The 72,089-nt window shown below is 40.7% G+C and overlaps 2 protein-coding genes across 3 annotated transcripts; one reads left to right on the top strand and one right to left on the bottom strand.

The window, feature by feature from the left end:
* Window positions 1-8,959: 8,959 nt before the first annotated feature.
* Window positions 8,960-10,416, bottom strand: MAGEH1 (MAGE family member H1). The gene has a single exon (XM_081125789.1). The coding sequence runs from the start codon at window positions 10,154-10,156 to the stop codon at window positions 9,497-9,499; it is 660 nt and encodes a 219-aa protein (XP_080981915.1). The 5' UTR covers window positions 10,157-10,416; the 3' UTR covers window positions 8,960-9,496.
* A 25,833-nt stretch (window positions 10,417-36,249) lies between these two features.
* RRAGB (Ras related GTP binding B) lies at window positions 36,250-71,190 on the top strand. 2 transcript variants are annotated; one of them, XM_081126125.1, is made up of 11 exons: window positions 36,250-36,923; window positions 37,804-37,837; window positions 40,660-40,759; window positions 53,542-53,625; window positions 55,523-55,589; window positions 57,279-57,501; window positions 63,313-63,408; window positions 65,572-65,694; window positions 67,393-67,484; window positions 68,899-69,014; window positions 70,169-71,190. In XM_081126125.1, the coding sequence occupies exons 1-11, from the start codon at window positions 36,832-36,834 to the stop codon at window positions 70,264-70,266; spliced, it is 1,125 nt and encodes a 374-aa protein (XP_080982251.1). In that variant the 5' UTR covers window positions 36,250-36,831; the 3' UTR covers window positions 70,267-71,190. The 2 variants fall into 2 exon arrangements, with proteins under 2 accessions (XP_080982251.1, XP_080982252.1); XM_081126126.1 differs by lacking the exon at window positions 53,542-53,625.
* The last annotated feature ends 899 nt before the right edge of the window (window positions 71,191-72,089 follow it).

The raw sequence follows: 72,089 nt of genomic DNA, 5'->3' as shown, positions 1-72,089 counted from the left end.
AACAGAAGAAGCTGAGAAGCAGGCTGCCTTGCCTCTGGCTCTTGTAGTCATCTAGGCTGGGTGCCAGGAATTGGGATCTTCTGTGCCCCAGGGCTCCAGGTATTATGCTGCAGGTGCCACCTACTCACAATTACTGCTGCTCAGACCTGGAACCATCTTGCAGACCCTCCACTTTCTGACCCTGCCACGTCCGTGGAAGATGTGTGTGTGTGTGTGTGTGTGTGTGTGTGTGTGTGTGTGTGTGCTGTATACTGCCCAGATCAGGGTTTCAGGGCTTTCAACTGCCTGGCGGTGCATTGTGTTGGAGATCTGGCAGCTGTTTGCAGACAACCTTTTGGGGGAGGAGGGGCAGGGTGGCTTTGGTGGAGCTGCTTCAGCATCCCCATTTGCAAAGAGGGCTGGGGCCAGGACCATGCCACTCACCTCCAGCAAAATGCAGCTCGGCAATGGCATCTGGGCCCTGGCAGCTGTATCAAGTGCGGTCAATGTCCACATCAGCAGTGTCAACACCTTAACTTGGAGGCTACACTAAAGCTCTCTCAGGGACTTTAAGATTGTTTGTTGGAGACTGTTGTGAACAGATAGGTCTTGACAGCAATTCGTGTCATCCCTTTGGGACTCCCAGACACAGCAACTGTGCGAATCTTTGCCAAGAGGGCTGATGAGGTCAACAGTGACAGCAGTGGGGGCTCTGAATCAGGGTACAGATTTGTATCAATATACAGAAAAGTGGTGTAAACGTTTAGAAACATGTATGTATAGCAATCAGGATATATATACATACACCTACATCTGTTATTACGATTTTTACTGTATTCATTATTACTATCTTCCTGCCTACGCATTGAAGGTACACACACAAACGTTAGCACAGGTAACCTCTGGATGTTGGGATTAAGGCTGAATATTTCTCAAACACTTTATGCTCTCAGGGCTTGCAAAAATGTGTGTGGTGAGCATGAAGCTCCCCTACAAGCCTGAAATACAAAAAGCTACAATGTCTTTCATCCTTCCTTGACAGCCAAGGCTCAGCAGAAGACTTGACCACTGCGGTGTCTTCTTTTTGAACTCCCGAACTAATGCCTGTGCACACAACTCTCCACACTCCGTCAGCAATGGAGTCATTGATGTTTCTTCTTTCTACTGGCCATTTCTTGTTATTTCATCTTGTTCATGAGAAGAACCACACTTTGGAGTCATTCCCTTGCTATAGCAACCACCGACTGAATGTCTCTGGTGGGCCAGGCAGTGTCCCAGAGCAGAAGGGCGGAACCGCGGTCTGTCTGTGGACTCTCGCTGCTCTACCTGCGGGAAGTGCGGAGTTGGAGAGTACATGTTCAGAGAATTCCATAGCATGAGGCGAGAATCTCTATGATCAAAACATCAGATTGTGCTTTGTCATTTTCCTTCTTTCTGTTAATTCATGTCCCGTACGTTGTCCAAATGTGTTGATCTGAGAGTGACTGACTTGGTAAACAATAAATACTGTCCTTCAGCACAGGGAGCTGGAGAAGAAGAAAGCGAAGGGCTCTGTGAAGACCAGTCGGCTGATTTTCCACAGTGTGCCTGTAAAGCGGGAGGCATTATTCATGTTTCTGGTAGTGTTCACGGAAGCTGACACAAGTCAGACAACTTTGACTAGGTCCCTAACCCATTGTGTAGGCACCTTGGGGTTGGGACCAGCACGTTTCCACTCAACCTGCATAGTTTTCCTCCACTGCTGCTCCACTGGAGCCCAGAACTAGTTTGCCTTGTCAGGACTTCAGAAGTGCCTACGACACAGTCCCGGTGGCTGCTCTTCACCTTAGGACACCATATGGGGCAGTGACGCCCCAGGATCATTTCCACCATAGCCTAAATTGCAGTCGCTGCTGCAGGGTTGGGAGCATCTCAGAGAAGCTCCCCTCTGAAAAGAGGGACACAGTTTCAAGCAGTTAACTGAAGCGCCCTTTGAGTGGAAACCACAGTAAGATGACACTAACTGTCCATTTGCAGAGGAGTGGGCACCTTAAGGCCTTGATAGACATTTCTGGGGCAGGGCTATTGGAGTGGGTAGAAGGTGAGTGTGTACCTGGCAGGAGTTCATCTATAAAACAAGCCGCCCTCCAAGTCTGGCTCTCCCATGGCCCCCATGCGATCTCTTCTCCTGTTCCTTTCCTGTCACGGAGTCTGAACTCATTCTCACGGGCTCAGATCAGTCACAAGATTATTCTCCCCCCGGGATAGGCCTGGACCCTGTGACCTGAGACACAATCTTGTGAAAGCCTTATCTGGCCTCAGGCTTTCCCTGCAGATGAGCCTCTCCCTCCTCATGAAGCTGCTGCTTGGGGTGATATCAGATGGGATCTTTTGCCAGACAGGTTTGGTAGGGAGTGGGAGACATCAGAATGAAGCCAATGGGAGAAAGCCCCCAACGGGAACAAAGAGAAGGAGTGTGTGGTTGTGTGTGTGTGTGTGTGCGTGTGTGTCCCCAGCAGTGTAAAGGATAGTGTCCCAAATGACACAGTGGCTATTAGTTTGATCAGAGTTGTTAATGTGCCCAGAGAATTCCTGTCCTGGCTTGGTCAGCCCACGGGCCTTGCTGTGATAAGGATGTTCTAACAGTCAAGGAGAGGACAGTTTGTTGTTCTGGGATGTCAGTTCCCCTTGGAGCTGAGCCAGCCTTCGGAGGAGAGGCCTGTTCTAAGCAAGTCGAGATTACAGGGGCTCTCCCACACTCAGTCTCAGACTCAGGATAGAGCTCTAGCACAGCCCTAGATTGTCATACAGACCCTGAAGCAGGCACTCAGACAAACAGACTGGCTATCCACGGTCATTCGAAGCAGCTATGGTTCAGTGGGGAGCCTTGTTACCAGTGGTGGGGGGCAGCAAGCATGATGGCACTCTGAGTTGCCAGCAGGTCTGAGTCTATGGTACAAGTCTGCCTTGAGAATGAGCCCGTTTGGGCTCAAAGCTATAGTCCTCCAGTCATTGGCTAAGCGCCCTTGCCAGTCCATCTGACCACCTTGTGCGGCACATCTCTAGCTTGTGAAATGGGGATCATGTATAACCCACGCTGAGTTGTTTGGAGTAGTAAATGTCGTTAAGGTGCTCTGAAGTGCGCCTGGCACATAATAGATGCTCAACAGACAAGGAGGCGAGTCAAATAGGCAGGCGCCTGACCTCAGTAGAGGAGTTCAGGGGGCCAGAGAGCCTAGCTCACCTCCTCGTGATCCAGCACCTACGTGATTTACAACTCCTTTTTTTGTGTGCGTGCTGTAGTCCTCCTCTCTGTGCAAGGCCCATTGCCCTCAGGCCTACTCACAGTGACTGCTCCAGCAATTCTCTCTGCCTGCCCCATGCTATTGAGTTCACTCCTCTCTGCCAAGCACCTCCCTTCAGCACAGGGCCATTTCTTCCATCTGATGTAAATTTTCTCCTGACTGATTCTTCCTGCACCAGATGCTGCCCGATTTTTTTCCTCCCCTTTGCAGCAAAACTCCTTTTCAGACTTTTCTATACTCACCGACTCCTCTCTCCCCTGTCTCCCTTAAACTGCAAAGCAGGCTTTATCACCCAACCCTCCCATGAAGCCACTCTCATCAAGGTCACCCGGGACCTCTGCATCACTACATCCAACGGGCACTTCTCACTCTCACTCTTATGTCGCCCGGCATCAGCACCCTGTGCATAGTTGACCACTGGCTCTCCCTTGATCCCCTTTGCTTCACATGGTTCCCAAAGCACTATATTCTCCATCTACAGCACTGGGGACACCTCTCACTCTGCTAGGCTGGTGCCTCATCTTCTCCCTGATCCCTTTATGCTGCGGGCAACTGTCCACGATCTTCTCTCCTCTGCTCTTCTCTATATAACACTCACCCCCCTACCTGACTGCCTATGGTCTTTTAGCTTCAGGTTTAGCTTTAGGCACAACCGTTCAGCCAAATTCCTGACTTCCACACAACTCAACAGTATACAAATGCCTATTCAACGCACATGCATGTCAGAGATATTTACTCAATTCGACATATCCAAACTGAATTCTTGATCCCCTGTCCCAACTACAAAACCTACTCCATCCTCAGCCTTCCTCCATATCAGTGGACCGTCTTTCCATTCTACTAGCTTCTCGGGAGAAGAAAAAAAACACGCAGTCATAGTTGACTGACAGTCCACATCCAACCCATCGGGAATTCTCTTAGGTCAACTTCAAAATATACCCAGAAACAGAGCAGTCCTCACCATATCTACTGTTACCAGGATGATCAAAATCACCACCCTCTCTAGCTGGACTTACAGCTACAACTTCCTACCTGGTCTCCCTGCCCCCACTATTGCCTGCTTTCACTCTGTTCTCAATGGAGTAAGTATTCAAAAGGATCCTGTCAAAAGGTGAGTCACATGGTGCTACTTCTCTGCTCAATCCCTCCCTGCCTCCCTCCTCCTGCCCCCCCCCCCACATTTCACTGCCATCAAGGGGCCAAGTTCCTTAAAATGGCCTACTGGGCCCTCCAGAATGTGGGGTTCTGTTAATCTCTTTGACCATATCTTGTCCTGTTTGCTCATAACATGCCAGTCACAGTGGCCTCCCCACCATTCCTCAAACATGCTAGATGCTCCTGGGCCTTGGAGACTTTGAACTCAATGGTTTTATCGCGTGATCAATATTTCCTTTATATATCAGCAAAGTGAACCCCCTCACCTTCCTCCTTTCTTAGCTGAAATGCCAACCCCCCAATGAGGACAACCCTCACCACCCTTTAGCTTTGAATGTAATACTCCCCTTCTTTCTGGGCCTTTCCAGTGCACTTTTCTCTGTTCTCTGTGGGTTTACGACACCCCCCCCCCCAACCAACGAACCAGAGTCCTTATCACCTTCTAAGGCACTGTATAATTTGTTATTGAAAAGGTTTACCTTTTATTTTCTGTTTCCGTGCCTGAGAGCTTGTGTTTTGTTCATATATGTTTCCCAGGCAACGGGAACTGTGACTAGCACAAATAGACCTTTGAAAACATGTGTTGAATGAGTGAATGGATGAATTGTTAGAGAATCTCACCATCCAAAATAACGTGGGCCCACTTATTTTTGAGACTTTGGAGCCCGAGCATGAATCAAGAGCCTCCTGGGTCAGAGTTACAGGAGGGATTTCAGGCACTTCTCATGTATTGCTTATTTTGAGATAACATTTGCAAGGGTGTCATTAGTAACAAGCTGCAGCAAAAATGGACCAGTCCGGAACTGGGCCTGATTTTCACCAGCTATGTATGGACTCTACCTTCTGTTTCAACCTACCCCTGAGAGTTCTGTGCCTGTTGGGTGATGAGCGGTACAAGCCTAGCGTCCACTTTTCCCCCAAAGCCTCTTCTCCAAGCCCTGGATGGCTGCAGAGTCATTCTTCCTTAATGCTCTGTGATATTTAACTGTTTCCCTCATTGGGAGCCCTGCAGTAACCTGTTTACAGATCTCAGTACATCTTCATGCCAATCACTGTTCTGCAACAGCACCACTACTTCAAAATCACTTCCTTCACAAAGCTGGGATTCTGTGCTTCTGCCCAAGGGTTGGAGGCAGAGGGATCCTGGCCACTACCCACCTCACAGCGGTGCCTGTGAGCCCAGGCAGAATCCATATCTGCCTTTCACCATGGCTATGGTCTCCTCTGCCCCCCCCCCCCCCCCGACTGCTAAGGCCAAGGCCACAGCTCTGGGCCCAAGGAGGACACCCCTCAGCTTGTCTTTTTTTGGAGGGGGGAGACGATGCATGAAAACAGCCATCAAAGTGTCTGGCACAATGGAGACACGCGGGAAATGGCAGCTGCCAGTCTTGCTATGCATTGGGGACTTGGGGGCTGTCTCCACCTGAGCTTCCTAAACAACTGGAGGGCTCTAGGACCCAGAAACTCAATTCACTTTAGAGGCATGCTGGCAACTAAAACTGCCACTTTTTAACTCACTTTGTGGAAACTCTGCTGGGTGGTGGGGGCAGCTTAGGTTGTTGATTTACACAGCAAGAGGCTCCCAGCCTGGTTCCCATCTGGATGCGGCACAAAGCTCAGTAACAATGTGAGAATTTATGGAAAAGAAACAATGAATATTCTGTTTATCTCACCACCTTCCAGAAGCCCCCTTTCCTGCCTCTCCCTCAGCCCTGTCATCCACTCCACAGCCACTGGAGATCCAGCCCTTGTTTAGTGTTGAGCTCATCAAATGAAGATTAACTGTTTGCAGTACCACTGCAGCGTGTGCGGGGTGGGGGAGGGGTGGGAGACACACTAAACCTCCACCAAGGGGTGGGAGGGAATGAGCCTGGGCCAATGATAGCTTCCTGGCTGGGTGAGGCCAGGTCACCCAATCCTTTGTGCTTCCCTGTGGAGCCTTCTGCCTGGGGCCCTCAGGAGTCCAGCAGTCCTCATTTTACAGTGCAGTCTGTGGTGTGCTCCCACCTTTCTCCCTCTGTACTGGCTCTCTGACTGGATTAAGCTTCTTGACCCACACTTCCAAATCATCATTTTAGACCATTGGGTGATTATTCCCCACCGGAGCCAAAGAAAACATGGATTCAGACAGGCTCTAGAAGGACATTATTTCCTCCCCTGATCTAGCTGGTGCTTCCTATGAAATGGGGGGGTGGGGGTGTGGGGTGATTTTACTGACTTGGCAGAGATCATATGCGGCAAGCCCCTGGGACAGAGGAGATGCTCAGTACACCTTTGTTCTGCAGGCTCTCCCACTTCCTAACTGGCTGACCTGGAGCTGGCTGACTTTTTAAAAAAAATTTATTAATTGATTTGAGTGGAGGTGAGAGAGCCTGAGAGACAGACAGAGAGAGAGAGAGAGAAAGAGAGAGGGGGGGGGAGAGGGAGAGGGAGATATCAATTTGTTGTTGTGCTTATTTATACATAAATTGGTTGCTTCTTGTATGTGCCCTGACCAGGATGGAACCTGCCAACTTGGCCTATCAGGAACATGCTCTAAGCAACTGAGCTACCCTGCCTGGGCCTGTCTGACTTCTGTGAGCCCCTTTCTATAAAAGGGGGAGAGTTTAAAGTCCGCCTTATCCCCAGGAGAATTTGAGGCTGCATTTGGGGTTACTGAGACCTGTTCCACTGACTTCACCAGTTTCTTTTGAAGACAGAGACTTTGTGAGTGCGTTGGCAAGCCGAGGACAGCAGGGTGGCCTGCAGGAAAGCACTCTGGATTTATAGGGAAAGGAAATGGGGTCTTGCCTAAGATAGGTCACTTGCCACCCTTGTGGCTCTAGACAGGGAAGTCACTTAGTAATCTGAACCTGAGATTCATACCTGTCTACCTCTGCAGGTGGTATTGACAAATATGTCCCCTCCAGGGCCAGTTACCTGCCTTTTGATTTTTTGCAGCCCAGTTTCTGTTACTCTGCCTGAATCAAAGAAGGCTTTCTCTGTTTTCTTATTTGCTGAATGGGTTTGAAGCTGCTGAGGGCTCCTAGTTCCTGCTTTCTTTTGAAGCCTCCGTAGCCTGCAGGCTTATGTCTATGTGTCCCTGAGCCTTTGTCAGAAAGTCATTTGCTAGCCAACCCTGTCCCCAGGAACTTTGCCTTGCACACCTGGAAGCAGAGTAGGACTGACTAAAGGCAAAGACAGAAGAAGATGCCCTGGCCCCTCTTTTGTGTGTGATGGCTGTTCCCTCTGAGCCCCACAAAGCTAGGTGAGGCATCCTTCCTTGGTGTTCCCCATTAGTGGACTTAGTTCATAAAGTGTTGAGTTCTAGGGGGTAAATGTGGTCACTTTGGGGGTGGCCAGATCTCCTTATGCGTGCTCTTTGACTGTAGCTGATAAGTGTAAGGGATGACTCCCACATCTCTGCATTTGCTGCAGGGTGAGGTAGAGGCTTCCCAAGGCCCTGGTGATAGGATGGATGGGAAGTGCATGGAACTCCTCAGTACAATGAGGTAAGTATGAGAGCTGGAGGAGGGTAGAAAGCTGATAGCACGTGACTTAATATATACCATGGGCCACCACCATGCCAGATAGCCCTCTGGATTTACCACGCTGGCTGAGGGAGACAGTCTGAGTGCTAATTCTGCCCCACCCCTTGGACACAAGCACACTGCACTTTTAAAACAATTCGTACACCCTAACAAACTGTAGTTTCTGAAAGTTCAGGTTCCTTTCAACAATGCCCCAGGTAAAACTCTCTCTGCCTCATCCAAGAGTCTATGCTTTTCTGGGGTGTTCCCCCACCATTATTCCAGGATTATCATTATTAATCATTTGTGTTCTCATTATAACCAGCCATAACTCCCACCCTTTGATGTTCTAGACCCTTCTCACCTTTCCCAACTCTTTCTTTTTCTCCACTTCCCCTTGACATACCCTTGACTGTTCAGTGAAGAGCGTGTTTACCTTAATGTTTAGTCTGTTTTGTGCCTCCATATTAATCTTTTCCCCAACTCCAATATTACTTTCAGACTTGAGGTTGTCATATCACTAAGAATTTTCTGACAGTCACATCTTTTTAATCTATAGTGCCTTACAATGTCCTTTTTCCCTACAAACACCCCTGTCTCCTCTTCCCTCCTGTCAAGCTGATTTAAGTGTATTTTCTATATCTACTGCACTCTGATGCTCCCTTCCCTTTGCCAATGCTGCCTCCTCCAAGCTGAGTTAAGTATCCAAAAAGTACCCGATGCACACTATTTCCATAGTATGCTCTGATGCCCCTTTCAAGTCCCCCCAAGCTAACTGTTGGATTTTCATAGCTCCCTATGATGTCCTCTTTCCTGTTCCAACCCAACACAGGTCACTTTAGCTTTTCTGCATTTTTATGGGACCCCAAGTTCATCCCTATTACAGCACTTACCACACTGCCAGTTTACATATTTGTCTTTCCCATGTAATCTATAACATTCTTTAGAAATGAAGGCTGTGTGCTAAGAAGTATTTTCAGAATGTATATTGGTGATTCACACATAATTGGTGGTCAATAAATGAGCAAGGTGTCTTTGTCATTATGCATTTATTTTTTCCCTATATTATGCAATAACTAAGCAAAATCACGATAGTTTTAAGTCTTCTTTACACAACAGCAGACACAAAGGTTTACAGAAAGGCCAGACATAAACGAATCCCTCAGTCCTTTCACATTTTACTGGTTATTTCAAAGTTTCAAAGAACAGCCTATTCAATGCTATAAAATAGGTACCAGATTATGGAATATGATGGAAAGATTTCATTGTATAACGTCAGCAAAACTGTTATACTAAGTCTCAATGACAAAAAAAAAAGAAAAATTTTTTCTTCAATCATATTTTAAACATATTGTGACCTTAATCAACATTGTATTAAAATGAATAAAATTTTACAATATCCAAAGCAAATGCTCTTTTTGCACTTCAAACTATTAGCACTTATCACAAATACCAAACACAGTGTGCCCTCTTCCCCATAATATTCAACTGAGAACCCGGGTGATACACTCCTTGGGGTACCTGTGAAGCTCTTTACACCCCCCACCTAAGGGTCTGTGCCAGATTTCCCTAAGGGGCGGAGTAACCTCCAGCACCTGAATTGAGGATAGCCTCAACTTCTGCATCATCATCCGAATCCCAATCATAATTACATGGCCAGTCCTTGGAGCATCGGTTACGCACCCTTGCAACAAAATGCATGACTTTCAGCTTGCTCGATTCCACGTGTGCTCGAGGTCCCCAGAAGAACTCGTACTCAACAGGACTGCTACGGGGCACTGGCTTATAAATCAGGTACCCTCTGCGCACAAACTCTTCTGTGACAACCTTCTTTGGATCGCCAAAGATGCTGTGCTGCCGGCCAGGTTGCATCCCCAACTTCCCCAGCACTTTCCAGACCAGAGCCTCCTTGGCGCTGTTGCCCATGATGAAGATGAGGGCTAATATGGACATCAGGAGACTTTTCTTGGTGCCTTGGAAATTGCTCCGGGCTACTGAGGGCTTTTGAGCTTGAGCAGTACTGGAGGCTTCCTGAGGGGTGGTGGAGGCCTCCTCTGGAGTGCTTGGGTCTTCCTCCGGGCCGCTAAGGTCGTCCTCGGGGGTGCTCGGGACCACAGAAGCGGCCATCGGGGTTTCTGAGGCTTCTGAGGCCTGTATCTTACGATTGTTGCGGTTCTCTTCTGCGGCCCTTGCGTTACGGCGGCGCCTACTCTTTCGTCCCCTCGGCATGTCTCTTGCTAGGGGCGCTGAGCCTACAGCAATCCTAGGGAAGGATGCCTATAAATTCTGCAAAAAGCAACTATCTCTACCTTAAGAACCGGCCACCGCTGAAGCCACCAACGGCAATAGAGTCTTTGTAGCAAGAAGCCAGAGATTCTCAGCTACAGTGCTCACTCCCACGCAAGCCGACTTGCGTGAACAACCGCCACCGGCACTCGCCCCAGCGGCCAACGCGCGATAACGCTCGGCAGGATTGGCTCCGCCTCTCTTGCCACGCACTCCCCTCAACTCTCAAAAGGAAGTGGGTGGTTCCTCCACCCAGACTTCCGCTGTCAGCTAGGAAAGGGGGCTGGCCACTGCAGGGGTGGGACTAGGGCCCAAATAACGGCTAGGGATCGGCAAGGTCAGGGGTGTGCAGAGGAGAAGTGCACAAGGACCCTGTATTTTTCAGTGTAGTACAAGATTGGCTCGCGGTTCTCGGGAAGGAATGTGTGTCTTCCTTTCCAGGGAAGGCAGGCTGGGTGTGTTTGTGTGGTGGTGGTGGAGGGGGCAGGTATTCTTGGAAGGAATCAGCTATTCCCACCTCTCCTTTTCCGTCTTGACTTACGCGGCTCATTCATTCGCTCGCCCTGTTTTCAGAAGAATTCATGTGTAGACTAATTCATTCGTGGGCCCATCTAAGATCCAGATAAGAGGAGACAGAACTGAAAAAGCAAACTGTGCAAGAGGCGCAGAGCCTTTAAAATGTTATATATTCACGGGATTATTAAGCGGGGCACTAACTGGATCGGACTTGCGTCTGTACAGCCTTACAGAGGAGCAGACTATTGTCTGGCAGGTCACTTAGGAAGCAATTAGAATAAGAAGCAGGAGGGAATGAAAATGAGCCTTAAGGTGGTTGCCATGGGGATGGAGAGGCAGAAAGGCATTTTAAGGGTGATGACTGACAGGCTTTAGTGATTGGGTGAAAGTGGGAAATGGGGAGAGGGTAGCGGAGTGTAGGTTGGCTCTGAGGTTTCTAGGCTTCAGTCTACCTGAATGCTTGACTTATTTTGCTTCTTTCTCTCGTTCGGTAATCTGAATGTAATTGGGAGCATATTCTGAACTTTATCCACTCCAGGTCTTTGCTCACTGTTTACTCTGCCCAAATTGCCTTTCCTCTCATCTCCAAGTATCTAAATTCCATCTGCCTGCTCACAGACCTTTCTGTCCCCAAGCTTGTCTTGGTCTGCCCCAAAGGGCAACAAGTCAGTATTTGCCCCCTCTGAGAAAGGGGTGTTTAGGGCAAGCACTGCGTATCTTTCTTTTAAAAATTTTTTTATTGAATTTATTTGTGTGACATTGATTAATAAGTTTATATCGGTTTCAGGTGTACAATTCTATAATACTACATCGTCTGTATGTTGCATTGTGTGTTCACCGCCCCAAGTCAAAGTCTCCTTCCATCACTATTATCCCACCTTTACCCTCTTCTACCTCCACCACCTGCCCCCTTCCCCTCTGGTAATCACCAAGCTGTTGTCTGTGTCTATATGAGTTTCTCTCTTTCCTTTTATTTTTTTTCCTTAATCCTTTTACCTTTTTCACCCAGCCCCCAACTCCCCTTCCTTCTGAGAGCTGTCAGTCTGTTTTCTGAATCTATGACTCTTTCTATTTTGTTTACCTGTGAGCCTCCCTTTCCTCATCTTTAAAGTGGGGTTAATTGCCCCGGCCGGTGTGGCTCAGTTGGTTGAGCATTGTCCCATGCACCAAGAGGTCATTGGTTTGATTCCTGGTCAGGGTACTTACCGGGGTTTCAGGCTCCATCTCCAGTGGGGGGCCCTGCAGGTGGCAGGGGATGTATGTTTCTCTCCCTCTCCCCTCCTCTCTCTCTAAAGTCAATAAAAACATATTTTAAAAATTAAGAGGGATTAATTAAAGTACTGGTCTCATAGGATTGTGAGACTTAAATGAGATAATAAGTGAAAAGCGCTTATCACACAGGAAGCACAGCCTTTGCCACTCAAGGTGTTTAGGCAATGTGTGAGAGTGGCGTTTAATAAATGCACATTGAAGGAATACATGATGGAAACGACTTTGCACATGTTTTTACCTGAACTGTTAAAAAGCAAGTGAATGCTTTTTACTAGTTTGGCTGAAAAAGATTAAATGATTGCTTGTCAGGACTTCAGACTAATCCTAGTGAGGGAAGGAGCTCTGTGTAGCCCCTTGATGTCTCCCAGCCCTTGGTAGAGTTTGTGGAATAAGTTCTATGCCTGGTGAACAAGTTCTGGGGTAGGGCACTGTGACCTGTTCGGAAAGCTGAATTGCCAGCTGAATTGCTCCCAAAGAGGCGAAGAGCTCTCTGTACATGTGTAGAAGGGGAATGCCTGGTATAGAGGGATGAGCATTGAACTCAGACCTGGGAACATGAGTGCTGGCCCAGCCTGTGTCATTTACAAGCTCCTTGACCTTGATGGTTTTCCTAGCATCTGTGCTCTGTGATTTGTCCTCTGGAAAAAAAGAAAAGAAAAGGCTAATTTCTCCAGTCTTGCCTGCCAGGCTTTTTGTAAGGCACTCTCGGAATTCAAGAGCACATACCAAGGACCCTGGGTTAGAGCAGGTTCCTTTGAGTTCAGCTGGGATTTTTTTGCTTGTTTGTTTGCTGTTTGTTTTATATTTGCTGTTTGTGAATCTGTGTGCTGAGAGGACTGCAAAATTAACCAATATTCTTTCAAATAGCTTCTCCATTCTGATGGGATTTTATGGGAATGTAATGTAGCAAACTAATTTTCTCCCCGACAACTTTCTAATTGAAATGTTCTGTATATCCAGAGCCTACCATGACCTCCTGTTTGGGAAGCCTAGCCATAATCCAATTGGGGGCAGTGCATGTTCTTTTCTGCATTGCCTTTTGCCCACCAACCAGTTGACTCAGGATAAGGTGCCATTTCTGTGTCCATACACAACATACAAGATTTTTTTTAGTGGATTTATTTTTATACTCATGTTATAAATTAGTTTATTTTCCAATTACAGATGGTATACAATATTATATTGGTTTCATGTACAACATGGTGATTAAACATTTATATACCTCATGAAGTGTTCATCTGGTAAGTGTGACATCATATATACTTATTACAATATTATTGACTTTATTCCCTATACTGTACTGTACATCCCTGTGACTAGTTTTATAACTGGTGATTTGTAGTTCTTAATCCCTTTCATCTTTTTCACCTGATGTTTAACCAAGTTGGTAAATGTAGCTCTAGCTCATTTAAATTTTGTTATGATTTATTTTAGTATTTGCAATTTACCTTTCTCCTGATGGTCTGGACTTTTGCTGTTTCCATTTTTACAGAACAAATACTCTTCCTATTAGTATTTTTCTACCTGTCCCCTGAAAACATGTGCATGGATATTTAGGATCAACATCTATGGGTAGAGTTACTGGATATATCTTCATAGATGTGCTTTGCTTCATTTATAAAAATTGGATCATTCTATACACAATTTCCACTTAGTTCTTTTTCCTAATTAACAATAAAATTTCCTCAAACCATAACTCTAATGTTTTCTTTGTAAAGGCTGAATGATGCGTTCTGTGCAGTGGTTTACAATAATCTCTTCAGGCATCCATTTTTTGGCTGGGTACAGTGTATGTCCAAATCATTTCTTCCTCTACAAACAATGCTGCAGTAAAAGTTCAATTGCTAATTTACCTGGATTTTTAAAAATGAGCAACATATTCAACTGAGTATGAGAGCCAAGTTTATGTTCAGGATGAATGATTTAAAATTCTTCCTTCTTCAACTGAAATCAATGTAATTTATGACATTTTCCTGATTCTTAAATAGGAAACAAAAGCTTGCCTGATTAAATAATTTTATGATATATAAAGTTCGTTGAACATTATGCCAAAGCCACTAAATGGGACATTACTGAATGGCTTTCAACAAGGGACAGGTCTGATTAGTGGTTTGGCTGCAGTATAGAGAATGGACTGTGGGAAATGGGAGAGTGTGGGATGGGAGATTTGATTAGAGGCTGTTGCCCTCATCTAGGCTAGTGGGAGTGGTGGCCTGAGATAGAGTGATGGCAGTGAAGATCAGGAGAAGGGGATGAATATCAGAGCTGATTAGAAGACAGAATCAGCAAGCCTTTTGGGACTGCTTACATTTGGGCAGTGAGGGGAAGAAACAAGTTAAGTGGGCCTCTCAGGGTTCTGGCTGTGGCAAGTGATAAGATTAGGAATGCAGGAGGAGATGCAGGTTGACTGCTGTGCTCTTCTCCTGGGTGCCTTGGCCTTCTGGAGGGGCCCTCCGTTTGGTCCACTCTCTGCAGAATCATTGGATTTGAAATGCCTGCAGAAGCCTTGCTATTATCAGCCTCCCCCAACACACTGGCCACAGAGTAAATAAGGGTGCAGCCAGCCCTCAGAACTGTGGGAGGACTGGATATTGTCCATGGAATTTGAATCTTGGAAGAGATTCAAGGGTAATCCCATACTGAGTTTCCCAAAGACTCTTTCTTAGAATCATAAGCCCCCTCAAAACCCCAAAGTGAGCCAATTAGCCAACTCTGCATTATCATAGTAGTAATGGTGCTTCCTAAAATTCACCCTGAGGTTCTCTGGGGTCTTCAGGGTACTGACTCATCACGAGTGACATCAGGGACAATATGAACAAAAGGTGCCAAATATTATTCCCATCAAATCAGCCCGTGTGCTCTTGTGAACCCTAGCTGCACACCACTTGTAGGCTTTAGAGTTCCTCCTTGGTTACTCCTGGACATGCCCAAACCCTTTCCATTGGGAATCCTAGTCCTTCATACTTTCTGTTTAAGGGTTGGAATGACTCTGAGAGGTAGGTGGAATATCTGCCTCCTGAAAATAAAATAAGTAAGCAATTACACTAAAGTTCTCCCAGCTGTTAACTGAAACAACACTTATTCTTAACCAATTAACAATTATTGTGTTTCTTTCCTCACCATATATCTTAGATTTAGCCTATTATTATTCATAATGCCAATAATAAGTAACTCCCTTCTGCCATTTTTAATGTGCATATCTCTAGGTGGTCATTCTCATTAGAATGCCCAATGTAAATGTAAGCCATTCTCATGCTGTGACAGGCACAATAACTGGCCTGATATCAAATCCCTGACAGGTGATAGTATTTTTGGCTCACTTCCCCTGATATCACAAGCATTGTTCTTTTCTTCTCTGGGTCATTAATGTCACGGTTCCCTTATCACCACTCTGACTTACGGGGTTTCCTATCTAGATTTATGCAGCAGGCTTCTCTCTGGCTTTACCCCACCTCCAGTCCCTCCTCATCCAACAGGCACCTTGCATGTGGACATAAGTTCCTCTTGAGCAGGCCCCCACTCATTGTTCACCACCAGACTATTACATGCTCTTTAGGTGCTATGCGAGGATCCTTGCTAGCTCAGTAGGGCATGGTGGCCTATAGAAAGTCCTCGAAAAGTGAGACCTGATGGAATGAATGAATGAATGAATGAATGTAGAAATGAGACAACCTATGTTTCTTCTACACCATCTCTCAGCTGGAGCCTTGGTGTGCTTGCCATTTAGAGCCAGGTTCACCTAGGTCCTGAGCTTTTCCTGACCAGGTAGGGGGACATGCTGTGGACACAGCCCCTCCATGTGTGTGCATGCCTATGTGCAATAATGCATGTGGAAGTCCACCATTCACATGTGCACCAGTGTTTACTTGCTCATGACTGCTTGCTTTTTTGTTTTGCGTGGAGGTTCTGACAGTGATCCCTCTGGGTCAAATCATCTATTCAGAGCCTTTCTCGTCAGGACTTGGCGTACATTATCTCACTTAATCCTCACAACTTTCCTAAAGAGTGAGTACTCTAATTTGCATCTTGTAGATGTGGAAGCCTGACCTATAGGTACCTTACATAGGTAAGAAGCCTGGACACAAGAGAAATGGCAGTAGGAGATATATATATATATATAATAATAACCATTTCTTGAGCAGCTTCTCTGTTCCAGGATTCCACTTGCATATGTTATTCTACTTAATCCCCACAATAATCCCACAAGGTAGTTACTATTATGCACATTATTCTGCAGATGAGGAATGCTAGACATAACAGGAGTATACAATTGCTCAACATCAGAGTTGAATTTGGGGGCCCAAATTCAAACCCAGATTTGTTTGATATTATAACCCAAGCCCTTATGACAATACTGAGACTGAGGCTCGGGGGGCAGACTGAAGGATCAAGGACTGCTTGTGTGACGGATTGGAAGTAACAAGGCAACTGAAGGAATCCCAGTTGAGCGTAATCCCATTCCTCACCCCAGAGCACTCAGAATCCTAGACGGTTCTTAGGCTGGGTCTTATCTATAGGTAATCTTCACTTTTTCCACAGTTGCCAGGTGTTAATGCTTCATGACTCATAGAAACCTTAATAACCTGGGAACTACAAAAGGGGATCAACTTCCTCATCACAACATACCTTCTGTTTGTCAGTCACCCAGGACTAAATGAACCAGTATCCTTCTTAAAAGGGGTTGTGTGGCTCAGGAAACTTTCAGTATTAATAGTTGCAATTCTGCCAGCTTGTAGTAAGCCCTTGAGGTAGTAACAGCCCCTGATTGTTTCTTTACACTAGCACCAAAATGTTTGTATCTACTGACCACAATAAGAAATTCATTTTCAACTGTAAATATACCATTCAATATCCCCTTATACTTGTGTTACAATGGTGACAGTAGAGATGGAGAGCAGTGGACAGTGTTAGAGATAAACATGCGGTAAAATAGACTAGATTTAGTGTCTTACTGGCTATGGAAAGCAAGAGAAAGGGAAGAGTCCAGGATAAGCCAAATGGGTGTTTGTTTAGTTTTTGCTTTACGTAATTAATAAAGTGCTGGTACCATTTCCTTAGATAGACAGAAAAAAGGAGGAACAGGTTAACGAGGGGAAAAGACAATGAGTTCAGCTTTGGACATAATGAGTTTGAGGTACCCTGGACACTTTAATGGAGATACTCATTAGATAGGCAATTGGATAAAGGAATCTGGAATTTCTAAACACTCCCAGGCTACAGCTAGAGATTTAGGAATCACCAGTGCATAGATGATAAATCAAAGAAGGAGGGTGAGGTCACTTAGAGGAAATGATTAAGTAAAATAATATAGGAACAAGCAAGCCTATTATTTAGGGTTTAGGCAGAAAATGAGAGCTCACGATGTTCAGAAAGCATTGTAAGATATTAAAGAACAATTAAAGAGTAAAATAGATTTAAAAGTCATCTCACATTTAATAGTCAATTTTGTTTTATTACTCAAGCGTTCAAGTAAGTAAAGTTCTTTAGTTGTTTCATAGTAGAAAAGTCATTGTTTCAGGCCCACAAATATGAGATATTTCTAAATCATCATTCCTCTTCTCTGACACACCTCACAACACCCATTGCCTTAGTCTTCAGGGGATGCCATAACAAAATACCATAGACTAAGAGACTTAAACAACAGGAATTTATTTCAACATAGTTCTGGAGACTAGAAGTCTGAGATCAAGGTTCAGTGGGGTCATGTTCTGGTTAAGGCTCTCTTCCTGGCTTGCAGATATGAGCCTTCTCTCTGGGTGTGCTCACAGGACTTCTTTATGCACTCACAGAGAGAGTGAGCAGGCTTGCTGGTATCTCTTCTTAAAAGTACATTAATTATATTGGACCAGGGTCCCACCCTTAAAACCTCATTTAACCTTAATTACTTCCTTAGAGGCCCATCTATCAATGTAGTCACATTGGGGCTTAGGGCTTGAACATATGGATTTTGGGGGAAACACAAATAATGCCCATACTGAACCCCTTCAGATATTCTATCTCCAAGAAACAAACACAAAATCATACCAGTAGGAAAAAAGCTAACAGGAAAAGTATCAGGAAATAAGAAAAGCAGAGGTTGCATTAGGTTCTAAAGTGTCCTATGCCTCTCCTACTCCCAACCAGTTTACAGTTACAAACTAACCACTTTCCATTACATTCAATATTTCCTCCCAGATGATTCTGTTTATAAATTACAGTTTCCATCCAAGACAGAACTATTTGTGATCACATGACTATACAATCATATGCCAAAGGTATGTTATGACATTCAAATTTTTCTCTTAATTTTATTTTTCAATTAAAGGTTACAGGTAATATAATGTATTAATTTCAGATATGCAGTGTAGTGGTTAGACAGTCATATACTTTACAAAGTGTTCCCCCTGATATTTCCAGTACCCGCCTGACACCATACAGAGTTATTACAATGTTATTGACTATATTCCCTATGCTGTACTTTACATCCCAGTGACTATTTTGTAACTTCCAATTTGTACTTCTTAGTCACTTCACCTATGTTACCCAGTGCACCAAGCCCCTACACTCTGGAAACCATCAGCCTGTTCTCTGTATCTGTAAGTCTGTTTCTGTTTTGTTTGTTCCTTTATTTTGTTCTTTAGATTCCACACATAATTGAAATAATAGAGTAGTGGTCTTTCTCTGACTGATGTATTTCACTTGCAGAATACCCTCTGGGTCCATCCATACTGTTGCAAGTGGTAATATTTCATTTTTAATGGATGAATAATATATCACAGCTTCTTTATCCACTTGTCTTTTGTTGGGCACTTGGGTTGCTTCTTGCTTATTGTAAACAATGCTGCAATGAACATAGGGGTGCATATATTCTTTCCAATTAGTGTTTTGGGTTTCTTCAGATATATCCCCAAAATTGCTGGGTCATAAGGCAGTTCCATTTTTAATTTTTTGAGGAACTTCTGTACTGTTTTCCATAGTGGCTGCACCAATCTGCATGCCCACCAACTGCACAGAAGTTGCCTTTTCTCCACATTCTCAATAACACTTCTATTTTGTAACTTCCAATTTGTGGATTTATTGATGATTCCCTGATATCTCATTGCAGTTTTAATTATCATTTCTCTGATGATTTGTGACAGTGAGCATCTATTCATGTCTCTTCACCATCGGTATATCCTCTTTGGAAAAGTGTCTATTTAGATCCTTTGCCCATTTTTTTAAACTGGATTGTCTGTCTTCCTGGTGTTGAGATATATAAGTTCTTTATAAATTTTTGATATTAACCCCTTATTGGATGTATCATTAGCTAATATCTTCTTCCATTCAGTATGTTGTCTTTTCATTTTGTTGGTTTTATTTGCTGTGCCAAAACTTTTTAGTTTGATGTAGTCCCATTTGTTTATTTTTTTCTTTTGTTTTCCTTGCCTGAGAAAATATATCAGAAAAAATATTGCTGAGAGAAATGTCCAAGATTTTACTGCCTATATTTTCTTCTAGGATTTTTATGGTTTTGAGTCTCACATTTAAGTCTTTAATCCATTTTGAGTGTATTCTTGTACATGGTGATAGAAAGTGGTCTAGTTTCATTTTTTGCGTATATCTGCCCAATTTTCCCAGCACCATTTACTGAATAAACTGTCTTTACCCCATTGTATGTTCTTGCCTTCTTTGTCAAATATAGGTGTCCCAAAAAATGTATACACATACTATGAATAATTATAAAGGCAGTGCTTATTAAAATACATTTTCAAAATTGAGCACTATCACCTGTTAAAATGTGTATACATTTTTTGGGACACCCTGTATTAATTGGCCATATAGGCATGGGTTTATTTATGGGCTTGCTAGTCTGTTCCATTGATCTATGTATCTATTTTTATGCCAGTACCATATTGTTTTGATTACTACAGCCTTGTAGTATAGTTTGATATCAGGTAGCATTATACCTTCAACTCTGTTCTTCTTTCCCAAGATTGCTATGGCAATTCTGGGTATTTGTAGTTTCATATAAATTTTTGGATTATTTGTTCTACTTCTGTGAAAAACGCCATTGGTATTTTGATAAGAATTGCATTGAATCTATTGATTGATTTGGGTAGTATGAACATTTTTAATGATGTTAATTCTTCCTACCCATGAGCATGTCATATGCTTCCACTTATTTCTATCTTCTTAAATTTCTTCGGTGTCTTATAATTTTATGAGTAACGATCTTTTACCATGTTGGTTAAATTTATTCCTAGGTATTTTATTTATTTGAGGTAATTATAATTGGTATTATTTTCTTAGTTTCCCTGTCTGATAGTTCATTATTGGTGTATAAAAATGCAACTGATTTCTGAATATTTATGTTGTATCCTGCTACTTTACTGAATTCATTTATCAGTTTTAGTAGTTTTTGGTGGAATCTTTAGGTTTCCGTATATGCAATAATTATATCATCTGCAAATAATTACAATTTTACCTCTTTCTTTCCAATTTGGATGCCTTTTCTTTCTTCTTGTCTGATTTCTGTGGCCAAAACTTCCAGTACTATGTTGAATAAGAGTGTGAAAGTGAACATCTTTGTCTTGCTCCTGATCTAAATATTTTTAGTTTTTCCCTGTTCAGTATGATGTCAGCTGTGGGTTTGTCATATATGGCCTTTATTATTTTAAGGTATGTCCCCTTTATTCCTACATTGCTGAGAGTTTTTAAATCATAAATGGGTGCTGGATTTTGTCAAATACTTTTCTGCATTTATTGATATAATCATGTGACTTTTATCCTTCATTTTGCTTATGTGGTGTATCATGTTAATTGTTTCATGGATATTGTACCAACCTTGCAGAAATAAATCCCACTTGATATTGATGTACGTTTTTAATGTATTGCTGGATTCCGTGCTAATATTTGTTGAGGATTCTTGCATCTATGTTCATTAGAAACGTTGGCATGTAATTTTCTTTTTTTGTAGTGTCTTTATCTGGATTTGGAATCAAGCTAAGGCTGGTCTTCTAAAATGAGCTTGAGAGTCTTCCCTCCTCTTGAATTTTTTGGAATAATTTGTGAAGGATAGGTGTTAGTCTTTTTTGAGAGCTTGGTAAAATTTGCCTGTGAATCCATCCAGTCCAGGACTTTTGTTTGTTGTTTTTTGTTTTTTAATACTGCTTCAAATATGTTGGTTGTAATCGGTCTGTTCAGATTTTATGTTTCTTCTTGATTCAGTTTGGAAGATTGTATGTTTCTAGAAATTTATCCATTTCTTCCAGATTGTCCAATTTTTTAGCATATAGTTGTTTGTAATATTTTTGTATAATTCTTTGTATTTCTGTGGTGTCAGTTGTTACCTCTTCTTTAGTTTCTCATTTCATTTATTTGGGTTCTCCCTCTTTTTTTCTTCATGAGTCCAGTTACAGGTTTATCATTCTTGTTTATCTGTTCAAAACACCAGCTCTTGTTTTCACTGAACTTTTGTACTTTTTTTTTACTCTATTTTGTTTTATCTGCTCTAATCTTTATTATTTCCTTCTTTCTGATCACTTTATTTTTTTATTATTATTATTAAATTTATTGGGGTGACATTGGTTAATAGGACCATATAGGTTTCAAGTGTACATTTCTATGATACACGATCTGCATATTATATTGTGTGTCCACCACCCAAAGTCAAATCATCTTCTATCACCAAATATTTGGCTCCCTTTATCCCCCACCCCCCCACCCCCTTCCCTTTGGTAACCACCATACTGTTTTCTGTGTCTATGAGTTTCAGTTTTATATCCCACATATGAGTGAAATCATATGGTTCTCAGCTTTTGTCTGGCTGTCTTATTTTGCTTAGCATTGTATTCTCAACACTTTGGACTTACTTTTTTGTTGTTTGTTTAGTTCCTGTAGGTTTGAAAATAGATTGTTTATTTGAGATTTTTAAAATTCTTGATGTGAGCCTGTAATGCTATGATTTTCCAGCTTTGGGCTGCCTTCACTGTGTCCAATGGATTTTGGGTTGTTGTGTTTTCATTTTCATGTGTCTCAAGGTAACTTGATTTCTTCCTTGATCTCATTGTTGTCCCATTCATTGTTTAGTAACATGCTATTTAACCTCCATGTGTTTGTGTGTTCTTCAGTTTTTTCCTTGAATTCTAGTTTCATACCATTATGGTCGGAGAAGATGATTGATGTAATTTCAATCTTGTAAAATTTATTGAGACTTGCTTTGTGTCTTAATATGTGGTCTGTCTTGGAAAATGTTCCATGTGCACTTGAAAAGAATGTATATTTTGCTGCTTTAGGATGAAATGCTCTGACAATATCAGTTCAATCCACCTGATCTAGTGTGTTGTTTAAGGTTGTTGTTTCCTTGTTTGTTTTCTCTCTGGAAGATCTATTGATATCAATAGAGTGTTAAAATCCTCTACTATGCCTGTATTACTGCCAGTCTCTCCTTTTATGTCCATCAATATTTGCTTTATATATATCAAGGTGCTCCTATGTTGGGTGCATAAATGTTTATGAGGGTTATATCCCCTTGTTGGATTGATCTCTTTAGTACTATGTAGAGCCTTTCTTTGTCTCTTATTATAGCCTGTGTTTTAAAGTCTGTTTCATCTAATATAAGTATTGCTACCCCAACTTTTATTTGTTTGCATTTGTATAAAATATATTTTTCCAATCTTTTACTTTTTGTCTGCCTGTGTTTTCCTTTCTGAGGTAGATCTCTTATAGCCAGCATATATATGAATCTTGTTCTCTTATCCATTCATCTGCCCTATGTCTTTTGATTGGAGCACTTAATCCATTTACACATAAACTGATTCTTGATAGGTAAGTATTTATTGCCATTTTATTTTTTAATACCATTTTATTTTATTTTTTAAAATTTTGTTCCTTTTTTCCTTCTTCTTAGAGTCCCCTTAACATTTCTTGTAATACTGGTTTAATGGTAATGAATTCCTTTAGCTTTTTCTTGTCCAGACAGCTCTTTACTTCTCCTTCAATTTTGAATGATAACCTCGCTGGGTAAAGTAGTCTTGTTTATAGTTCCTTGCTTTTTATCACTTTGAGTTTTTTGTGCCAATCCCTTCTTTCTGGCCTAAAATGTTTTTTAATTTATTTTTAAAAAAATATATATCTTTATTGATTTCAGAGAGAGGAAAGGAGAGGGAGAGAGAGATAGAAACATCAATGATGAGAGAGTCATTGATTGGCTGCAGCCCGCAACCCAGGCATGTGCCCTGACTGGGAATCAAACCCTGATCGCCTGAATCTTAGGTCGATGCTTAACCACTGAGCCACGCCCATTGAAATGTTTTTGTTGAGAAATCAGCTGACTGTCTTATGGGAATGCCCCTGTAGGTAACTAACTATTTTTCCCTTGCTACTTTTAAGATTCTTTCTTTGTCTTTAACCTTTGCCGTTTTCATTATGATGTGTCTTGGTATGGGTCTCTTTGGGTTCACTTTGTTTGTGTCTGTCTATGCTTCCTGGACTTATATGTCTTTTTCCTTCAGCAGGCTAGGGAAATTTTCAGTCATATTCTTGATCCCTCACTCTATCTCTCCCTCTTCCTTCTGGCACCCCTATGATGTGGATGCTGTTATGGTAGATGTCCCTTAGACTTTCCTCACTTAAAACTTTTTTTCTTTTTGCTGCTTTGATTGGGTGTTTTTTGCTACCTTGTCTTCCAAATCTCTGATTCAGTCCTGTGCTTCACCTAATCTGTTATTGATTCCTTCTAGTGTATTCTTTATTTCCAACTGGTTCTTTTTTATGGTATTTATGGGTTTTTTAATGTTTATTATCTCTCTCTCTTTTTTTAATCCTCAGCCAAGGATATTTTTTCCATTGTTTTTCAGAGAGAGTGGAAGAGAGGGAGAGAGAGAGAGGGAGAAAGAGAGATATCACTGTGAGAGAGACACATCGATTGGTTGCTTCCTGCATGTGCCCCGACCCCCAGGGCTGGGGATGGAGCCTGGAACAGAGGTATGTACCGTTGTCTGGAACTGAACCCAGGACCCTTCAGCCCATGGGCCAATGCTCTAACCACTGAGCAGAACTGGCAAAGACTATTATCTCTTTTTCTAAAGTTCTCCATTTTTGAGCTCATCCATTTTTTCCCTAAGTCCCTTGAACCTCCTAATAACCATTGTTTTGAACTCTGTATCTGGTAGATTGTTGCCTCCATTTCTTTTAGGTCTTTTCTGGGGAGTTGTCCATTTCTTTAATTTGGGTCATGTTTCTTTGTTTTCCCATTTGGGCTTCCTCTCTGTATTTGTTTCTGTGTATTACGTAGATCTGCTGTGTCTTGGTATGGTGGCCATATATAGTAGGTGCCCTATGGGGCTCAGTGGCACAACCTCCCTGATCACCTGAGCTAGGTGCTGCAGGAATGTATCTTGTGTGCGTTATGTGAACCCTCTTCTTTTAGTTTAGTCTTAATTGCTGTTGACCTGTCCATGGTTGGGGTTAACCATCAGGCAGGCTGACTCTGAAGATTGACCCCAACCATAGTGTATGCGCCGCTATGCAGGATATTACCCCATGAAGCAGACAGAATTCACCCTAGCAGATTCTCGTGCCTGCTGATATCTCCCTTTGGGTGTGCTGCTTGTAGAGCTAAGTGGGTCATGTTCTGTTGTAGCCTGAAGTCCACTATCCGGTGCATTGTTTCTGAGGTCTCTTGGGAGAGACTCTGGTATGGGTCATTTCATACACTGCTTGTGAATGGTCCTGGGCTACCTGTTTGGAGCCACAAAGTGATCCACAGTTTGTGGCTGCCTCTGCTGGGCCTTGGTGCACACGGGAGGGGCCAAGCTGCATATCAAGGCCATCTTCCACCAGCACTGAGCCCAGGGGTAGGTCAGCAAAAAACCCAAGTCACCTAGAGTTTCACCTTTGCCTGCCGGCTGTCTATTAAGCTTAGTCACTGAAGGAGCCTCTGGCAGTACGTGAGTTGCGTGTGGTATGCTCTCAGTGAGTCACAAGGTAGGAGCAAGTGATGTTCCCCAGGTTGGTACAGATTCATACTTGGTGCCAGTGCTGGGTCTGAGGCCACTCAGCAAAAGTGTCAGTCTGCACCAAGGCCAGCCACCACCCACTGGAGCCCACAGACCTCTCTGATGGGTTGGGGTCTTAGGCAGTCATCAGGGTGAGGCCAGCAGAGTTCACCAGGCTAAAACAGACCAAGATTTGGCCGTGTGAAAGGAGGGCTATGCACAGGAATGGTGGAGTCTTTCAGGCGTGGGAGGAAAAAATGGCCCTTGCCCTAGAGTTACACAACTCAGTCTCTTCTTGTGTGTCTCTGCCACCTCTCTGCCAAGTTTGCTTAGATCTCCTTGAGATCACCCCCCATGAAAGTCTACACCTTGGTCCAGGCTGGCTGTAGCCAGCTGACTACTCTGCAGGGCTTGAGCTTGTCAGGGTGGGGCCACAGGGAGTTGGAAGGGTGGGGCTAGTGCATTCCTGGAGGCTGATCCCATACTGAGTGGAGTGCTCAATCCAGGAAAGGAAAGATGGCGTCTGCGGTTGGTGCGGGAGAGGGACCCAGCACAGGAACCTTGGTATCGGGCCCTTCAACCCTCTCCCTGAAACGACATAAGCCAATGTCTCCCTGTATGACTCCAGTCCGCTCCAAGCCGCCTCCTGTTCGCCAGAGCTCAGGGTGAGTGTCTCAAAGGATATTTTTTCAGCTGGCCATTTAAGAGGGTGCCTGTTTCTCTAGCAGACTCCCGTCTCTCCCTGGCAGACAGGATCCTCACTGAATTTCACACCAGATATTATGTGGGCTCCCCTTCCTGGCTCTGATGCTTCAGACCCGGGACCTTGGCATCAGATTGAGAACCTTCGCTCCTCAGGGGGAATCTTTGTAGCTGAGATATCCCTCCAGACTCTCAGCTGCCATACATGGGTGCAAGGACAGCCCTTTTTGTGTTTCCACTCTTCCTACCTGTCTCAATGTGGCTTCTTCTGTAAATCCTTGGTTATAAGAGTTCTGTTCAGGTAGTTTTTAGTTGGTTATTCAGGCTGATTATTCTATAATTTAGTTGTAATTTCGGTTTCGTCCTGGGAGGAGGTGATTGTAGCTTCCTGTACTCTGTCACCATTGTGGGTCCCATAACATTCACAATTTTCAAGGGTCAACTTTTTTGTCATGAACTTGAGTATCTGTGCTCCCTAAACAAATGGACTCCACATGGTTTCACCAGCCTGCCCAGAGATAATTACTGTTAATAATTTTCTTTAGTTTTTCCTCATAGTTTTCTGTACATTTACACACAAAGGTGTATGCGCACTCACAGAGGCTCACTCTCTTTAGATTTTGTAATCTCAATGTCACACAACAGATCTTCAACTCATGCACCTCTGATTAACTGAGGGAAGTGCTGCTAAGTAGATGAGGATTCTATAGCCAGGATGTGAGATATCAAACACACACACACACACACACACACACACACACACACACACACACACTGTAGCTGGTAACTCTAGTGAGAAGGAAGATTTGGAAGGGAGTCTGAACTTAGAGCCAAAAGTTAGGTCCTGAGACTGTCCCTTTCTTCCACAGGTTTTGTGACAATTTTGGAGTATTATATAGTCCTTTTTTTCTTCAGTTTTATAGAATGTACTATGTGATCACTATCAGCAATGCTGACAAGTAAAAGAGAAAAACAAAGTCAATCAAATTTTCAAAGGTCATTTCAATCTTTCAGTTTTTTCAGACATTCCCATGTTTAAAAAAAATCCATGTATATAATTATTTTACTGGCTACATAGAATTTTATTTCAAACTTTGATAGGACATCCTGTTCTGTGAGAAAAACTTTATGTCCATTCCACATGAAATGCATGCTTTCTGTACAACTATCTTTCTTGTTAGGTTAATGGTGAATAATTGCCCACATGGTGTCCTGCAGAAAGAGAAACACTAGGGGAACCAGGCAACGTGAGGAGAACACTGGAGTATTAGGCAGGATATCTGCACCCTTTACTCACTACGTCATCTTCCATAGGTCTCTTTTTCTCCCTGCCTCATCTATAAAACTGTGCAATACAACCCATCTCTCCTTAGTCATAAAAAAAAGATTTCCATAGTGTCTCTTATTCTCTAAGGGAAGGCAGTAGTACACAGTGGTTTAAAGGCATGGGCTCTGAAGGGAGACTACCTAGGATCAATAAATTCAACCATACACAAGACTGCAAACCTTGGAAAGATACTGAATATTTCTGTGCCTCAGTGTCCTTATCTGTGAAATCATGTTGAGGATTAAATGAGTTAATACATGTAAAGCACTTAGAATAATGTTTGGTTTGTGGTACATTTACAAATAATAATAGCTGCCTCTGGGCTGCTGAGTAGGAGTTCCCTTAAAGTGTCTCCAGTTATATCTAAAAACTCAGCACCATGCTCAGGATTCACCCTCAATATCTAAATTTTCCTGCTGTTCAGCAACTTGCAATATTCTCATTGACTTCCTACCTCTTCTCCTTCCATAATGTCTAGTTCAGAATAAAATACTAGTAGCAATACAAAGGTTACCATTTATTGAATACCTACTACTTGCCAGGCACTTTATTCATTTAGGAATTATACGTACTGAACATTTATTATACTCCAGGCATTAGCCTACCATTAGGGTTTTAAGAGTGAAGTCACAGTTTATTAGTGGAGACAGAAAATTGAAAAAGCTAAGCGTCACAGGTGCTGTCTTTGATTAGGAGAATTCTGGATGAGGCATATGGGCATGAAGGAGGAGAAATCAACCTAATTAAGTGTGGTCCAGGGAGGTATCTTTGAGTAAATGAGTCACCTTTAGACTGAGAACTGAAAGTTCAGTAAAAGTTAAGCAGGGGAAGATTCAGAAAGTGTTCCATACAAATGGAACAGTATTTTTGATGACCTGGAAGCTAAAATGAACACAGGAACTTAGGATTTTGGTTATTGTAAACCATTATCTCTAGGGGCCAATTTTGTTTTAAAGAACATTTCATTGATTTTCTAGAGACAGGAAGGGAGAGGGAGAGGGAGAGGGAGAGGGAGAGGGAGAGGGAGAGGGAGAGGGAGAGGGAGAGGGAGAGGGAGAGGGAGAGGGAGAGAGAGAAATATTGATGTGAGAGTGAAACATCACCCTGCTGCCTCCTACACACCCCCTACCAGGGATCGAGCTTGCAACAGGGGCCTGTACCCCAACCGGGAATCAAACCAGCAACCTTTTGGTGAACTGGGCAGTGCCACACTGGCCAGGGCAAGAGGCCAAATTTTATTGCCTTCATGTGCATGAACTGAGGATCTCAAGGCACACATAGAATTTTTAGTTCGTAATATTACACTATATAACTGTATCATAACTTATTTCACCACAACCTTGCTGCAGAATATGTAGAGTATTTGTTCATATTTAGAAGCAATGTTGTTGCTGTCATCCTATCTATACACATTTGGACATATGTCCACCTACTTAGTTAGAATATATTTCCAGTCATGGAATTTCTGACTCAGATGGTTTCATACATTTAAACTTTGATGCATATATCTAGATATATGTAGCCTGACTTCCTTAGATGGTTGTGTCATTTCATAGTAAGTATCACCAGTAGTGTGTGGAGAGTAAATGCTTTACCACATCTAACACCACCCTAAGCATTGCCAAGTATGCTACAAATAAGCAATCTGATAGGTAAGATACAATATTTCCTTGTTGCTTTTACTGAAGTTTTTTAGATGTAATTGGCATGTAATTTAATAAGTTTTGACATATGTATATAATTCCATTTTCTCCAAATCCTTGCCAACACTTGTTATTATGTGTGTGTTTTTCTTTTTTTTCTTTTTTTTTGGTTGTTATTCATAGCCATGCTAGTGAGTGAAAAGTGGTTTCGATTTGCATTACCTGATTTGTGTTTGACTTTTTGCAGTGACATCATTAGCATCCAAAGCCCACAGTTTACTTTAAGATTCACTCATGGTGGTGTACATTCTATGAGTTTGGAAAAATGTATCATGATATATTTCCATCAGTATAGTATTATACAGAATAGTTTCAGTGGCCTAAAAATTTTTTGTGCTCTTTTTATTCATTCCTTCTTCACTCCAGCCCCAGGCAACCACTGCTCTTTTTAATTTCTCAATAGTTTTGACTTTTAAAAAATATGTTTTTATTGATTTTGTAGAGAGGGGAAGGGATAGGGATAGAGAGATAGAAACATCGATGAGAGAGAAATATCAATTGGCTGCCTCCTGCACACCCACCACTGGGGACTGAGCCCGGATTAGGAATCGAACCAGTGACCTCTTGGTTCATTGTTCGACGTTCAACCACTGAACCACCCTGGCCAGGCAATAGTTTTGACTTTTTTCAGAACGTCGTATAGTTGGAATCATAAAATATGTAACCTTTTCAAATTGACTTCTTTCATTTAGTAATATGTATTTAAGATTCCTCTATGTCTTTCCATGCCTTCATCGCTTTCTTCAGTGCTGAATAATATTCCATTCTCTAGGTGGACCACAATTTACTTATGCATTCACCTACTGAAGGACATCTTGGTAGCTTCCAAGTTCTGTCAATTATGAAACAGCTGCTATAAAAGTCTGTGTGCAGTCTTTTGTGGGGAGATAAGTTTTCAACCCCTTTGGATAAATACAAAAGCACAATTGCTGGATCCTATGGTAACCTAAAGAGTATGTTTAGTTTTGTCATAAATCACCAAACTGTCTTCCAATATGGCTATAACATTTTGCATTTCAATTAGCAATGAATGAGAGTTCCAGTCATTCCATATTCTTGCCAGCATTTAGTGTTGCATATATCCTGTATATTGGCCTTTCTAACAGGCGTATTGTAGTATTTCAGTGTTGTTTTAATTTGCATTTCCTTAATGACATCATGTGGAGCATATTTTCATATGCTTATTTATCATCTTTATATTGTCTTTGGTAAAGTGTTTGTAAAGGTTTCTGGCCCATTTTCAATCAAGTTTTTTTTCCTTATTATTGAGTTTTAAGAATATTTTGGATAATAGTCCTTCACCAGATACGTCTTTTGCAAATATTTTCTCCCAGTCTGTGGCTTGTATTTTAATTCTCTTGACATCATCTTTTGCAGAGCAGAAGTTTTTTTTAAAAAGTAGTGATGTCCAGCTTATCAATTATTTCTTTAATGAATTATGTCTTTGTTGTTGTATCTAAAAAGGCATCACCATACCCCAGATAATCTAGGTTTTCTCCAATGTTATCTTCTAGGAGTTTTATAGTTTTGCATTTTAAATTTAGGTTCCTTGTCCATTTTGAGTTAATTTTCGTGAAGGGTGTATGGTTTGTATTTAGATATATTTTTTTGCTTGTGGGTGTCTGGTTGTTCTAGCACTATTTGTTTAAAATATTATCTTTCTCCACAGTAGAGCCTTTGCTCCTTTGTCAAAGATCAGTTGACTATATTTATATGGGCTTATTTCTGGGCTCTTGGTTCTGCTGCATTGGTCTATTTGCCCATTCTTTTGTGAGCACCACACTCTTTTTTGATTTTTGTGGCCTTATAATCAATCTTAACGTTGGGTAGTGTCAATGTTCCAGCTTTGTTCTTTGCAAAATTGTATTTGCTATTCCGGATCTTTTATCTCTCCATATTAACTTTAGATTCAGTTTGTCAACATCCACAAAATAACTTGTTGGATGATCTCAGGTATGGTGATGTTCTTTTAGATACAACAACAAATACATAATTCATGAAAGAAACAATCGATTGATAAGCTAGACATCATTACATTTTTTTAAAAACTTGTGCTCTGCAAAAGACAATGTCAAGAGAATTAAAATACACGCCACAGACTGGGAGAAAATATTTGCAAAAGACACATCTGATGAAGGACTGTTATCCGTAATATACAAAGGACCCTTAAAACTCAATAATAATAAGAAAAAAGTTGGGATTGCATTGAATCTATAGATCAAGTTGGGAATAACTGACATCTTGACAATATTGAGTTTTTCTATTCATAATCATGGAATATCTGTACATTTATTTAGTTCTTTAATGTCTTTAATCAGAGTTTGAAGTTTTCCTTACATAGATATTATGCATATATTTTTTAACATTTTTATCTAAGTTTATACTTTTTTGTGGTAATGTAAATTGCATTATGTTTTTAATTAAAAAGTGTATACAGATTTGGAAAGAATAAATAAAACTCTCTTTGTTTGCAGTTAACTTGATCATCTAGGTAGAAAATCTGAAAGAATCAATATAAAAACAACTGGAACTAATGAGCAATTATAGCCAAGTCTCAAGATACAAGGTTAATATTCAAAAGTCAATAAATTCCCAATGTACTATTGTTGCTTCAAATATTTCTTCTGTTCCTTTCTCTATTTCTTCTTTTGGTTTTATCATTATGCATATGTTACCCCTTTTGCAGTTATCCCACAATCCTTGAATATTCTTTTCTGATTTTTTTGGGTCTTTTTCTCTTTGCTTTTCAGTTTTGGAAGTTTCTTTTTACATATCATCAAGGTCAAAGATTCTTTCCTCAATCGTGTCCAGTCTACTAATGAGTCCAACCAAGGCGTTCTTCACTTGTGATATAGTGTTTTCTGATCTCAAGCATCTTTTTGATTCTTTCTCAGAATTTCCATCTCTCTGCTTCCATCACCTATCTGTTATTACATGTTATATACTTTTTCATTAGAGCCCTTAGCATATTAGTCAGTTATTTTAAATTCACAGTTGGGTAGTTCCAACATTTCTGCCATATGTGACTGGTATTGATCCTTGTTCAGTCTCTTCAAACTGTGTTGTTGTTTTTTAAATATATCTTTATTGATTTCAGAGAGAGGAAAGGAGAGGGAGAGAGATAGAAACATCAGTGATGAGAGAGTCATTGATCGGCTGCCTCCTGCACTCCCCCAACCAGGGATCGAGCCCGCAGCCCGGGCATGTGCCCTGACCGGGAATTGAACCCTGATCGCCTGGATCCTCAACCACTGAGCCATGTCCGGACGGGCCAAACTGTGTTTTTTGCCTTTTTGTATGCTTTGTAATTTTTTTTGAAAAGTGGACATGATGTACTGGGTGCAAGGACCTTTGATAAATAGGCCTTTAGGAACATGGTGATAATGTGTGGAGGAAGGGTGGTATGAATCTATAGTCCTATAATTCTCAGTCCTTGTCCTTAGACTGTGAACTTCACCGGTGCTTCTCAGGTTTTTTTCCCCTTTAGGTGGGACAGGATATTTAGAGTAGGGTAGAGTTGGGTATTTCCCTTTCCTCAGGTAAGCTAGGGGCTGATAAAATCCCAGCAGGTTAGGCTCTGGTAAAATAGTTTCTTTAGAGAGCAAGCCTTGTTAAGAAGAAAAGAAAATCCGGTTTATTTCAAAATGATTACTTTTTCCCTCCCATTGCCAGTGGCAGGAGGGTATTTCCCTCTGATATTCACTGTGAGGGTCTAGTAGAATTCCTGGAGGTAAAACTCAAAAAAGAGTGGAGGGCCCCTATGACTGGGCTGCCCTGGAGTTTTTAACTCTCAGACTTGTCTAGAAAATTATCAAGTGCAATTCAGGTTTTCCTATCCCAGTAGTGGTTCCCATAGAGGTTTATGTGTGTAGGCTTCTTCTCTGGAGAGTTATCATTCTCTATATCTGCCTGCCTGTCTGTCTAATTTTAGGGGCATCAGTTTTCCTTGTGACTTATTTCTGTGATGAATCTAAGAAGACATGGATTTTTCAATTTGGTCAGCCTTTTACATGTTGTTAGTATGGAGTGGCAATTTCTAAGCTCCTTGCATGCTGGGCAGGAAACCAAAAAGTCCTCCATTAGAAATTATTCATCAAATCCTTAAGTCTAGTTAACTGGAAGACCATTTCAAGCAAAGAGGTGAGAATGGGGAGGAAAGAGCTGCCAGCAGGATATAAGCATAAACTCATAGGGTTTTTGGAAGTAACAATGATAGCTATGGGATCAGAGGAAGAAGGGAAGGGTGGAGGAGAAAGAAGGGCAGGGAAATTATGAGGGACAGTTTTGGAATTGGAGACTCATGGGTGTGGTTGAGGATAGACAAAATTAATTAAAGTAGTAAAAGTAAACATATTTTATTGGATCTTAGGGGTCTACACTACTTTTTTTTTTTTTCTGAGATGGATGGTTGAAAAAATATGGGGTGGGATCTAGACAGATGGGATGCTGATGTATTGGATTGTGTGTGTTTATGTGTATATGAGTATAGTGGATGTTAGACAGAAGCACTGATAGGAACTGGGATCTGAAATAGAAGGACGTTTACATTTCTAGCATCTAACATATTTCCTGGCTGCTCAATAAATATTTGTGGAATGAATGCATGAATAACGGCAGAGCTTTCTGAAAAGAACCTATAATAAAATGTTTAAGAAGTAATTTGATAAAAATAAAAAGCAAACTTTATCTCTTATCTATGTAAGATTCTTTAATGAAGATGTAAAAATAAACAACCAGTATATCTGGGTAGAGACCAGAATCTTAACCTCTAGAACACATAGGAATGCATTGTACCAACAACCCTATTCATCATTCTTTGTAATTAACTCTTAATTTGGCTTAGTACCTTAATCATTTTTCAGCCCCCTTTCTTCCACAGCCATCCTCCTACCCCTATCCCTTTTTTTCCTCTTTGCTCTTCTCCTCTCTACCTTCTCTCTTCCCAACTCCCCACTTCTCCCCCTTTTCATCTTCATCCCTTCCCCTCCTTTTCTTCCTCTGTTCCTCATGGACCTTGACAGAAATAGTGAGAATCGGTAGAAAAAAGTGATGTTTTCGGGAAGGGGTAAAGGAAGACCAGCAACAGGGAGACAGTGGATTCTTATAAAAGAGCAGTTTAAGGGAACAATATGGCTGGCAAAGTCTGGTGAAGGGGTGTTTATGTTTGAAAGCTACCTTTTACATAACAAGCACATATTAATTACATTGAGTGCCTTTTTGGGGTCAGATGACTGATCAAGATTATTCCACCCACTCCCAACTCCTTTGGTACTGCCATTGTAGCAAAATCACTTAGGAGGGTATTGCAATTACCCAGCCAGAAAGTATAACAGCTGGAACAAAAACAGCATCAGTAAGAACAGGAAGGAGCAGACAAATTGTAGAAAAGGACTAGTGAGAAATTCAGAACTCTCAGCACATAACTCCATCCAAAGCCCTGAAATAAGAGGCTTGACATAGCCCTAGGATGACCCCCAGCTCCACATTGATCCCATTCTTTCATTAAAATGCTTGTCTGTGTTCTGGCCAGTGTGGCTCAGTGGTTAGAGCGTCGGCCCGTGCACTGAAGGGTTCTTGAGTTTGATTCCTGGTCAAGGGCATGTACCTGGGTTGCAGGTTCGATCCCCTGCCCTGGGTCTGGGCGCCTGTGGGAGGCAACCAACTGATATGTCTCTCTCACATCGATGTCTCTCTCTCTCCTTCCCTCCCTCCCTTCCACTCTCTCTAAAAAATCAGTGGAAAAAATATCCTCAGCTGAGGATTAACAACAACGACAAAAAAAGCTTCTGTGAGAAAGCTCAACCCTGCGAGAATTACTGTTTGTTCTAGTCTGATGGTAGGTCCCTGACCTACTTTTCTCAGAGCATTTGATAAAAAGGGATTACAGTTGTGAATATGTATCTCTTGCAACTCAGAAGTGTCTTTCTCAAGATCCTGAGAGTCATTCCCTTGAATAATCATCAGGAAGGTTAGGGCTTCTGTCTTCCAGTATCTGTGGGAAGATAGACTCCTAACTTTGATAACTGCCAGCTAGCAGATACAGCTGGCTTAATCGCATTTACACTAACCAGTCTTTTGTAATTTTTCACTTCTCTGACTCTACTTATCCCTAGCCCCCCCTGCCACCCCTCATAGTCCCTGTAAAATGCCCAATTACCTCTGCACAAATTGGAATGGAGCTCAGCTTTTCTCCCTACTGTCAATAATTATTGAATAAAATGTGTTTTCACTGCTTTAACTCAGGCTGTGTTTATCTTTGACACTAATCATCACTTAATCCGACTGTCTTGTGTGAAGGGCAATGAATCTAAAGTGACTTCCTGGTTTGGGACTTAGGGTCTTTCACCCCTCAGGGAAAACAACAGGAGCTGGTTTGAGCAGCTGGTGGGGAGAAGGAAGGTGACTAGTGAGTGATAGGGCTAAGGAATCCCGTGATCAGAATAGAATAATTTTTTCTTGAGACATGGCATTTGTGGTGAGAAGGGATCATACAGGATAGCAACTAGGAAAGTCTGGGAGCAGAAATCACCATGTTTCTATCTAGTTTCCCTTCTCTTCCCTCCCTTCCTTCCTCTGCTCCTTCTTTCCTTAATTTTATTTCTTAACGAGTAACATATAAATGTGGTTTAAATATATATGTATAATTTCACTATATATACAATATATACATTTATATAAATACAAGGAGTCCCAAAAAGTGTACACACACACTTTGCATAATTATAAGGGCATGTTTATTAAAATACATTTCATTTTCATTTAATAGCTATCAGCTGTTAAAGTGTATATACATTTTTTGGGGGACACCCTATATATATTTATATACACTAAATATACAAAAGGGCTTAAGATGAAAAGCAAGAGTCCCCTAACTTCCTATCCTCTGCCTCTCTCCAGAAGCAACTCCTTTGAACTCTTTTGGCCATTTTTTTCTGGTGGTCTCATTATCTAAACATAGTAAGGAAATATCTGTCAGTAGTCCTTTATTATCAATTTTAGACTTTATCTATTGAGTTTTTACTATGGTATATGAGAATTTATTTCCCTTACTTCTAATTTTAAACAAGTGGGGAGATAAGTGTGCGTGTCCTAAAATCCCCGATGACCCCCTGGTCCCAACAATAGCTTTTATTGAGCGCTATGTGGTTAGACGTAGTTGTAATTAGTTCAGATGATATTAACTCATTTAATGACAAGCACGGTTACAGGGACAAATAATAAAAAAAGGAAGGTAGAAACTTAAAAAACAGATTTTCTTTACAATGCCGGGCCTTCCGCACCAAAAATGTTAAGGGTGAAATAGCAGTGTTGTTTTTTTTTTTTTTTTAAATAGCTAGCTTTGAGGCACTGAAATCACAACCGTCTCCTTTAATTTTTCGCGTTGGGCGGGTGGGACCCGGCGGGCCCCCAGGGAAGCGCCAGCCGGCGGGCCAGGCCCCACCAAGCCACAGCATAGGGAGAGCCAGGACCAAGGGACGGCGACAGGCGGCACTCTGTCTTTCCCCGTGCAGTCTCTGTGGTATTCTTCCCAGCTCCAGCCCCTTTGGTAGCGGCAGTCACGTGACGGGCTCTGGGTTTACGGCAAGTGCCCACGTGATCCTGGCCTGCAGTCGGGTGGCTGCGGTGAGGTACCTGGGCTCCTGAAGGGCGGGCGGTTAGGTCGTAAACGTCGCCTCAGGCGGACTCTCCGGGTTGGGCGGGCTCGGGAACGACGTGCCGGCTGAGGCGTCCATCGCTTAGTGCCTACCCGGGTCTGCTCTTTCTGCCACCTCTGCCTTCGTCGTCCCCACCTCCTTGCGGGTGAAGTCACCTTTGGGTTTCGAGACCTTGGGGCGTGAGGCCCACACTCGAGACCACCCCCACCCCACCCCTCTTTCCCTCTCACCCTCCGTTTCTTCCTAGCACCACCGAATCACTTAGCCTGTGAGCTGGCCGGCTCGGCTGTGCCTTGAGGCCAAGTTTGAGGTGGTAAAGGTAACCGTGGGGAAAGCATCCCCCCAGTGGACAAAGGCGAAGGCAAGAATAGAGCAGGCCCAAGGGCCGCAGGCGTTGAGAATAGGCGGCTGAGGGGGTGAACAAGGGAAAAAGAGAAGAAAAAGAGTACTGCGGCTTTAGAAGGGACTGGAAAGGACTTGTTGCACGATGGAAGAATCTGACTCTGAGAAAAAGATGGAGAAAGAGAATCTGGGGCCGAGAATGGATCCTCCCATTGGGGAACCGGAAGGATCGCTTGGGTGGGTGAAGGGTATTATGCCAAACCTGGAATCGGGAGCTGTGGGGGTGGGGGGCTTCTAACTGAAGGGGGTATTGTGAATTAGAACCTTCCACCGAACCATAACTTGCTTCTGTTTACCAGTAAGGTTGATTGGTATCATGCTTTTGGCAACAGGGTAAACTGTAAAGAGGACTGGTTGGTAACTGAGCCGAAATAACCCTTGGGAGAGAAAGGGACAAGCCTAATACCAGCCCTGGGAGGTGTGTTCTAAATGAGGTGACAGTTATGAATTGCTTTGAATTATCAATAAAGGAGATTTGGCATCATCTTATTAAGGATAAGAAGACTAAAAAGAGGGTTGGTATTTCCTGGGCAGAGATCAGTGGCTTTAGAGTGCTTTCTGTGCCAATTTGTATCTGAAGTGGAATCTTGTATTTTATATGCTTTGTGCCTATAATGAGTAAAATATGACTTGGAAGGACCGCTGAAGGGCTAAAGATGCTCCCAGATTTTTAAAATAGGAGCTGGCTTAAAAAAAATAGAGGACATTTAAATATGACAATATTGTTTGATTTATTAAAGCACTTGTATATGTTGCTTTGATAAAAAAATTTTTAAGATTATGGAAAATTGAATCTTGAATTTTAATGGCTCATTTATATTCCTCAATAAATCTAGGCACTATCTCCTGTGCATGTAATTAGGGGATAAGGAGCATAAATCCAGTTTTATAACTTAGGAAAATGAGGGCCTCTACTCAACGGAGGTCCCACACACAGCTGTACTCAGCTATTGTGTTAAACATGCTCTTTTGCATCTCTACATTTATTTGTATTTTTAAATTCCAATTTCTAAGGCAATTATATCATGGAACTCTGTCTTTTGGTTTATATCTGCAGGTGGGCACTGCCAAATACAGCCATGAAGAAAAAGGTAAGATGTGTTAGGTACATCAAAAACATGAAGGTAAAGGTAAGAAGTTACTATTCAGAAAATATATTTGTAGTATACATATACCATCTTTCCTGGCCTGTTGCAGGAACCTTCTAAGTGTTCTCCCTGACTCTTGTCTCTTTCTTTGCTACTTGATTTAATTTTTCTAATACATAAATCTAACTGGGTCATTTACATACTTAACTTTTTGTAACTTCCCAAAGTCCATAGAATAAAATCTGAATGACATCATGGCATAGAATGCCCTTTAAAATTTGATTCCTGACTAAACCATCTGCCACATCTATGCGCCTTATCATAGCCATACAGAATTTGTTTTTCTCCAAATTTCCAAATTAACTTGCATTTTGTGCGAGCCATACACACACAGTACACAGGCCTCTGCCTGCACATTTATGCTGAACCCAATTCAAATGTTACCACTATAGGGTCTTACATGAGTTCTCCAGGTGGAATTGAACACTCTTTCCCTTGTGCTCTGTGGTACCCCCTTGGGGTTTAGGCAGAATCTATAAGAGCACAGCTCTGGAGCAAATTTGTGAACCACTTGGGCTTTTTTGTTCTTCATTTGTAAAATGGTGATAATATTACCTATCTCATAGGGTTGTTAGGAAGTTTAAATGAGAAAATACATGTAGAGCACTTAGATCAGTACCTAACACAGTTAGCCTTGGTAAGTCTTTCATAAACGATTGAGGTAAGATTTCTTAAATTTAAAAAAAACAACGAAAGAAATATATCATATTTAGGCTTAACTTCATCTCATAATTCAGTAAAAAACTCCAGTCTGCTAAGAGAATGTTCTTGATGAGCCTATCTAAAGTTGCTATGAACAAGGATGTCTGCAAATACCAGAAATTTATGCATGAATAAGAATAAAAACAAAATGTTTTTTGTAACAACTTTAGACTGGATCATCAGTAACATTTCTTTAGTGCAATAAAGTTATATAACTAACTAGCTAGATTAAATTGAGCTTGAGTGCAATACACTTTCATTAGTACTCCCTTTATTTGTAATTAGAAATTTTTATAAATTACTTTAGGATTGAAGATAGGACAGGCACCCCCCTTCACTTGAAAAGCAAGGTAATTTGAACTATGTTTCATAAATTTGAAAAGATGCGTAAAATTCGCCTTATCCAATTCCCTCCCAGTGCAAGAATCTATAGCATCTTTTTTAAAAAAGATACATCTTCATTGATTTCAGAGAGAGGAAGGGAGAGGGAGAGGTAGAAACATCAATGATGAGAGAGTCATTATCGATCGGCTGCCTCCCGCACACCCCCAACTGGAGACCAAGCCCACAACCTGTGCATGTTCTCTGACTAGGAATTGAGCTGTGATCTCCTGGATCCTAGGTTGACGCTCAGCCGCTGAGCCACGCCTGGCCAGGGTACAGCATCTTTGACAGGTGTCTTTATTAAATGCTGACATTGACAGGAAGGCTGTTCACCTTCATAAGGCCAGCCTTTCCATTAGACAATTCTCATTGTTAATAACTTGCTTGTCTTATACCTTTGTTTTGATAGCTTGTTCATTCATTTGATGAACATATTTTGAGCACCTGTTATATGTTAGACACTGGAGCTACAAAGGGGATTCTTTCTGCCATTCAGAAGCTTAAACCAAAAAAAATGGATAACTGCAATACATTACGGTCTTTGCAGTGGTATAAGAGTGTCATGGAAGGACAGAAGTGAGACATACCTAAGCCAACCTAGGGCATTGAGGTCAGAGAAGCTTTGTTTTGTTAATCCTCACCCGAGGATATTTTTTCTATTGATTTTCAGAGAGAGAGGAAGAGAGAGAAAGAGAGATGTGAGAGAGAGAGATGTGAGAGAGACACGTCGATTGGTTGCCTCCCACACGTGCACTGAGGGGTGCCAGTGATCGAACCTGCAACCCAGGTGAGTGCCCTTGAGCAGGAATTGAACCCAAGACCCCCTCGGTGTATGGGCGGACGCTCTAACCACTGGGATACACACTGCCCAGGGCCAGAGAAGTTTTTTGAGGAGGTGATTACTGAACCAAGTTTTGAAGGATAAGTGGAGCTTAGCTGAAGAAAGAAAAGGGAATAGAAAGTTACTGGGAGAGAGTACAACGTGAAACAAAGACATAGAGCAGAGGTCCCTGGAGATCTGGGATCAATCAAAGGACCTACAAGCAGTTTGGTTCAGTATGGCTGGACAATTCAAGTTCCAGGCCAGGAGGGTCATAAGATGAGGATAGAGGCGTAAATAAGCCCGATCAAGGAGGGTGTTATATATAGTTTAAGGATTTGATCCTGTAGGCCATGGGACACTTTTGAAAAGAAAACAAGAGTAATTAATGGAACAAAATCATGGAGGTAAGTGGAAAGGATGAGATCAGTAGCAGAGATGAAAAGGTTGACCTTGAGCAGGAAGAAAAACTTTCAGTTGTACTAAAATCTCCTGCCCTGTAGTTCAGTGCATAAAAAATTAGATTATGTGAGATCAGATTTCAGTTTCCTCTCAAGTTGGTATGTCTCTAACATAGTTTTGAATATATGATAGTGTATACTAATAGCATAATAAATTCATTGCAATTCTATTGCCAAGAAGATGTGTGACTCATGATAGCTAAACAACTGGCCCCTGGAATTCTAAGTATCTCTGCCTTTACTGTTGGTTGAGGAATTAGTTACCAGTATCCGCACCAGGTTGTTCATATTGTCACTTCAGTAAAACATCAAGTACAGGAGAGAAATAGATCCCTGTAGACATGATTTGCTTTAAATTGCTAACTTCTTTTCATTATTTCCCCCCACTTTGTCCTTAGGTGCTATTGATGGGTAAAAGTGGATCTGGTAAGACCAGCATGAGATCTATTATCTTTGCAAATTATATTGCCAGAGACACACGTCGACTTGGTGCAACAAGTAAGATGTTTTATCTTATTGTAAAGTCAGGTGATCTTAACTATTAATGGTCTGCATAACACACTTGGTTGCAGTAACTTGGCAATGCAGAGGTTGAAAGATTTGTTTGCAGCATGTTTTCTCTTTTTTCATTTCTTCTCAGCGGCGTGTGGCCTAATTCTGGTTACTACTGCTTGCTCTCTTGGGGTGGTTCTTTCTTTTCTAGGTTGCTTACCAAGTGGGATGCCCTTGTGCAACTTCTTTTTCCCCTGCTCTTTCTTAAACAAGCATAGGGACCCTTTTGTTTGTTCATTTTTGGGGGGTGTTTGTTTTTGACTTTTTATATAAAAGGAAATTAATTGGTAGATATTAACAAGCATAACAGTAAAACCACCTAAGATTTTTTTAAAGCAGTGGTTAGTCTTAGTCTTCATTAAAAGGTAAATTGCTGGGGGTAGAGGGTTGTGAGAGGGAAGTTAATCTAATCTTTACCCTGCTGCTTCTTTTCTTGGATACACATCGATGTTCTCATTGTAATTCCAGGTTTGACTTGAGAAATGTTTCATTGCCTTTATGGTTTGAATGTTAAATCTGGCTTCTTAGTATAGGCTAACTGGGCTGCCGGTGGATCCATGCTTCTGAGACTCCTTATGTCTCTAGGCTATATTGCCATTTCATTTTGCAGCACCCAAGCATTTCTGGATTCTGCCTTGGTCCTTGCCTCTAAGTGATGAAACCATTGCCCTTATCTGGCTTTTAAAGATTTCCTGATCTGGGTTTCTAGCATACTGAACACTTTTAGGGACAAGCCTCCCACTACTTTATAAGGTATCTCACTCTGATTTCAAGAACATCAAACATTAAAAACGCCTTATGTTCCAGAGGCTGGGATACAAAGGAGAAGGAAACCTCATTTCTGTTCTTAAAGTGCTAGAGGAGTATAGTATAGACTCTCAATTGGAGCAGCTGTAATGGTTAGAAGGCTATATCTTAGTTACAGTCCTGAGTCTGTTTCCCTTTATTTCTGTTATCTGGTCCCCTTTCTGCTCTCTTGAGCCTCTACAAATATTTGAGTATGATAAATGTCTCAATCAATCCTCGCTATCTCTTAAACTCCCAAGTCTTATCTTTCTTAAGTTATACATCTCCAGTTCTTCCATCTGTTCCTCATTTGACATCATTTTGAAGAAATTTTAAGGACTTGTTTGAACATGTCTACATTTTTCCTAAAATACTGAGACTTGAATGTCCACATGGCCTGATCAGAACAGAGTAGGACTGTTACATCTCTTGCTCTGGAGAGCACAGTCTAGCTCTCTTTTTGTGGAGTGACTTTCATTATACTGAGTCATACTAAAAACACGCAATTTCTTTTCACATATATTATTATTTATTTATTATTTTCTTTTTCAATTTTATTTTTGTTTAAAATATTAAAGATGTCCCCTTTTCTCCCCAATGACCCATTCCACCCCATCCCCTCCCCCTCCCCAGTCCCTGTCCCCACCATTGTCCGTGTCCTTGGGTTGTGCATATATGAATATGCATATAAATTCTTTGGTTACTCTCTCCCCCTCCACCCACCCACCCTCCTCCGTCCCTCTGACATTCATCAGTCTGATCTATGCTTCCACGTCACTGAATCTATTCTGTTCATCTGTTTATTAAGTTCTTTAGATTCCACATATAAGCGAGATCATGTGATGTTTTTCTTTCTCTGCCTGGCTTATTTCACTTAGTATAATTTTCTCCAGGTCCATCCATACTGTCCCAAAGGGTACGAAATACTTCTTTACAGCTGCATAGTATTCCATGGTGTAAATGTCCCACAGCTTTTTTATCCACTCATCTACTGATGGGCACTTGGGCTGTTTCCAGATCTTAGCTATTGTAAACTGTGCTGCTATGACCATAGGGGTACATATATTCTTTCTGATTAGTGTTTCAGGATTCTTAGGATACATTCCTAGGAGTGGAATCACTGGGTCAAAAGGCAGCTCCATTTTTAATTTTTTGAAGACCCTCCATACTGTTTTCCATAGTGGTTGCACCAGTCTGCATTCCCACCAGCAGTGTACCAGGGTTCCCCTTTCTCCACATCCTTGTCAGCACATGTTGTTTGTTGATTTGTTGATGGCAGCCATTCTTATAGGTGTGAAGTGATACCTCATTGTGGTTTTAATTTGCATCTCTCTGATGATTAGCAACATTGAGCATTTTCTCATATGTCTCTTGGCCATCTTTATGTCCTCTTTGGAGAACTGTCTATTCAGGTCCTTTGCCCATTTCTTAATTGGGTTGTTTGTCTTCCTCTTGCTGAATAGTATGAGTTCTTTGTACACTTTGGAAATTAGCCCCTTATCAGATGCATCCTTGGCAAATGTGTTTTCCCAGACCGTGGGGTTCCTTTGTATTTTGAGGCTGTTTTCTTTTGCTGTGGAGAAGCTTTTTAGTTAGATGTAGTCCCATATGTTTATTTTTTCTTTTGTTTCTTTTGCCCTAGGAGATGTATCAGTGAAAAGTCCACTATGTGGGATGTCTGTGACTTTACTTCCTATGTTTTCTTCCAGGATTTTTATGGTTTCGTGATTTACATTTAAGTCTTTTATCCATTTTGAATTTATTTTTGTGTATTTGTGAATTGGTGGTCTAGTTTCATTTTCTTGCATGTATCTGTCCAATTTTCCCAGCACCACTTACTGAAGAGAGTGTCTTTACTCCATTGGATGCTCTTGCCTCCTTTATAAAATATTAACCGACCATAATGGCGTGGGTCTATTTCTGGGTTCTCTGTTCTGTTCCATTGATCTATATGCCTGTTGTACAAATACCAGGCTGTTTTGATTACAATGGTTTTGTAGTACAGTTTGAAATCCAGTAATGTGATCCATCCCACTCTGTTCTTTTTACTCAAGATGGCTGCAGCTATTCAGGGTCTTTTTTGGTTCCATATAAATTTTTGAAATGTTTGTTCCAGATCTGTGAAATATGCTGTTGGTGTTTTAATAGGAATTGCATTGAATGTATAAATTGCTTTGGGTAGTATGACATTTTAATGATATTAATTCTTCCAATCCATGAGCATGGTATATTCTTCCACTTGTTTAAATCTTCCACTTGTTTAAATCTTCCTCTGTTTTTTTATTTCAGTGTCACATAGTTTTCCAAGTACAGGTCTTTTACATCCTTGGTTAAGTTTATTCCTAGGTATCTTATTTTTTTAGTTGCAATGGTAAATGGTATTGTTTTTCTTTTTAGTTTCTCTTTCTGAGAATTCATTGTTGGTGTATAAGAATGCATTGAGCCCTGCTGGGCGTGGCTCAGCGGTTGAGCGTCGACCTAGGATCCAGGCAATCGGGGTTCAATTCCTGGTCAGGGCACATCCCCGGGTTGTGGGCTTGATCAGTGACTTTCTCATCATTGATGTTTCTCTCTCTCTCTCTCCCCCTCTCCTTTCCTCTCTCTGAAATCAGTAAAGATATATTTAAAGAAAAAAAGAATGCCATTCGTTTCCGGATGTTGATTTTGTATCCAGCTATTGATTTTGTATCCAGCTACCTTGCCAAATTCATTTATCAAATCTAGTAGTACTTTGATGGAGTCTTTAGGGTTTTCTATGTACAATATCATGTCATCTGCAAATAATGACAGTTTTCCTTCCTCTTTTCGAATTTGGACACCTTTTATGTTTTCTTCCTGTCTGATGGCTGTGGCTAGGACTTCTAGTACTATGTTGAATAAGAGTGGTGAAAGTGGACATCCCTGTCTTGTTCCTGTTTTTAAGGGAAATGGTTTTAGTTTTTGCCCATTGAGTATGATGTTGGCTGTAGGTCTGTCATATATGGCCTTTATTATGTTGAGGTATGATCCCTCTATTCCCACTTTGCTGAGAGTTTTTATCAGAAATGGGTGCTGGATTTTGTCGAATGATTTTTCTGCATCTATTGATAAGATCATATGATTTTTGTCCTTCATTTTGTTTATGTGATGTATCACATTTATTGATTTGTGGATGTTGTACCAGCCTTGCATCCCCGGAATAAATCCCACTTGGTCGTGGTGTATGATCTTTTTAATGTATTCTTGGATCCGGTTTGCTAGTATTTTAGTTAGGATTTTAGCATCTATGTTCATCAGGGATATTGGCCTGTAATTTTCTTTCTTTGTAGTGTCTTTATCTGGTTTTGAGATTAGGATGATTCTGGCCGTGTAAAAGGAGTTTGGGAGTTTTCCCTCCTCTTGAATTTTCTGGAATAGTTTGAATAGAATAGGTGTTAACTCTTCTTTGAATGTTTGGTAAAACTCGCCTGTAAATCCATCTGGTCCAGGACTTTTGTTTGCTGGGAGTTTTTTGATTACTGTTTCAATTTCATTAGTTGTTATCTGCCTCTTCAGGTTTTCTGTCTCTTCTTGATTCATCTTTGGAAGGTTGTATGCTTCTAGGAGTTTGTCCTTTTCCCCCATGTTGTCCAATTTGTTGGCATATAGTTGCTCATAGTATTTTCCTACAATCCTTTGTATTTCTGTTGGGTCAGTTGTTATATTGCCTCTTTCATTTCTGATTTTATTTATTTGGGTCCTCTCTCTTTGTTTCTTAGTGAGTCTGGCTAAAGGTGCATCAATCTTTTTTATCTTTTCAAAGAACCAGCTCTTGGTTTCATTGATTTTTTTGGTATTTTTTTTTAGTGTCTATGTCATTAATTTCTGCTGATTTTTATTATTTCCTTTCTTCTACTTCCTCGACACTTTTCTTGCTGTTCTCGTTCTAGTCCCTTTAGTTGTTGTGTTAGCTGGTTCACTAGATCTTTTTCTTGTTTCTTGAAATAGGCCTGTAATGCTATGAATTTTCCTCTCAGGACTGCTTTAGCCGTGTTCCATAGATTTTTTGGGTTGTTGTCTGTTCATTTTCATTACATTCCATCAAGTGTTTGATTTCTTCCCTGATCTCACAGGTAACCCATTCATTGTTTAATAACATGCTATTTAGCCTCCATGTGTTTGAATATTTTTGAGTTTTTTAATATTGGTTGATTTCTAATTTCATGGCATAGTGATCCGAGAAGATGCTTGATATGATTTCAATCTTCTTATATTTGCAGAGACTTGCCTTGTGCCCTAACATGTGGTCTATTTTTGAGAATTTTCCATGTGCACTTGAGAAGAATGTGCATTCTGCTGCTTTGGAGTGGAATGTTCTGTAAATGTCGATTAAATCCATTAGGTCTAGTGAGTCATTTAAGATCTGTGTTTTCCTGTTGATTTTTTGTCTTGATGATCTGTCCAATGCTGACAGTGGGGTGTTAAAGTCCCCCACTATGATTGTGTTGCTGTCAATCTCCCCCTTAAAGTGCCCCAAGAAAGTTTTTATATATTTAGGTGCTCCTATATTGGGTGCATAAGTGTTTATAAGGGTTATTTCCTCCTGTTGGATTGATCCCTTTAGTATTACATAGTATCCCTTTAGTATTACCGTCTTTGTCTCTTTTTATGGTCTTTATTTTGAAGTCTGTTTTGTCAGAAATAACTCAAGCTTTCTTTTCCTTTCCATTTGCATGGAATATTTTACTCCATCCCTTCACTTTTAGCCTGTGTGAGTCTTTTGCTCTTAGGTGGGTCTCTTGTAGACAGCATATATTTGGGTCCTGTTTTCTTATCCATTCAGCTACCCTATGTCTTTTGATTGGACCATTTATTCCGTTTACATTTAAGGTTACTATTGATATTAACTTATTTAATGCCATTTTTCCCCTTTATGCTGCTGTACCTTTCTCTCACTATTCCTTCTTTTTCTTAAAGCAGTCCTTTTAGCATTTCTTGTAATGCTGGTTTGGTGGTACTGAACTCCTTTAGCCTTTTTTTGTCTGGGAAGCCCTTTATTTCATCTTCAATTTTAAATGATAGCCTTGCTGGACAAAGCAATCTTGGTTGCATGTTCTTGCTTCTCATTACTTTGAGAACTTCATGCCACTCCCTTCTGGCCTGAAGAGTTTCTGTCGAGAAACCTGCTGTCAGCCTTATGGGGGTTCCCTTGTAGGTCACTGCTTGTCTCTCTCTTGCAGCCCTTAATATTTTCTCTTTGTCCTTGACATTTGCCATTTTAATTATGATGTGTCTTGGAGTGGGTCTCTTTGGGTCCCTCTTGTTTGGAACCCTCTGTGCTTTCTGAACTTTTGTGGCTTTCTTCTTTGCCAGCCTAGGGGAGTTTTCTATCATTATTTCCTCCACCAAGTTCTCTATCCCTTGCTCTCTTTCCTTCCCCTCTGGCTTTCCTATAATGTGAATATTGTTTCGCTTCATGTTGTCCCAAAGCTCCCTTAGACTCTCCTCATGCTTTTTAAGTGTTTTTTCTTTTTGCTGCTTTGATTGTTTTTTTTTTTTGTACCTTGTCTTCTAAGTCACTTATTCTATCCTCTGCTTCATTGAGCCTGCTTTTAATTCCTTCCAGTGTATTCTTGATATCAGATACATCATTCTTTATTTCTGTCTGATTTTTGTTTATGTTATGTATCTCTTTTTTCATGTTTTCCCTAAAGTCCTCAATCTTATCCTCTATTGTCGTGTTTTTCTCTTTAAGTTCCTTGAACATCTTTATCAATACTCTGAACTCTGTTTCTGGTAACTTGCTTAACTCCATCTCATCAAAGACTTCTGGTGATGTTTCCTTTTCTTTAATTTGGGGGTTGTTTCTTTGTCTCTCCATTTTGGGAGGTCTTAGTGTTTGTATTTGTATATTAGATATATTTGCTGTCTCCCAGTCTTATGGGATGGGATTTTGTCTTGTGGGTTCAGTGGAGCCCAGAGTTGTGTTTTCCTTATACTTTTGAGCTCTTTGCTCAAGGCGTGTCCCCCTTGTGGGTGTCCCTTTTGCAGTTTCTTTATGTTCTCCTGTTGTGGTTGGGTCTAGATTGTCGTTGATCAGTCCTTGCGAGGACTCTCCTCTCAGGTTGGCTAACTGTGTCTCAGCCCCAACCTCGTTGTGTAAGCTGTTGTACAGTCACAATGAAAACAACCCACGTGAAAATAGAACTGGGAGAGTGAAGGGAGAACGTGCACACACACAAAAAAAAAGCTTTAAAAAAAAGAGAGAGAAAAGTAACACCTAGAGAGATGTATATTGTTGTTAACAGTGATGAAAATTGCAAAAATATGATAAACTACAATGTAAAAAAATAGAGAAGCTACTGGGAGATAACAGAGGCAGAGAAAAGATTCTGAAAGAAGGGCCAGCAAAAAATTAAGGGAGAGAATAGGAATAGGATAATAGTTGAAAATGACAAAATAAAAATACCCTAAAGAGAATATGAGAAACTAACAATCAAACAAAAAGACAGAAGGGCAGATAACAAAAGAATGAAAGAAAAGAAGAAAAAGAAAAAAGAAAAAGAAAAAAAAGTTACACCAATAGATCGAGAGGAGAGAGAGAGACATATCCCAGGCAGGGAGGGAGTCCAGTAAGAGATTTGGTGGAAACTATAGAGGAAAGCAGTAAACTTGGTTATAATGATAAAGTCCCAGTTGTTAAGCAGGGATATCAAGAAAGTCTTGATATTAGAAGCAAGGATAAAACAAAACAAAGCAAATAAAACAAAAATAAAAACAAGCTAAGCAAGATAAAATTCATTTATAAAAAAAGAAAAAAATTTAGTTAAAAATGGTTTTTTTAAAAAATTTTAAACAAATTATTATAAAATTTAAAAAAGAAGGGAAAACAAATAAATTCCCCCCCCCCCTTTCTCTTCTTCCTAAGGAAAAAAGAGAAAAAAACAAAAAAACCAAAACCAAACAAAACAGAAGAAAAAAAGATAGTCAATCAGGTGAGTTTCTTCTAGGCAGCTTATGTTGTGTGAGGCTCACTGTTTTGTATGCTGATTTCAGTTTTCCTGGGAGTTAATTGTGTGTCACCCAATGTGAGGAACCGTCTAGGTTGGGCTCTGGTGTCCTTAGGTAGATGGTTGATCTGAGGCTCTCCATGGACCACCTCCTTTTTGTCAGCTATTTTGCAACCTTGTAGTTGCCTGGTCTTACTCCAGAGTCTTCTGTAGAGTCTTTAGGGTGCAGGGTGGCTAATGTAGCCCAGGGTATCACTCCCCTTAGAGGTGTTGCTGTCAGGCACTCACTGTGAGGGAGTTAGTCTCTGCTCCACAGCCAGCTCCTCATTCCCTACCCTGTCCTTTGATTCTAGGTCCCCATGCTCTGCCCTGTGGCAGCTTCAGATTGATTTCAATCTGTTGCCTTTTCTGTATGGGTCATTTCAGCAGCCTGGGCTCAGTGGGTTTGATTAAAGAGCATTCCGGTGAGCCCTATGGCTGCCCAGCCCCCAGCAGGGGTTTTCAGCATTTCCTCCAGTTCCCAAACAATAGTCCCTGGGTCTTATTCTTATACAGTCCTCTTGTTAGCTGTTCTCTCTTCCCCTCAGGACTGTGCCCTGCGGGTGTGTCTGGGGCCTCAGTGAGCTGGACCGGCCCCTTTCCTTTTGGGGGCGCTGCTCCTGGCTGCAGGCGAGGCAGGCGGGCTAGGCGGGCTTCCCCCCTCCCTTCCCAGCTCTGGTTGGCTGTTTGCACCAGGCCCGCCCCTTAGATAGTGTACTGTGCCTAGGCCAGTCCCAGCTTCCACTGGTCAGTCTGCCCAGTGCACGCTGGGAAAGTGGGAGCCATTTCTGCCATCAGACTCAGAAAGGCGCAAAGCAACACACAGGCAGAGAGTCTGCCCTGCAGGGTCCTGCTGCCCACGTGCCAAGGCCCCCAGTGGGGGGCAACCCAAAGTCAGCTCCATGCAGCTCCCCGCACCGCTGTTCTCAGCAAAGCTGTGGCAGCTTCACGCGCCACCATGGCGCCCCTCAGGGCTGGTCACAGATCCCAGACTCTCTGCACCACGAGCTCAGGGCTGGAGGGCTCCTCCCCTTCCCCGCCCATGCAGATTCAGTGCTTTCCGGGGCTCAACACAATGCCCCACAGGGAGGCAGAGGGTCCCCGTGTGCGGCTGCTCAGCACAGTTCTCTGGTCCCTTACTACTCGGGTCCTACACACTTTGGGACAGCCGTTCCTATGGTGGGCACCCTGAGCATTAGATGCTGGTCATGGCCACCACTAGAAGCTTTGTTTTGCTATGAAGGCGCCATTTGCCGTTAGAAGCTTTGTCTCCTAGGAAAGGCGCCGTCCCCTCCTCGTGGACTCACTGCTTCCCTGGGTCCCTCTGCCCTGTGAGCGGGGCACTCCTTCCCCTTTCCCCCGCTCCGTGTGTGACATCCCCGCTTTTGTCACTAGAAGTCCAATGCGCTATCCATTGTGCAACAGAGCCCCCTGAGATCCCCGCTTTTGGAGGCCTGTCTGTACTCCCGAGGGTAGGGAGCTTTGCAGCCTCCAAGTCTCCAGGCTCGGAGCCCAGCACTGGCATCAGGGGTGATTCCCCCTTTCTATGCCCCCCTCTTAGTGGACTCTATGATGTTTCTTCAGTGCTCCCCGCTTGCACTCCGTCCACTCAGGTATGTTTCTCTGTTTTTTCCAAGCTGGCTACGTAGGATTTTAGGAGTAAATTGAGTTCGTGGCTGGGGCAGGGGCGGGGGGGGGGGGGGGCTTTGCTGCTTCTCACAGGGCCACCATCTTCCCCTCCTTTTCACATATATTATTATTAAAACACATATTATCCTTCTAATTCTTGTGCAGTTAATAGTTTGAACCTAAGAATAAATGCTTATCTCGTGTTAAATTATTTAGTTTTTTGTTTGTTTTAGCTGATGACATGTTCCTGAACCAGTGTTTGTTAACTGTGAAGTCCAGAACAAGTCACTCTCACTGGGACTCAGTTTCCTGATCAGTAGGAAAGAGGTTTACTTTTATTTTAGCTATTTATTCTCTCATCTGATGTGTTAGATGTTCTTCCTAGCCTTCGTACAGTTTGTACATTGGATAAGCGTCTCCTCTAGTTTTCATCTAAGTAGTTCATCAAAAATTTTGCTCAGGACAAGGTCCTTTGGACTGTCATGCCTCAAGAGACTTCCTTCTAGAAAGTACCTGTCCAGTTTTCTCCCTGTCTTGATTTGCTAAATTTTATTTTTTTCCTATTCTTCCCAGTTAAATATCTAGACCTAATAATCATATGGTTTTATAGGTTAGAGGAACCTAATGTTTACTGTATGCCATTTTATTTACTTTAGTTCTTTTATATATATATCTTTATTGATTTCAGAGAGAGGAAGGGAGAGAGAGAGAGAGAGATAGAAACATCAATGATGAGAGAGTCATTGATCGGCTGCAGCCCGCAACCCGGGCATGTGCCCTGACCGGGAATCGAACCCCGATCTCCTGGATCCTAGGTCGACACTCAGCCGCTGAGCCACGCCCGGCTGGGCTACTTTAGTTCTTATATTAACTTCATTTTAATAGATGAAGAAAGTGTGACCTAGAAGTTCAGCACACTCAACTCGTAAACACTAGAGCTGGAATGTCAGTCTATGCTCCTGCTCTATTCAATATGCTACAGCCACAATTCCTGGAAGACTTCTTTCTTTTTGTGTTTTAAATTCTGCACATTTTATTGAAGCACCCTTTTCAAATTCAATTAATGTTTTTGTTTTAGGGTAAGCAGAGTTTATATACTACCCTAAGTCTAGTGAATAGTCTTGCAATCCAAATTTCAGAACTAATCAAGCTACTTGAAATAGTTTTGAAATAATCTAGCAGCATCATTGAAAAGTTATGAACAGTATGTTGCAAATTATATGACTCCATATATATTAAAGCAGGTCATTTATTCAACAAGTGCTTTTCTGGAGCTTCCTGTGTGCCAGGTGCTGTGAATGGGATGGAGCTCTTGCCCTTAAAGATATCTCAAGTGGGACCTTTATTGATAATACTTTGTTAGCACTTACTGTATTTCCTTAAAGGTAGTAAAAGTATACTTTAAAATATTATGTTGGCCTTAATGCTTTAGTGTATCATTAGCTAGTTTGTCATTGTTGAAGAAAGGTCTGGGTTCTACTGCTTAACTTATAGACTAAAAATACGTTGTTTTTTTTACTTGCTATTCCTTTTTATGCAGTTTTAAATTTTTTCTTTAAAAGTAGTAAAAGAGTACTTCAAAAGTATTACATCACCTTTAATGTTTAGTGTTTTTCTAGATTGTCATTGATAAAAAAGTCCAGTTTTATTTTATTAAACTTAGAGCCTACTTTATTTTGAAATTTGAAGTAAGGATGCAGAATGGTGATATAATTACTTTATTAGGGGGCTGTTAAAATGTGTTTATTGGAAGAATAAATTTGTCAATAAAAGTATGATAATGAAGTATTTTATTCTAAAACACTGTTGACGGCTCTGAGATTTCCTGCCTTCTCAAAATTCTATTCCCTTGGCTTTTATTTAATGCTTTATTATCCTGGTTTTCTTCCTTAATCTTTAACCATCCCTCCCTCTGTTTTAAAGAATATTTTCTTCTTTCTGCCCCATAAGTGTATGTGATTTCCCAAAGCTCTGTTCTTGGTTCTTTCCAGTTGCTCTTATAACAGCAGGACAGGAAGACTAGGAGAGCAAGAGGGCCATATAGGAGACATGAGACTAAAGAGGGAGGCAAAAAGTGGGAGTTAGATCTTAAAGTGCCTTATAAGTCATGTCAGGTAGTTTAAACTAAGAGTAGAGGGCAGCCCCTAGAGAACTTTAAACAGAAAAGTAACACAGTCATATTTTATTGTTTTTAATTTTCAACTTTAATGACAAGAGTATAATACTTGTGAAAAATCCAAGTATCACAGAAGTGTAGAAAGTCTATTCCTTTCCTAATTATCAGGCCTTTTTTTCTTGGGTGAATACAATCATACATAAATCATACATAAACAGAGATATACACATTCAGAGATATGGTTTTTTTTTTAAAGAAAACTGGAATAAAAATCTGCATTTTGGAGAGACCACTATATCTGTAATATGGAGGATAGACTGGGGCGGGGGGTGGGGGAGGCAAGGGTAGAAACAGTTTAACAAATTAGGAAACTATTTTGGTAAACCAGGTAAAAGATGATGGAGGCTTAACTTGGGTTAGGGTGGTGGTCATAGATATGGTGAGAAGCAGATGGATTTGGGATATATTTAACAGGTAGAGTAAATGGGACTTGCTGATAGGTTTGGGGGGAATGGTAGAGGAAAGAGTGGACTCAAGGATGAAACTAAGATTTTGGCTTAGGCAACCGGTTAAATTTACTGAGATGGAGCGGAATGAAAGAAGAATAGATTTTGTGGGAAGAATGGGGAGATGATGAGTTATATTTGCATACATTGAGTTTGGGATACTTGTGGTTTATTCAAGTGAAGATATCTAATATATGATTCAGAAAAGAAGGAGAGAAATCTGTATGAGAGATACATATTTATGAATTACCAGTATCCAAATGGTAAATAAAATACTATGAATAGATTAGCTTGCCTAAGAGAAGAATACATAGAGAGGAGCAGGTGGCCAAAGATGGCATCCTGAAGAACTCTCACATTTAAGGGACAGAAAGAAGAATAGGAGCCTGTGAAGGAGGGTCTGCCAGAGAGGTTGTAGGTGTGATATCAGAGGCCGAGAGAAGAGAATTTTTTGAGAAGAGAGTAGTCAACAGTGTCATACTGTAGAAAGTAAGACAAGGACTAAAAAGTCCACTGGATTTGGCAGTGGGGCCATTGGTCACTTAATGAAAACAATATCTGTGATAAGGGAATAGAAATCAGATTTCTATCCCATGTGCTCCATGTCTAAACAATCACTGAATCCTGTCACTTTTGTTATTGTCTTTCCCTTTCTCAGTAGCACTTCTTTCCATTTTTTTTTAGTACTAGACCGTTTACATAGTCTTCAAATTAATAGCAGTTTGAGCACCTACTCTCTCGTAGACTCTGTTGGAAATACAAGGACATGTAAGATATGATTCCTTTTCCAAGGAGGGGGAAGTAAAGGGGAGAAGGGAAGTAGTTTGAGCACCTACTACGTGCCAGGCACTTCTTGTATGATAGGTCCTTTAATCCTCACAGTAATCTAGTGAGGTCAGTAGTATGCCTCCCAGCTTTTTTACTAGAAGAAACTTATACTTAGGGGTTAAGTGACTTGCCCAAGGTCACACAGAGAGGTAGAACTAAGAACTGTTTTACTCCAATGCCCATTTAAAAAAATAATGCTTTGCCGCTTATGATCCAGTTTATGAGAATGTAAAATTGTACAAAAGTTAGCAGTCAGTTTAAGCAACAGCTTCGAGATAGTCATAGAAGAAACACCACTGTGTGATTGATTGACTATCACATAAATTGTAAAGGTGATAGTTGGTAGACTTTGAGAAATTTCAAGGATAAGAATTTTTATTTTTCCTCCTTGTGACTTTTAGTGCCTGGCAGAGAGTAGGTGCTTAGTAAATGTTTGAATGAATTCAGAGGGAGTGACGACGGTAAGTGGGGATGGCCAGGTAGGGCTTTTAGAGGAGGGGGGATTTTAGTTGGGTCTTAAAAGATGAATCTAACTCTGAAATAAAGGTGGGGAGGACTTTCTAGGCAGATGGACAGAGTAGGCAAAGTATAGAGGGAGTGGGAGGGAAGTTTAAGGCAGAGGTCGCAAACAGGCAGCCTGCATGCTGGATAAGGCCTGTAGATGTGTTTTGTTTGGCCTGTACAGTGTTTTTTTAAAAATTGGAATTAGTTATTAACATGTAAATGTTCCCATAAAAATCTGGATTTCCCACTACAATTGAACAATTTAAAGACCTGTTAATCTTAAACCCGTGTTCCTGCATGGCAAATGAGCTAGAGCTGAGCAACTGCCACTCACTCCATTGTCCCCTTGGGTAAATGTTTACTCTTTATAAATAATCAACTTTGCTCTTGTACGTTTACTGGCCTGGCCCCTATTAGCAAGTTTGCGACCCCTGATGTAAGGTATGTTGGGGGTTGGGGAGGTAGTGGGGTTTGGGAGGACTATGAATAAACCAAATTGGACTGGAGCAAAAGGCATTATTATTGTGCCACATTAGGGAATATAGAGGGAGATTGGAAGGTACATTCTGAAGGACCTTGAATGCCCCCCTATAGACATAGAGCTATTGTAAGTTTTTTGAATGGGGAGTGACATGTTCAAAGTAGTGTTAAGAAGATGAACCTGGCAGTAGCCATTAGGATGAAGTAAAGTGGGTAAGGCTTCCTGGTGGAAGGTAATTATGGAACTATTGTAGTTGTGTAGGCTTGAGAAGGGAAGGGCCTTCCTTAATGTTAGTGGCAGGTTGTAAAATAAGGAGTGGGAATTGAGAGAGATCATGGGAATAGCAATGAATTGAATGTGGACAGAGGAGTCAAAAATGACCCCCCACCCCATGTGAAATTGGTTGGGTCAGTAACCAAAATAAGGAAATCAGTAGAGGAAGTGGATATGTTTATGTAGTATGTTTTTTGTATTTTTTTTTGTTTTAATTTTTTGTGTGTGTGGAGAGCATTGGTAGGGGCAGATGGGTCAAGGAATGCTCTTAAATGGTATACGTCTCTGTCTTACATGTTGAAATTTTAACATTAGTATTATAATTGGATGTTCTTTCTGCTCTAAGCACTAAACTACTAAAAAGTAAAATGACTTACATGAGAGCCAGTTCTGTAGCTCAGGGTAGTTTGGGTGCCCACCTTGCCACTAAACCACACTACTAAGCTGAAATCACCTTCTTGTGGCTTTGAGCATTTCACTCCACTTTGGTCCTTCTAAATTCCGGGGCTTAGTGCTTTGCTTATTTTGAATTACACCTCGCATGCTCCAATTACTAGATTTGTCATATGTATCTTCCAGTTGATGTAGAACATTCCCATGTTCGATTTCTGGGAAACCTGGTGTTGAACCTGTGGGACTGTGGTGGGTAAGTACCATCTGATTACTTGTTTGTGAAGCCAGTGGCAGTAATCATGGCATCTAGTATACTCAGCATGGAGAATGCACTAGAGTAACTATCATTCATAATAGATACATTGGATAAAAGTATCTTTAGAATTGGCATTTGCTTAACTAAAGATCCCTGACTTTTATGTATTAATGATCCCCAGGCTATCTAAGCACTATACATAAGACCTGAGCACACATCCTTCCACTGTTGAAGGAGGAGGAGACAGTCTTTTCTGTCATGGCCAAGGCAGTTCTGGAATATCCCATTGCAAATGGACATTCACTGTGTTTGTATGCTGGTATTGCTCCCTACCCTGTGGCCATTTGCATCTCTGTGCTGAAGCAGCCTTGTGTAGTGTAGTGGTTAGGAACCTAGGCTCTGGAGTTACATAGAGTTTGTATCTCAGCCCTGTTAGCTGTGTTATCTTGGATTGATCATTTAAACTCTCTGGGCCACAGTTTCTTCATCCATACAATAGGGATAATGATGGTGCCAACTCATAGGGTTAAGTAAGATAATATATTTTAAAAAATGCATAGCCAAATGCTTCACAAAATAAGTAGATATTGTTAGCTCAGTGTTTCCCAGCTCCTAGCATAGAACCAGCCATGGAATAGGTGCTCAATGAGTATTTGTTGAAAAAAATAACAAAATAGCCAAATATTCCATAAGAAAATGACTCCGTTATTGCTAGCAGATGTATCACTTAATACCCTAGCAGGTTTCTCCGTACAAATCCTTCCTCATTATCATTGCTTCCAGTTTTATGTTCTCTGTCAAGATTGGTCCAAGTCTCTTACTTTTAGGCAATAAGATACTGTCATTTTTACACATAAAGCAGCTGAGGACCAGTGAGATTATGTATCTCCTAAGGTCACACAGCCATTTAATAATAGCAAAGTGTAGGACTAGAAGCTAGGTTCATGATTTTTTTTCTATAACAAAATTCTGTTTTTAGCTAGGCGTCTGATAATTGAGAACTTCTTAGGAAGCAGCACACAGCCTAAGGAGCAAAGAGCAACGTTCTGCTAAAATGTTATCTTGGAATCATTTTCATATAATTTCGAGTATTTGACTAGTTATTCATCAGTAAATATTCACTGGGCACCTATTCTATGGCAGGCTCTGTGCTACAAGCTGGGAAACAATGGCAAACAGTAACAGACATGTTTCTTGCCTTCATGGAACTTTCTGTTTAGGGAAATAAATGCCATTAATTAAAAACTCATGCAAAAATGTAATATTACACTTGTAAATGTTAAAAAGAAGAACAGTGAATTGGAAAGAGGGTTTATGATGACTGGATTTGCCCATCAGGGAGGTCAGGGATGGTTTTTGTGAGGAAGTATGGATTGAACTGAAATCTAAAGGCACAAGTAGAGTTAATGAGATGTAGAGGTAGCGCCATGTGAAACACAATGAACACCATTGTCAAGGCCCGTTGGTGAATAAACCATGGGCCACGAGAACCGAGGGCAGGTCAAAGTGTTTGGAACCAAGGAGAGGAGCATAGGGTGGTGCAAGGCTTAAGAAGTAAGAAGTGGAGGCCAGACGGATTTGTTATTATTTGCCCTTTAATTTGAAGCCTTAAGATCATCTTTCACACAAGATACATCATAAGTAGAAGTGACTAAACTGAGGACTTGCTTGTTTTTTTCCTACTAGACAGGATACCTTCATGGAAAATTATTTCACTAGCCAACGAGACAACATCTTCCGAAATGTGGAGGTTCTGATTTATGTCTTTGATGTGGAGAGCCGCGAGCTGGAAAAGGATATGCACTATTACCAATCATGCCTGGAGGCCATTCTGCAGAACTCTCCAGATGCCAAAATCTTTTGCTTGGTGCACAAAATGGATCTGGTACAGGAGGATCAACGTGACCTGGTAAGAAACAGAAAGGCGCTGCAGCAAATGATGGACATGCTTTGTAAACTTCTCTAGTAGAGGTATAGGTACATTTGTGCCATTCTTTTTTCAGGGGAAAAAAATCTCCACTTAAGCTCTCAAGATCTGTCATTTTTTTAAAAATTTATCTTTATTGTTGAAAGTATTACAGATATCCCCCTTTCCCCCCCCAATTGATTTCCCCCAACCCCAGGCCTTCACCACACTATTGCCTTGTCCGTGGGTTATGCATATATGCATATAAGTTCTTTGATTAATCTCCCCCCTCTTGCCTTCTCTCTGAGATTCATCAGTCTATTCCATGCTTCTGTGTCTCTGGATCTATTTTGTTCCTCAGTCTGTTTTGTTTGTTAGATTTCACATAGGAGTGAGATCATGTAAAACTGAATCAGGAAGAATCAGAAAACCTGAATAGGCTAATAATAACTGATGAAATTGAAGCAGCAATAAAAAAAAACCCCAGCAAACAAAAGCCCTGGTCCAGACAGCTTCACAGGGGAGCTTTCTAATTCTTTAAGTTGTAGGGCTAAATAGTTTATTAAAAATTTTTCTTGCTTTTTGAGGTAGGCCTGTAGTGCTATGAACTTCCTTCTTAGGACTGCTTTCGCTGTGTCCCATAGATTTTGGGTTGTTGTGTGTTCATTTTCATTTATTTCCAAGAAGTTTTTTTATTTATTTCTTGATCTTACTGGTAACCCATTTATTGTTTAATACATGCTATTTAGCCTCCATGTGTTTGAATGTTTTTTAGTATTTTTACTGTAGTTGATTTCTAATTTCATGCTATTGTGGTCTGAGATGCTTGATATGATTTCAGTCTTGAACTTGCAGAGACGTGTTTTGTGTCGTAACATGTGGTCTATCTTTGAGCCTGACCCATGTGCACTTGAGAGGAATATATATTCTGCAGCTTTGTGGTGAAATGTTCTGTAAATATCAGTTAAATCCATCTGATCTAGTGTGGCATTTAGAGTCACTGTTTCTGTGTTGACTTTTTGTCTGGAAGATCTATCCAGTGAAGTCAGTGTGGTGTTAAAGTCCATGACTATGACTGTATTGCTGTTGATCTCTCCATTAAAGACCTAAGGTTATTATTGATAGGTCCTTATTTATTGCCATTTTAATTCTTCATGCTTATGTTTCTCTATTTCTTCTTCTTATTATAGCAGACCCTTTAACATTTCCTAAAATGCTGGTTTGGTGGTGATAAACTCCTTTAGCCCTTTTTGGTCTGGGAAGCTATTTCACCATCTATTTTGAATGATAGCCTTGCTGGATAGAGTAGTCTTGGTTTCAGATCCTTGTTTTGCATTACCTTGAATACTTCATGTCATTCCCTTCTGACCTGTAGAGGTTCTGATGAGAAGTCAGCTGACAACCTTATGGGAGCTCCTTTGTAGGTAACAGATTGCCTTTCTCTTGGTGCCTTTAAGATTCTCTCTTTGTCTTGAATTTTTGGAATTTTAATTATGATTTGTCTGGGTGTGAGCCTCTTTGGATTCTTGTTTGGGACTCTCTGTGTCTCCTGAACTTGTGAGACTTTTTCCTTCACCAGGTTAGGGAAGTTTTCTGCCATTATTTCTTCAAACAGGTTCTCTAACCCTTTCTTACTTTCAACCTCTTCTGGTACTCCTGTGATGCGACTATTGTTACATTTCATGTTGTCCTACAGCTCCCTTAGACTGTCCTGCTGTTTTTTAATTGTTTTTTCTTTTTGGATCTCTGATTGAGTGATTTTTTTTCTACCTTGTCTTCTAATTCACTGATCCAGTCCTCAGCTTCCCCTAATCGGCTGTTTATTCCTTCCAATATATTCTTTATTTCTGCTATGTCATTCTTCATTTCTGGCTGGTCGTTTTTCAGTTTCCATACAATTTTTCATGCTGTTGAGCATCCTTACAATCAATATTCTGAACTCTGTATCTGATAGATTGCTTATCTCCATTTCATTTAGCTTTTTTTCTGGAGACTTCTCTTGTTCTTTCATTTGTGGTTTGTTTTTTTTGTCTCCCCATTTTGGCTGCATATTTGAGTTTGTTTCTATGTATTAGGTAGGCCTGCTAGGACTCTCAGTCTTTTTGGAAGGTCTCTGGTTCAGGGCAATGTCAGATGCTGTTTGTGACTGGCCTTGAGTACCCTGTTTGGAGCTATCAACAACCCATGGCTTGAGTTCCCCTCTGCTGGAGCTGGGTGCATTTGGACAGGACCAAGATGCACACCAAAGTCTGCTTTTCCAAGGCCCAGGTCCAGAAGCATATCAGACAAAGACTTAAAGCACTCTGAGGTCTGTCTCTGTCTGCAGGCTGATTAATCTGATTCTCTTAATGAGCCTCAGGCTGTAGAAACTCCTCTGGGTAGGGCTAGAGGTTTTCCAGCAGGGTGGGACAATTGCTTCCCGCCCCCAGGCAAAAGCAGCAAACTGTCTGCCTGAGAGAGATGTCCTCTGCAGTATGGGGGAATGACTTGGCATAGGAATCCAGAGGGGTGCCCTCTGAGCTCTATCCCCAGAGCCCAGAACCCTAGATTCTCCTCACACAGCTCCAGCCCACTCTACCCTCCCTCTGCTGGAGTCCAAGGTGAGTGGCTGCCCACATAACTTTGTGCATTGGCTCTTTAAGAAGGTCCCTGCATCTCTACCCATCTCTCCCTGGCAGACAGAAACCCTGCTGCTTTTCACAGTCAGATGTTATGTGGGCACCTTTCTCAGTTCTGGTGCTCTTGGCTGGGAAGCCCCAGAGTCCTCAGTGGGAACCCCCCATAGCTGAGATATCCCTCCGAACCATCAGCTGCTGCCTTTGGGAGCCCAGCCAGCCCTCTCGTGCCTCCACACTTCCTACCAGTCTCTTTGCGGTCTCCACTTTTCCTCCTTGGTTATGAGGGTGCTTCTCCAGCTCGTCTTCAGTTCCATTTGATTATTCAGGATGCTTTTTCTATATTTTAGTTGTAATTTCAGTTTGGTCCTGGGAGAGTGTCAATGTAGCTTTCACTCAGTCCTCCATCATCTTTAATGTCCTCTCATTTGTTTTTTTTAAACACTCATAAATAATTTTTCCTTGGTAAGGGAATGATAATATTCATTTAATAAATAATTTTCAGATTTAGATAAGGAACCTGACCATGTAATGTCACTAAACTGCCTTTATATACTTTTAAAATATGCAGGCCCTGCTTTACTCTCCTTAGAGCAGGCAGTTACTGTCAAGCCTAGAAGACCAACCAGGGGTGAAATGAGGAAAGGTCACAGCTGTCATTAGGTTGACTTAGGAAGCTGGTATGCACTAGTTTAATGCCAATCACACTGTGTTAGGCACAATGCCAAGTCCCTTATCATTGCACTGATATGGTATATTTATCTTTTCTAGCATGGGAGTTATTAGTACATGTAAATTTAAACCAGAAGAGACACAGTGGGAAGGGAAAACTCCCAGCTAGCTATGAGACTCCCAAGACTGGCCAGTTGCAAATATAGTCTAGCTTTAGTTTTCCCAATATAAAATAAAAGGATTGAGTTTTAAAGTTTAAGCTGAAATAGAATATCCTCTATTTCCAAGGATGAACATGAGGAAAGCAGTTTTAGAATATGCTAGAAATGTGGAAGAATACAGTCTCTCTTTGGGTTGGAACCTAGGGGTCTAAGGATACCCTTTATTCAACTAAAGGCTTTTTTGGTAATAGCTGTGGTCGGGAATACTTTTTCCCCATAACTAGTTATAGGATTGCCTCCAGTGTTCCAATTTTTGGGTATGTTTTGGTGTTTCTAGGTTAGCTTATAGGCTTTCAGAAACCACTGTACAGAGTTCTGTATTTGATTCTGAAAACTACTGAGTATCTAATCTTTTTATTAGCTTCTCCCTCTCATCACTAAGTTTTAATTCTGTTTCAGTTCAGCAGAAAATCCTATATGTAGCTTGGGGCTTGAGATTGTGAGGGTTTTATTATTGTCAGTCGTGCTGTTGTTTGTTTTGTTTTGTTTCCTTTAAAAAAAATCACTTCATTCCCTGGCTCAATTTGTAATAGAAAAGCCTAGAGCATTCCAACAAATGATCTCCTTATGGATTTTTTAATTCTAATTTTTAGTGATCAACTTATAGTTTTCTAAATGCTTATATAAATATCTCCAAAGATACATTAATGTTCTTTGTGGGATTTTAAACTTAATTAAGAAAGATATATTCTGTTTCATTAAAGATTCAGTCAGACTTGGAAGTTTATTTATTTATTTTTTAATCCTCACCTGAGGATATTTTTCCGTAGCTTTTCAAAGAGAGTGGAAGGGGTGGGGGGAGAGAGAAAACATCCATGTGAGAAAGACACATCTGCTGGTTGCCTCTCATACGCGCCCGATGCCAGGGATCAAGCCTGCAACCGAGGTAGGTGCCCTTGGCTGGGATCGAACCCGGGACCCTTCATTCTGATGGCCAATGCTCTAACCACTGAGTCAAACTGGCCAGGGCCAGACTTGGAAGTTTTGAAGTAAAAATGTGTGTGTGTGTGTGTGTGTGTAGATAGCTAGCTAGACAGATAGATAGAGGGAAGGGGGGTGGAGAGGTTGGTTTGTAGATTTTATGGAATTGATTCATATAATTGTGGAAACTGGGAAGTTTGCAATTTTGAGGGCAGGCCTGTAGGCTAAAGATGCAGGGAAGAGTAGATGTTGCAGCTTGAGTCAGAAGGCAGTCTGGAGGCAGAATTCCCTCTTAAGGCCTTCAACTGACTGCATAAAGCCCACCTACATGATGGAGAGGAATCTGCTTTAAGTCTACTGATTTAAATATTAATCTCATCTAAAAATACCTTCATAGCAACATCTAAACTGGTGTTTGACCAAATGTCTGGGTACCATGGCCTAGCCAAGTTGATATATAAAATTAACCATCATGGGGAGAGGCGGGTGGGGGACTGGGGAGGGGAGGTGGAGGGATTGAGCAAAAAAGAAAAAGAGGGGGAAAAAATGTAACCACCACAGTGTATACACATGCTCACTACATACCCACCCATTCATGGAAAATGTGTGTGTGTATTTGTATAAATATATTTTTTTCATATGTGGGCACATACATATACACATATGATGAATAGATACTTGTGTGCGGGGTGTTATATCTATATAGCCAAATAAATACAGTCCATACAGAAATAATATACATGAGTGTATGCATATATGGATGCAGAGAGAAAGATGTCTATAAAAGTTAAAGTATTTTATTTACAAAGCTTGATATGGGATACTGATCTTGAAATGACCCAGATTGGGTGATTTAGAATGTTAGATGTTCCCGGCCAGTGTGGCTCAGCGGTTGAGCATCAACCTATGATTCAGGAGATCACGGTTCAATCCTTCCTGGGTTGCGGGCTCAATCCCCAGTAGGGGATGTGCAGGAGGCTGCCGATCAATGACGACTCTCTCATCATTGATGTTTCTATCTCTCTCTCCCTTCCTCTCTGAAATCAGTAAACACATATATATATATATATTTTCAGAAAGAATGTTAAATGTATTTTTTTTAAGTTTCCTCTATACGGTAAATTTTATTTTTTAACATAGTACTCTCAGTGAGTACTCAGCATAACCAGCATAGGCCTGAAGAATTCCAGTAGCTATTGCACTTTTAGACCTGACCTGAAAACATTTCTGCCATCCTAGTTTCTGAAGTAATGTACACATTGGAAAATTCCTCTGAGGAAAGAGGAAATGCTTTCTGTTTAAAACATGCTGAAATAATTACATCTCAGATTTTGCAAAGAGAAGAGTTGTATATCCTGATCAGCATGTTGGACTTTTTAATTCAGATTTTTAAAGAGCGGGAAGAAGATCTGAGGCGTTTGTCTCGCCCATTGGAATGTTCTTGTTTCCGGACATCTATCTGGGATGAAACTCTCTATAAGGTGTGTATGTTTCTCTGAGTTCCCTTATATTAGAGCATGAAAAAACACAAGAAGGTTATCAAAACTAAAAGATTTTAAACTCTTCCATAGCCATCTAAATATATTGAACTAAAAAAATTCTATAATAAATTGTTTGAAAAGTATCAAAATGAACTTTAAGAGATTTTGGTTTTGATCTTAAGTTGGGTCGACATACCTGGCAACCACACAGAATTGGCCCGTTTGGTCATGATTAATTTCATACTGATCTTCATGACAGCTGAGGTTTCACTGGCTGTCATCCATTTTGACCTGTTGTAGTCTCAATGCTGATTGGAACTGTGTCTAATATTCAAGTACTTCTACAGGATATATGCTAGTCTGCCTAAGTTTGGATGGCAATAGAAAAATAATATTTAAGGGAGAGACTAGAAAAAGGAGTCTTAGAATGAGACGTTATGCCTAGAATTGGGTAGCTTCCACTTTCATGCCGCCAAATGGAGACTAGCATTCTTTCAACCAGAAAGATTGTTTGCTGAAATGGATACCACACTGCTTGCAGTAATTGTAGAGGTTACAACAATAGCTGTGTTATGGATAAAGCTGAAATTACCTTATTGGCACATAGGTTCCTTATCCTGCTTCCTCCCTTTCTCCTACTGATCCAGCGATTTGAAAGACTGGCTCCTTGACGTCCTCCTGTGGTCAGACCTTTCCTTCAGACTGCTTCTGATATCTATTGACAAGTCTGACTCTGGGTAGGAAAACATCCTTCTCTGTCACTGGTAGCTACAGCCTCAGTATCAACTGCATCCGACAAGTGTCTACAACCAGAAGCACAGAAACTTGATATACCAAGGAGAAAAAACCATTGGACTTTAAGAATAGCCATTGTTTTATTTTTTTAGCTAATTCATTTTTACCCTCAATATTATGTTGACCCAGCCTCACTCTAATAACAGATCATTTTTGAGATACCTGTCTAGGAAATACTGTTCTAGATTAATTTGGGCCGAATTTTTCTCAAAGCCTTATTCCCATAGAACAGGTAACCGTGACTAAGGATGGACATGACGCACTGATAAGAACCAACTGCGGTGTGAAGGATGGCAATACATAACACCACCAAAGACAATTGGCTAATCACAACACTGCTGTGAGTGACAATGTCTCTGCTGTGGTTAGCTTTGGTGTCTTCTCCAAGGTAAATTCAGCAGTGACATTAACACCGACCTGGGATCTTGGAACCTGAAACCCTATGCCTAAGTAGTAAAACTAATTGGAACAGAGACATGCCACTACTGTCGCTTACATAAATGTTGCATAGAGCTAACTTAAATTTTTATATTAAGTTTTATTCTACAAGCACTCATCACATATCTGCTTGATGCTGTAGGACACACAAATGACTAAGACCAGGTTCCTGCCCTCTAGTAGGGGAGAGAAGGACATTACACACCTTACCAGACAAATTAGAGTGAGATTGAAGGACGTATTATGATGCAAATTCAAATAAAAGAGCCTTAAGAAAATAGAGGAAGGGTCATTAATTTCAACTCCTTTCATTAGTCATACTTCTCTAAATGAAGTCGGGTTTTAGGCAAACACGCAGTGTACCATTTTAAATTCAGTAATTTATACAGCTGAAGATAAACCTTTTGGAATGATAATGCCACTAATTTCTCTTGTATGTTATCCCATTGAGGGGAGGGGCCATTTGTTTGTGGCTCTGATATTTTCACAAAACTGATTCTTAGATGTATGTTAAATACAGCATTATTAGGTTCTGATTTTTAGCACAATCTACACTGTTGGATTTAAATATTTGTTGAATGACAGGACTAGAAGCTTTTTAGCCCAATAGTAGATCAGAGTTTTCAACTTTTCCTAAGATAACATGATGGAATTAAGTTACTTTTAATTTTTAATTATCAATGGGAAAAAGTTTCTCTAGCATTTTATAAAAGTGTTTGAAATTAAAAAAAAACTACAACTGAAGGATAAATATCAAATATGAGCTTTGCTTTCTCATTTTATTCGTTTTATATCATATTGGTTATCAGCATTTGGGACTCAATTATCACCATATTTTTTTGTCCGTATGTCGTAGTGTGCTTACTCATTCGCAAAGGTCTGGGACTGGCTACCTGTTAGTAATATTATGCCGTGCTTCTGTTCTGTTAGGCTTGGTCCAGCATTGTTTATCAGCTGATTCCCAATGTTCAGCAGCTAGAAATGAACCTAAGGAATTTTGCTGAAATTATTGAGGCTGATGAAGTGCTTCTATTTGAGAGAGCTACTTTTCTGGTGAGAACTTTCTGCTCTGCAAATATACTTCACTTACCTTCTTTTATTCAACAACATGTTGCTACTCTCAGGAAGAACCTTTGCCCCTCTTGTCATTATGTTAGCATGCATAGCCTTACTTATAAAGTAGTATTGTCAGTAAATGACCTGAAAGAAATCTTTTGGTTTGCAGCTCTTTAGTAGTTAGTAAAACTTAGATTTTTGTAGGTATGCCTTATTACTGAGTTTAGATTATTTCTGCAAATCATTGCTCATTTGTGTTGAAGTATCCCTGTTACCTATTGAATTTTATTATGAAATGAGGGTTATTTCCCTTTTGAGGGAGCTCACATCCCACTACTTTCTCCAAAAAACTGAGTTGAAAACTTTTAACATGGAAGAGATATAATTGTCAGCTCAGTAACATAGCTAAGAGTTCAGATGGAGAGGTAGAAGGAAAAAGAGGAATGTTGATATTTTAATTTTTGTTATAAATTCAATTTAACAGCTATGTTAGAGCCTACTGCATGTATGGCCCTTAGAGGGGATACAAAAACCAATATTATATTTATAAGTAAAAATTTTAAATAATAATAATAGAAACTAATTTGAGATGTCACAAAGTACTGCAAAAGTAATTGCTGATCAGCTTAGTAAATTTAACTCTGAAGAGTAGCTTATAGTAAATAATTTGTTTCTGAGCTCTACCAATGCTTAGTGATTTTAGACACATTTCTTAACCTCTCTGAGCTTGGTTCCCTCTCTCTAAAATGGAGATAATAATATCTATATCATAGGTTCTGGCAAGTGACTCAGTTTTTGCTTCCTACTGGAAAACTTTACATCTGTATATTCAACCTATAGGAAATGCTTGTCTGGTTTTATTAAAATCTGAAAGTGTGAGGGAAAGTGTTTTCAGCTGGCATGGGTGTCCATCCTAGATAGGTTCATTTATAAATAGTCAATTCTTAGAGGTTAGAATCATTTAGTTAAGATTTTTAAATATACCAAAAGCCACTTGGTTATAGGCTTTATTAAAATTAAATACATTAAGTGCACCTCAGGAACAGCTAAGAATTTGTTGTTGTTAATCCTCACCAGAGGATATTTTTTCCATTGCTTTTCAGAGAGAATGGAAGGGAGGGAGGGGGAGAGAGAGAAACATCGATGTGACAGGCATATCAATTGATTGCCTCCCACACTCCCTCCTGACTGGGCCGGGAGCAAACCTGCAACCCAGGTACCTGCCCTTAACCTGGTATCAAACTTGTGGCCCTTCTGCGTGTGGGCCAAAGCTCTAACCACTGAGCACACCGGCCAGGGCAAGAACAGCTAAGAATTTTTATTTATTTTTCCTTTTTGATTTGTACTATTTTTCTTTTTATCAGAGAGCATCCTGTGAAATATTGAAATAAGATGAATGTTTAATGATTAAAGTAAGTGATAAAGAACAGCAACAAACCAAAATAGATAATACTTAAGTGATCTAATAAAATTATAACCAAACGGTACTGGTTGGGTCATCCATGAGGCTGTTGAAATTATGCATAATTTTGGCAGCATATAGGACAGAGGAAAAGAGACAGTAAGCCAGGTACCAAGTCTGCCCTGAGAATCAGGTGACCAAGAGACTGACAGATGCCTGCCTGGAGGAGTAGCAGTGGGTGGGGTGATATGACTCCACTGCAGGGATTTAAAGGACTTTGTTCTTTTTCATAGGTGATTTCTCACTATCAGTGTAAAGAGCAGCGTGATGCCCACAGATTTGAGAAAATCAGCAACATCATTAAGCAGTTTAAGCTGAGCTGCAGGTAAGCGATCTTATCAGATCTATTTATCTCTGGGAAAAATTAGTTATTTTTGAGAGGTTCAAATAACTATTGTGGAATACATTTCTATGTCCAGAATAGTTCCTTCAATTGAAAAGAAAGCTAAACTCTAAGGGAGTCTACAGCTGACTGAGGTGAATAAAACCCATTTATCCTTTAACATCAACTCAAGTGATACGTTTCAGAAGAAACGTATGAGAAATATCTAAGCAGGGTGCTCTTTTGGGATGTTTGATCATGTGCAGGAAGAAACAAAAAAATGTCCAGGAGAGTTTTTCTTTTAAATTATATCTTTATTGATTTCAGAGAGAGGAAGGGAGAGGGAGACAGAGATAGAAACATCAATGATGAGAGAGTCGTCATTGATCAGCTGCCTCCTGCATGCCCCCCACCAGGGATCAAGCCCGCAACCTGGGCATGTGCCCTGACCAGGAATCGAACCTCAGTCTCTTAGATCCTCGGTCGACGCTCAACCGCTGAGCCACGCCCGGCTGGGCTCCAAGAGAGTTTTGAAAAAGAAGAAAGAAATCTAATTTACCCTACCAAATACCAGGAATTTTTATAAAACTACAGTAATTAAAATAGGAAGGTACTGATTCAGGAATGGTACAAAATAGTCTAGAAATATCTGATCATGTTGTCTCAGCTTTGATTAAATACAATTGGAGTCTTAGCATTGTGAATATAGGAAGATGAGATGGCTGAACATCATAATTTAGTAAATATTTAAGAATCAAAATTCTTATCCTGGTAAAATTTTGATACCAAGACAAGAGAATAGGTATAAGTTTACTCCTTTTATACATTAGCATAAAAGGCACTTTGAGACTTATTGGCGTGTTTAATGCTAATGTTTTTTGTTTGTTTTTTAAATGTATCTCTATTGATTTCAGAGAGAGGAAAGGAGGGGGAAAGAGAGAGACAGAAACATCAATGATGAGAGAGTCATTGATCGGCTGCCTAGCCCACAACCCGGGCTTGTGCCCTGATCAGGAATCGAACCCGGATCTCCTGGATCCTAGGTCGACACTCAACCGCTGAGCCACGCCCAGCCAGGCATAATGCTAATGTTTTGAAGGAATATTGAATAGAGGAATTTCAACTTGAAAAAGCTTCTTAAATATTAGTGAAATCTTTTATAACATGATTTTTAACATGGATCTAAGTATAAACCCGCTTTCATTATACAGTCAATATCAAGTCCTCTCTAAGTCACTTTCTGAAACATGTTAAATTCAGCATTAGAGTTTCCTTGGAAAACAAAGTGAAGTGTTTAACTGACTTAATGCAGTGGTGAATTGAGGTATAATGCTATGAAAATGTTTAACCTAAAACATAAGAATTCTTTTATTGCTATTATTTTATGTTCTTTACTCTCTTCTCTTTTCTCTTATAGCAAGCTGGCTGCTTCTTTCCAGAGCATGGAAGTCAGGAACTCTAACTTTGCTGCTTTCATTGATATCTTTACATCCAACACTTATGTGATGGTCGTGATGTCTGATCCATCCATTCGTAAGTTTAAACTTAGCTGACATAGGTTCAAAGCCATATGTTCTTTAAACTTATTGCCCTAGAGGTAGTACTTTATTAGATACTGAAAAATTATTTTATAGTGAGGATGGTTATACAACACTGTGATTATACTTAAAGCCACTGACCTGTACATTTAAAAATGGTTAAAATGGTAAATTTCTCTTTTTTAAAAAGATTTTAAATTGATTTTCAGAGAGAAGGGAAGGGAGAGGGAGAGAAAAACATCCATGTGAGAGAAACATTGATCTGCTGCCACTTACATGCCCCCTGCTGGGGGCCAAGCCCACAACCTGGGCATGTGCTCTGATCAGGAATCGAACTGGCAGCATTTTGGTGCATGGGATGATGCCCAACCAACTGAGCCACACTGGCCACAGCTAAATTTCCTGTTATGTATGTTTTACCACAAAAGAACTATCTTAGTATTAGTAATAAATATTTTTTCTATTTAATAAATGTATATGTTGAAGCGTAAAAGTAATTTAGGCTCTAGGGTATTATATTTTCTTCTTGGGAACTTCAGAAGTCAAGTTACTAAATCTAGGGATTTTCAAGAAAAGAGAACCCAAATGTATGATTAACATTCTATATGGTATAGATTTTTAAAAGACTAGTCAATCCAAGCTCTGAGCTATTAAATATTGAACTATTTTATATGTCATTGTATATTTCTAAGTACCATATTCCCATAGTTGTGCTATGGGCATAAAGGGAAGTATTTGGTGCTTCCATGACACAATAGCTAGGGTCATCTCAACCATTGAAGTAAAGGTTCTAGCAGTATTTCCAGATGTTCCCAGAAGTTTAAATTATCTCTGATCCACTGGCTTTTTCTATCTTAGGTTAATATTAAAATATAAGATAATGGGTTTTATACTATTTTATACTATTAGCCCCCAAATAAAAGATTTTGAAAATTTATGTTGGAAATTTTGTGTTTAGAATATAAACACATCTACTTTTTCAGAAAAACTAGACCCTGATTAACTTGGGGCCTCCTATTCCTGTATGTTGTCTGTGACATACTACATTGAGGGATTTGGCTCTCTTTTGTTTGCTTGTTTTTACTAGTCAGACATTCTTTTGACTACCTGTACTTATTTTGTTGGATATCTACCCCATCCTATCCTCAGCTTCTGCAGCTACTCTGATCAACATCCGAAATGCCAGGAAACACTTTGAAAAGCTGGAAAGAGTGGACGGACCAAAGCAGTGTCTTCTCATGCGCTAAACATTGCCAAATGTTGTTTCAGAAAAAAATTGAAATACTGTTTCTTAATCTTAATGTTGTATTCATATATGTAGGCTCAGAAATGTTGTGATGCTTACCACTTCTGTATTTCTTCCCTACTCCCCAGTCTTAATGTTTAACCTTGAATGCTATTTACTCAAATAGCCAATGAGAAATTAGAAGATGAGCTGTCCATGAAGTTGGTCTGACATAAAAGTAGGTAATATGTAATTGTTCTGATAATAAGGTTCTAATAGTGTGTTCTGATAATCTTGTTCCAATAGTTGTGTGTGCCAAAGCCTCTTCCAACATTGTCTTGTATTCCTTATCAGATAGTAACCTAGAAGTCTGAAATTTTACTGTTTCTCAGCATGCATTAAAAATATTCCTTAACTCCAATTGTAAATAAACTTTTGCTGTTAGGGATTTCAGTGTCTTTTTCTTTCTTGTTTATTTAAGTTTTCGCTAAGGAAGAGCACATTAATTTCACAGTTATCCTCGGGGAAGAGGAGCTGCTCGTTGAGAAATAATACAAAATAAAGTTGGATTTGAAGGATGGAGCCTGCTTATAGCCTTAAATCTAGGCAGAAGAGTTTAGATGTAATGTGTTTGGAAATAGGAAACCATTGTAGGCTTTTGAGGAGGGGAATTACATGAAAGGAATTTTAAAGAAAATTGACCTAAACTTTATAGGCTGACTAATGGCAGCTGGGGAGGCTCTGGTGGTAATCCAGGCCTGGGGTATGTTGAAAGCCTGTTCCAGGATGTAACTGGAGAAGGAATGAAAAAGTTGAGAGGATTACTCTCTTCTTGCCCCCCACCCATGGACATAGACAATAGTGTGGTAGGCCTGGGGAGACAGGGTAGAGGGGGTCAATAGGAGAAAAAAGGGGGGACATCTGTAATACTTTCAGCAATAAAGATAAATTTAAAAAAAGAAAAAAGAAAAGCATCATAGAGTAAAATTGAAAAAAAAGTTGAGGGGAAATAATAGGATTTGTGAGGTATAACTCTTCTTTCTTTGAGGTCTGGAAATGGTTAATTTTATATATTCTGTAACACCTAATGGGCTATGCCTTCATTATGCTAGTCAAGTATTATTATATGTGACTTCATCCCTTAAGGAAAACATGAAGCATTGTGAACTGGGAAAAATGGAGCTTGACAACACTAACTAGAGTTACTCGAAGCCCTAACTTTTTTAGTTTCCATAGATAGGATAACAACACAAAATCATTTAGGGAATCTGTAGCACAGTAGACTCATCTCACTTCTCTTGTCTCTATGTTTTAAAGAAACTTCTTCCAGACCACCAGAGCTTCACCTTTTCCCATCTTATTATCCCCAGTTGAGAGAGTTTTCACTGAACAGCAAGAAACATGTTTTTCTGGTACTCTACATTATGTAGATTAACAATCACGTAGATTAACAAGTCTTAAAAGAACTGCATTGGGACTAATGAGAGTTTGTTAAGTAGATGGTCCAGATTTTTTATCCTGTTAACATCTAAGGTAAATGATGTTATCCTAGGAAATGAGCAAATGAACCAGGGACCTATTCTGTGACTAACAGGAGTCATGATTTGGCATGTTCTTGTGATCCTCAATACCTGTGGTGGGAATTGAAGGAGCTACCTGAAAGTGTTTTGGGGTTTTTTTGTTTTAGAAATTGGATGGATAGATATACAGACATTAAATTGGATGAGCAGGGAAAACCCCATAAACTTTTATGCTTATCCTATTTGATCTTGGGTCAACTTTTGCTCAGATTCTAGTTATAATTTAGATGTAGAGGATGTATAAAAGGATGAAGGGTTAACAAAA

The sequence above is a fragment of the Miniopterus schreibersii genome, assembly GCF_964146895.1.
Source record: "Miniopterus schreibersii genome assembly, chromosome: X".
Classification (NCBI taxonomy): domain Eukaryota; kingdom Metazoa; phylum Chordata; class Mammalia; order Chiroptera; family Miniopteridae; genus Miniopterus; species Miniopterus schreibersii.
The sequence above is the reverse complement of the archived record's forward strand: the minus strand, read 5'-3'. Positions and strand labels throughout refer to the sequence as shown.

Bases quoted from the DNA above. Each gene is read 5' to 3' on its own strand.
- MAGEH1 (XM_081125789.1), bottom strand. From the start codon at position 10,156: ATGCCGAGGGGACGAAAGAGTAGGCGCCGCCGTAACGCAAGGGCCGCA.
- RRAGB (XM_081126125.1), top strand. From the start codon at position 36,832: ATGGAAGAATCTGACTCTGAGAAAAAGATGGAGAAAGAGAATCTGGGG. The intron at 40,760-53,541 runs GTAAGATGTTTT...ATTTTTTTTTAG, and splicing joins ACGTCGACTTGGTGCAACAA to TACTAGACCGTTTACATAGT. The intron at 69,015-70,168 runs GTAAGTTTAAAC...TCCTATCCTCAG, and splicing joins GATGTCTGATCCATCCATTC to CTTCTGCAGCTACTCTGATC.